Source organism: Syngnathus acus, chromosome 10 (genome assembly GCF_901709675.1).
Source record: "Syngnathus acus chromosome 10, fSynAcu1.2, whole genome shotgun sequence".
In the NCBI taxonomy this organism is placed as follows: Eukaryota; Metazoa; Chordata; class Actinopteri; order Syngnathiformes; family Syngnathidae; genus Syngnathus; species Syngnathus acus.
In genome coordinates this window covers 24,955,978-25,016,925 of record NC_051095.1, presented here as the reverse complement: position 1 = coordinate 25,016,925, position 60,948 = coordinate 24,955,978, and the positions used below count along the sequence as shown (strand labels likewise).

The following is a 60,948-nucleotide window of genomic DNA, read 5'->3' as shown; positions in this document are numbered from 1 at the left end:
CTGATGTATGATGTGACAGTGTCAGTGAGTTCATGCAAGTCTGAAGTTGCAGCTTCGAAAGCTCCCCAATCGGTGCAGTCAAAGCAGGCTTGGAGGTCCTGCCTTGACTCCACTGTCCACTTCCTCACAGTCCTCACCACAGGCTTAGAAGTTTTTAGTTTCTGCCTGTAGGCCGGGATCAGATGAACTAGACAGTGGTCCGAGAGTCCTAAAGCTGCACGAGCCGCAGAGTGGTATGCATCCTTAATCACGGTGTAGCAGTGGTCCATAGTCTGTGTCCCTCTGGTGGGACACGTTACGTGCTGTCTGTATCTGGGGAGTTCGTGTGCGAGGTTCGCCCTGTTAAGATCACCCAGAACAATGATTAGTGAATTTGGTAGAAGTTTCTCCATGTCTGTTACCTGGTCAGCCAGCATCTGCGTGGCTTCACTCGCACGTGCGTGTGGTGGAATGTAAACAGCCGCCATGACGATCGAGGAGAACTCCCGTGGTGAATAGAACGGCCGGCAGTTTATGAAAAGTGTTTCTAGGAGAGGGCTGCAAAACTCTTTCAACACCGTGACATCAGTACACCAACGTTCATTAATGTAGAAACAGAGACCACCTCCCTTTGATTTTCCGGAGAGCTCCGCGCTGCGATCTGCTCGCGTTAGCCTGAACCCGGCTAGCTCCACGGCGTGGTGGGGGGTTTGTTCGCTGAGCCACGTTTCCACAAAGCACAGCGCGGCGGATCTGCTGAAGTCCGTGTTCCTTGAAGTGAGGAGCAGCAGTTCGTCCATCTTGTTCGCCAGGGAGCGGACATTCGCCAGATGAATTGACGGTAGGGCAGAACGGAACCCTCTCTGCCTCAGCCTTACGAGTGCTCCGGCTCGTTTTCCGCGCCGCCGTCGAGCCGCCCCTGCAGATATTCTCCTACAATAGAATTGATCACCTACCAAAAATTAGGGGCTTCTACAGTGGCAAATGGGTGCAAGCCTTTAACTACAAACTTTGTCACTGCACGATAACATTCCTCAGTCCTTTCCTTAGACATGTTGCGCCTCTCTGCCTCTGTGAACGGATAAGCACGAGGTTCCGTACTGCTGGTGTCTGAACCAGTCAGACCTACTGCTGGGGAGGCTGGAGCCTATCCGAGCTGAATTCGGGCAGTAAGCGTAGGACACCCTAAACTGGTTGCCAGCCAATAGACAAACATGGACAAAGAACCATCCACAATCACACCTACGGACAATTTGGAGCACATGTTTTTGTAATGTAGGAGGAAATAGGAGTACCCGGAAGAAACCCACGCAGAGAACAGGGAGAACAGGCAAACTCCACAGGAGAAGGCTGGAGCTGGAATTGAACCCTGCAGTTCTGAACCGTGAGGCGGACGTGCCTCACCGTGCTGCCATTGAATAACATGTTTTGTGCAAATTAATATTTGTTGTTGAGTTCTTAACTGTGCCTCAATATCTTCAATGGATTGAATCTTCCTGGATTGTTTCATAGTCCCCGCATCTCTTAAATTAAATTCCCTTAGTCCAGACACTTTCTCCTAGTTTGTTTTGATTTGATTCTTAAAAAGGCTCATTTGTGCAACCTTATTAACCGTTGTTTTGGTTTCCTTTCCGCTGGCCTTGCACTGCCAATCAGAGAGAACACAAGAGGATAAATTACGCACTCTGCTTTCAGGTAGTTTACTTGCAGTTCACTTCAAGCTATTCTCACGCAGGCAGTGTATTTTATGTTGTGCCAGAATAATGAACAACTCGCTGGTAAATGGAAAAGCTCAAACAAAACATAATACGCATAGCTTAGCGTAAAATGTCCGTCACTTTAAAAAAGGAATTTGAGAAGAACTGAAATCATGGAAATATAAATGTAAATGATCAATACTAGCCATTTGGTATCGATGTGATACCAATACTCACATTGACATTGATTCTATCGATACTTGGATCAATCTGCACAGCCCTAGTGATGATCGGCTGTGATGATCGGCCATGGAAGGCTTTGATCAAAAATACCGGCCACCTTTTTTCACTAATATTGACCGGTCAAGTATTGCGGCAGGTCATGCTCGAGCCATATTTATTAGAGTGGTCTCTGAATTTGTATGCCTGCACGCTACGGTATGTCCTTTAATTTGGAATTCTAGTTTGCAACCCTACTTTGAAACCCTAACCCTAGTTGGAAAACCTAAGCCCAGTTGGAAACCCTAACCCTAATATGAAACCCTACTCTAAAACCCTAACCTCAGTTTGAAACCCTACTTTGAAATCCTAACCCCAATTTGAAACCCTACATCAAAACCCTATACCAAATTTGAAACACTACTTCAAAACCCTAACCCTAGTTCAAAACCCAACCCTATAGTTTTAGTTCGAGTGCATAGTCTCCCCCTCGGCAAAAAGGAGCACAATGTAAACATGGGAGATACAGCTGAAATTCAGGTGTCTCCCACGAGAGTCGGAAACGCAAATATGAACAAGACAACTGTTTGTTCAGAAACCGGACGAGTGACTGTCATCCACTATGCTGCTTCCGCTTTCCTCACGAGCTCACTCTTAAACCCACATCCTTGTTGTCTCTCTCATCCAAAAACACATTCAAGACCTCACACACTGCCAGAATCCCAAGCCCAACGTCAGCTGCCACTGGGTTCCCAAAATGCTTACGACAGCCATGTGGAGCTCAACAACCAGTTGGGTTGGGCACTGCGTCCTCGCGGACAGAGGAGGCACAGCCGTTTACAATGCGTGAATATTACAGTGATCCCTCGCCACTTCGCACTTAATCTCTCGCGAAAGCGCTTCTTTGCGAGTTTATAAGTGACAGGAGAATGGCGTTTAAATACACGCTGATAGCGCAGGTCAGCAAGCTTGCGTCGTGCATCGCGGTGGCATCTCATTACACAGTGGATCGAGCAAACAGAAATCAGGTGGTAGACGTGCGTGTGTCAAAGCAGACGAAACAGCGAGGACTGACGGCGATTGACGTCTTTAATATAGACAGGGATGTGCGGTCAGAGGAGGCAAGGGAGGCCGTGCCTCCCCTTCCATCATGAAAAGGGGGAAAAACAAATTCAATTGTTTGTATTATAAAGTAATTTTCCTTTTAATTTCAGTAGTTTTGTATCATTTTGAACCAAAATTGCTGAATTTCTATAGTTATGTTAAAACCGCGGTGTTCTATTATTGGACTTCTGTGCTCGACACGGATTTTCTATAATGAACACCATGTTCAAGCATAAGGGTGTCCATGTGTGCACTTGGCACCAGGACACCCTAGGCCGCAGTTCGATGATCGACTTTGTAGTCGTGTCATCGGATTTGTGGCCGCATGTTTTGGGCACTCGGGCGAAGAGAGGGGCGGAGCTGTCAACTGATCACCACCTGGTGGTGGGTTGGCTCCGATGGTGGGGGAAGATGCTGGTCCGACCTGGCAGACCCAAACGCTTTGTGAGGGTCTGCTGGGAACGTCTGGCAGAATCCCCTGTCAGGAAGAGCTTCAACTCCCACCTCCGGCAGAGCTTTTCTCACGTCGCGGGGGACATTGAGTCTGAGTGGACCATGTTCCGCGCCTCCATTGTTGAGGCGGCCGACCGGAGCTGTGGCCGTAAGGTCGTTGGTGCCTGTCGTGGCGGCAATCCCCGTACCCGCTGGTGGACACCGGCGGTAAGGGATGCCGTCAAGCTGAAGAAGGAGTCCTATCGGGCCGTTTTGGCCTGCGGGACTCCGGAGGCAGCTGACAGGTACCGGATGGCCAAGCGGAACGCGGCTTCGGCGGTTGCTGAGGCAAAAACCTGGCCGTGGGAGGAGTTTGGTGAGGCCATGGAGAATGACTTCCGGACGGCTTCGAGGAAGTTCTGGTCCACCATCCGGCGTCTCAGGAGGAGGAAGCAGTGCAACGTCAACACTGTTTACAGTGGGGATGGCGTGCTGCTGACCTCGACTCAGGACGTCGTGAGTCGGTGGGGACAATACTTCGAAGACCTCCTCAATTCCACCTATACGCCTTCCATTGAGGAAGCAGGGCCTGGAGACTCTGAGGCGGACTTTCCAATCTCTGGGGTCGAAGTCACTGAGGTAGTTAAAAAACTCCTCGGTGGCAAGGCCCCGGGGGTAGATGAGATCCGCCCGGAGTTCTTACAGGCTCTGGATTTGTGGGGCTGTCATGGCTGACACGCCTCTACAACATTGCGTGGACACCGGGGACAGTGCCTCTGGATTGGCAGACTGGGGTGGTGGTTCCCCTCTTTAAGAAGGGGGACCGGAGGGTGTGTTCCAATTACAGGGGAATCACACTCCTCAGCCTCCCTGGTGAGGTCTATTCAGGGGTGCTGGAGAGGAGGGTCCGTCGGGAGGTCGAACCTCGGACTCAGGAGGAGCAGTGTGGCCTTCATCCTGGCCGTGGAACAGTGGACCAGCTCTACACCCTCGGCAGGATCCTCGAGGGTGCATGGGAGTTCGCCCAACCAGTCCACATGTGTTTCGTGGACTTGGAGAAGGCGCTCGACCGTGTCCCTCGGGAGGTTCTGTGGAGGGTGCTTCGGGAGTACGGGGTGCCGAGCCAACTGATAAGGGCGGTTCGGTCCCTGTATCACCGATGCCAGAGTTTGGTCCGCATTTCCGGCAGTAAGTCGGATTCGTTCCCAGTGAGGGTTGGACTCCGCCGAGGCTGCCCTTTGTCACCGATTCTGTTCATAATTTTTATGGACAGAATTTCTAGGCGCAGTTGAGGGGGTCCGGTTTGGGGACCTCAGCATCGCGTCTCTGCTTTTTGCAGACGACGTGGTGCTGTTGGCTTCTTCAGGCCGTGATCTCCAGCTCTCACTGGAGCGGTTCGCAGCCGAGTGTGAAGCGGTCTGGATGAGGGTCAGCACCTCCAAATCCGAGTCCATGGTCCTCGGTCAGAAAAGGGTGGTATGCCCTCTCTGGATCGGGGATGAGATCCTGCCCCAAGTGGAGGAGTTCAAGTATCTTGGAGTCTTGTTCACGAGTGAGGGGAGGATGGAGCGCGAGATCGACAGGCGGATCGGTGCAGCGTCGGCAGTAATGCGGACTCTGTACCGGTCTGTCGTGGTGAAGAGAGAGCTGAGTAGAAAGGCAAAGCTCTCAATTTACCGGTCGATTTACGCTCCTACCCTCACCTATGGTCACGAGCTATGGGTCGTGACCGAAAGAACGAGATCCCGGATACAAGCGGCCGAAATGAGTTTTCTCCGCAAGATGTCTGGGCTCTCCCTTAGAGATAGGGTGAGAAGCTCGGTCATCCGGGAGAGACTCGGAGTAGAGTCGCTACTCCTCCACGTTGAGAGGAGCCAGATGAGGTGGCTCGGGCATCTCATCAGGATGCCTCCTGGACGCCTCCCTGGGGAGGTGTTCCGGGCACGTCCCACCGGTAGGAGACCCCGGGGACGACCCAGGACGCGCTGGAGAGACTATGTCTCTCAGCTGGCCTGGGAACGCCTTGGGATCCCCCGGGATGAGCTGGATGAAGTGGCTGGGGAGAGGGAAGTCTGGGAGTCCCACCTAAAGCTGCTGCCCCCGCGACCCGACCCCGGATAAGCGGAAGAAGATGGATGGATGGATGGATGGATGGATGTGTGGATGGATGGATGGATGGATGGATGGATGTTAAAACCGAAGACGAGTCACTCGGAGGAGGCAACCTCCTGCCTTGCCTCCTCTGAGGATTGCGTAATCACACGGCTGCCTATGCTGACAGGCTATGCAGTTAGACTGAACTGCTGTCTGTCTCTATGTCGCTGTAAGTGTTCAAACACTGTGGCTACATTAACTAATTTCCGTAGTTAAGATGATGTATATAATATCTAGTGTTTTTTGTCATCTGTCTGTTGTAATACTCTGCCAGTTCAGTAACGTTAGCCTATCGTATTGGGTATCTACCAAATATCTTGTCCTGATTGGTCCGTAACATTAGGATTACACAGAATGTAGTAGCCGGAGGTTGGAAGCATACGCCTTCCTGAATGCAGCATGTTTTCCTGCTCCTGCAATCTTCATTAAAAGATTAGTTTTGCATGTCGTTGTCCTGATACAGTTTGTACCTAGCGTGAGTACAGAACATTACATTTGTAACGTCGTGTTTCTTTAGATCAAAGTGTCCAAAGTCCGGCCCACGGGCCAAATCTGGCCCCCGGTCAGATTTCATACGGCCCGTAGCTTCGGTCTTATAATGTATTATTTATGGCCCGCCTGCACTGTCATACTGAATAAAAAAAATCATGAAACTTGAAACTGTAATTCCTCCTATTACCAAAAGGTGACAGCACCACACCTCTCCGCTCATTTCTGCCATGGCGACTGCAGAGAAAACGAGGAAAGTTGACATTGTGGGCCGTCGCTTTCAAGAGAAATGGGAATTAAAATACTTCTTAACTGAAAATCAAGGCAATTGTGTTTTTCTAATTTGTAAAGAGACGGTTGCCTTGTTTAAGGATTTCAACCTAAAGAGACACTATCAGACTAAACATGCAAACACATACGACAAGCGAACAGGGAGTGACCGCGCTGATCAAGTGAAGCAGCTCCAGGCTGATTGGCATCACAACAGCGATTCTTCATGCGGGGCTGTGAGTCAAAAGTAAATCAAAAGTAAATATTACTTACCGTGATTTCCCATGCATAATGCGCAAAATTTAACTAATTTATTGTCCTAAAATCTGGGGTGCGCATTATGCATGGGTACAACAATTTTTTAAGAAAATCTCCCTCGAAATAAAACTTGAAATCACCTTTCTTCTTGTTTGTTGTCAATCGCGCATCGCATTCAGCCATCCTGCCCAACACACTTAGTCAGTAAAATTCATAATTGACGACACATCGTTTGATGCGATGGTGCAATCCTTGATGGTGTGTTATTGTCAAATATTGTTTGTTTTTTAATCTCCATCGCAGACCGGATATCATACGGAGGCCGCCATGACAGTATGCGCAGAACGGATGCGCAAGACACGTCAATCGCGCATCGCATTCAGCCATCCTGCCCAACACAGTCAGTAAAATTCATAATTGACGACACATCGTTTGATGCAATGGTGCAATCCTTGATGGTGTGTTATTGTCAAATATTGTTTGTTTTTTAATCTCCATCGCAGACCGGATATCATACGGAGGCCGCCATGACAGTATGCGCAGAACGGATGCGCAAGACACGTCAGCTATATAAAGAGCGAGAGTTCAGTTCTCTACCTATTAGTTTCAATTCACAGTTTAATTAGCAGTTTCAATCAGCAAATAACAAAATGCGTATTACAGGTAATATTTTATTTCACAACACTTTGCCTTGTTCCTTTCTTCTCTGCTGTTGTTCCCAAAGATGATCTTTTTTCTGAAATAATTTTACGTTTACGGACTTAAGTAAGAGTCAAAATTTGGGTGCGTATTATACATGGGTACAGGCTTTTTTCCAGCATCGACATGCCATTTTTAGGGTGCGTATTATGCATGGGGGCGTATTATACATGGACAATTACGGTAATATTGATTATTACGAAGTGGCCATGTTAATACTGTAGATGTTATGAACCTGTAGACGTGACACAAACTATTACTTTCTGAAAGATATTGTAAATGAAAAGAGCAAAATTCACTTATTTTAATAATAACAGACAACTTTGCATTACTTACATAACTCCTGTTTAAAATGTTCATGAGGCAAAAATGGTCAAGATCTGTCACAGTTTGTTTCCTTGTTTTAATATCATAGTTTTGGTTTGCGTGTCTGTGTGCTCGCCCCTCCCCTCCTGTGCTCACAATCTATGTAATCGCCGTCACCTGCCTCTCTTTACCTGTCATGTATTTAAGTCCTGTCTGCGTGTCACTCCCTGTCGGATTGTTCTCGTCTTGTCTTCTTGTTTCTTCTAGTTGCTTGTCTGTTCTCGTCTTATTTTATCTTTGTGTTCAGTTATTCACGTCCCTAGTTGAGCGTCTATAGTTTGTCTTTTGAGTTGGTTCAATAAACCCTGGTCCAAGCTGCATTTGGTCGCCCAGCTCCATTCACTTCACGACAGAACAATCCGACCAATTCAGCGACCAGCGCTTGGACCAACCGTTGCCGGCTCCCGCAACTGCTGCATGGTAGCCACAGAGCTGGCCTTCAGCGGCGCGTGACGCACGGCCGCCCCCCGACCCAGTCCCGATGGCGCGGATTAGAGATGCACCGATCCGATATCTGGATCGGATATCGGCCCCGATATCAACAAAATTGATGGATCGGGTATCGGAAAATGCAGCCGATCTGCGAGCCGATCCTTTCCTTAATCTATTGGGACGCGGGCTACGTCATACGTCAGCAGCACGTGTGCCGCGGGACGCGGCTACGTCATACGTCAGCAGCACGTGTGCCGCATGCCACGAGAGTTTTCTAAACAAACGCAAACATGGAGCGAACGAAAGAGTCAGCTGTGTGGAGGTACTTTAAACTGAACACGCCAACTAGCTCGACGGCAGTTTGTAATGTCCGCAAAGCTAATGTTGCCAGGGGTGGTGGTAGTACTGCCAGTTATAGTACTAGTCCTAAGCGGAGCTTGTTTTCAGGGAGCACTTCTCATTGCTGCTTAAATGAGCATTTAGAGCAGTGGTTCCCAAAGTGGGCGGTACCGCCCCCCTGGGGGCGGTGGAAAGATCTGGGGGGGCGGCGAGGAAGAAAGGGGGGGTAGGGGGGCGGTAGGGGGGCGGCAGTCGATTTGTACACAACACGCCGCTCTGGCCCAGTCAGATCCGACAGCATAGACTACAAAAGCAAAAGCTCAGGTTTATAATTTCAAGCTTGTAATGTTCAGAATTGTATCTCTAATAAAAACCGCACTCTGGCGGTCAACATCATCTTGAGTTCAAGTCAACATGAAATTGGGGACTCGCCAGAACGCGCCGTGTTGTGTTGAGCTGGTTAGGGCAGTGGTCCCCAACCACCGGGCCGCGGACCGGTACCGGTCCGTGGGTCACTTGGTACCGGGCCGCCAAGCCGCACAGAATTTTTTTTTTTATCGACGATCAATTAATTCAGGTCAAGACACTTGTTTCCATATGTGCCTTGGGGGGGGCGCTAGGAATTCACTGGGGAGCCAAAGGGGGCGCCAGCCTGCAAAAGTTTGGGAACCACTGATTTAGAGCATCAACAGGTCATGAGTGATGTGGAACGGCACCTAATGTTTACATGTTTACTATTTATTTTAATATTTGGTTACTGTGTGCTTGATCACCCTTTCTATATTTGCCCAGTGCAGTTTCAGCTGCAACATTTGTATTTTTTTTTTTAAGAAGTTTGTATCCTAATTTACTTGAATTTAAATGCTTATACACTTTATTGCTGCTGTTGCACAATTTTTGTTACAAATAAATAGTTCATTGCATGAATCTGCTTTATCTTGTTACATTTTGTCTTAGGAATGAACTGTGTAGTCATGCCTGATGCCATTGCCTTTAGTCTTTTCTGTTCCACATGTAGAGGTATGTAGCTTGTTAAGTCAACCATAATATCGGATCGGTATCGGGTATCGACCGATACGCAAAGCCACGGTATCGGTATCGAAACTGAAAAAGTCGGATCGGTGCATCTCTAGCGCGGATGCTGCGGTCACCACCAGTTCCGGCGGCGTGGATCCAGCGGCCGTCACCCAGTCGGCCTTTGGCGGTGCGTGACGTGCGACCGCTGCCCTGACCCAGTTCCGACAGCGCGGATGCTGCGGCCCTCACCAGTTCCGGCGGCGCGGATCCAGCGGCCGTCACCCAGTCGGCCTTCGGCGGCATGTGGCGTGCGGAGGCCTCCCCGTTCCCTCCCGCCCCTTGTTACACAGTTTTGGATTTTTGCTTTTTGAGACGTCCCTTGATGGGGGGGGGGGGGGGGTACTGTCAAGATCTGTCACAGTTTGTTTCCTTGTTTTAATGTCATACTTTCAGTTCGCGTGTCTGTGTGCTTGCCCCTCCCCTCCTGTGCTCACAAGCTATGTAATTGCCGTCACCTGCCTCTCGTTACCTGTCATGTATATAAGTCCTGTCTGCGTGTCACTCCCTGTCGGATTGTTCTCGTCTCTCGTCTCATGTCTTCTTGTTTCTAGTCTCCAGTCTGTTCTGTTCTGTTCTGTTCTGTTATTCACGTCCCTAGTCGAGCAACTATAGTTTGTCTTTTGAGTTCGTTCAATAAACCCTGGTCCAAGGTGCATTTGGTCGCTCAGCTCCATTCACTTCATGACAAAAATAATTTTAAACTTGTGTAATTTTAAGGTATTTCCTACAGTTTGTTTAATGTTATCTGACTCTTCAGATATGAATGAAAGGCAGAATTTGTGTTTTTAGAGTTGTTCTCATCTGCCTGAGTGGCTTATATTTGGTTATTTTGTCATTTAAAAAATAAAGACAATTGGGACAATTAATTTTTTTTACAACAGTGTGTATTTGCATGACGTTTTTGGAGTTAAAAAATGTCAGAAAAAACTTTTGGGCCCCGGGTCCCTTCCCTTTGTCAAATCTGGCCCTCCTTGCAAAAAGTTTGGATACCCCTGCTTTAGATGAACAAAACGGCTTTGAAAAGAGACCCAACGGAAAACGAAAAAAAGTTCTCCAGCCTTATGGCAGGGAGCGCTAGTGATCCTGGGATGCTTCATGCGCCCACCTATAGAATAAGTGATCTCCAGTTCACAACTGAGGAGCAGTCGTCCATTTATTTTGTTTTACATTCGTTTTTTTTGTTTTTACATTTCGTTTTACAATGTAGGATTACATATGCAAACTCAAACGATTTTCAACTTTGGATTTTCGGTCGAAGCAGGAGGTCATCAGTAAAGGAAGACCAACTCCGGAGTTAAAAGGTTTGATTCGGACAACGAGACTTCGGAGCATGTCTTTTCAAACGGTGTGGTACGCACGATCGAAAACAAATATTTGATTCCATGTGCTTTGAGTGTTTTTATGTGTGACGACTGCTGATATGGGATTTTAATTAAAATAGTTCAAATTAAATAATGAATAAGCTACTCTGGAGCAGCGTTCCCCAACCTTTTTTGTGACACGGTTAGGTGTCGGACAAATTTTACCCGGGGGGGGGCGTCAGTGCCTCCCCAGTCATCAACCTCACCGCACGTCACTGGTCAGCGAGAGAGGGTTTAAAAAGCTCGAATATTGCTTTGAATACTGGACCACAATGCAACAGGAGATTCATGCGCAACCATGACACACTTTGGTTTCGCTATGCATGAGGTTGGACACTTGACATTACTTGGCAAGGTAAACCACACTTTTAATAAAACTTACAATGCACCCATGCACTGTAGCGACCAACAAGAAATACTATTTGTTGGAAATTTCAATACATTGGTATTTAAATTTCTAAATAATGCATATACTGTCAAACCTCGGTTTTCGAACGTCCCGGTTCCCGAATAAATCGGAATTCGAACAAAAATTCTAGATTTTTTTGCTTCGGTTGTCGAACAAAATTCGGAGGTCGAACCTCGCGAGATGAGCCGAAAGGACCCGAGAAAACCCAACCGCGCGGCCCGGATGCCGACTGACTCCGTTCGTTATTGTATTTTCGTTACTTTGAGGATTGTATTAACCCCTAATCCTACTCCTTGTCCTCCCCTCCTTGCTCTATGCCTGTGAGACATGGACCGTCTACAGCCGACATCCAAAGCAGCTCAATGCCTTCCACATGAGATGGGCTGGTCATGTCTGCTGCATGCCAGAAGAATGCCTTCCAAAAAGGTTTCTGTACGGCGAACTACACCTTGGCAAGTGCTCTCGTGGCGGCCAGCGGAAGCGGTACAAGGACACCCTAAAGGCCAGTCTCAAAAGCTGCGGTCTGGACCCAGAGACCTGGGAGGTCGATGCCCAAGACTGACCAAACTGGCGCTCTGCAGTCAAGCACGGCGTTGCAGACTTTGAAAAGCGACGCATCCACAAAGCGGAACGGAAACGACAGCTTCGCAAAACAAAAGACAGTTCTTCTCTCCCACCCAACCAGCCCTCAACCCTAACCTGCCCCCACTGCAACCGGTCATTCCGTGCAGGGATTGGCCTCATCAGCCATCTCCGCATACATAAGACACTGTGAAGTCACATGGTCCTCTTTGGAAGCGAAGGACGAACATGTTAATCATGCCTCCAAAGAAAGCAAGTGGGAGCAGTAAAGCCATCCTAAAACACAAAGACGCTCTTAAAGCAATGCGACAGTGAGCGCCCGACGCGCTGCGGTTGCGCGATTGGACCAAATTAAGCTCCCTGCGCACTGAGGTTCACTTAAATTTTGGAAAGTACATCAGGACTTTAAAAATATTTTCTAAATTTCAGCGACGGCTCTGTCACTATAATGCGACCAGCGCGGTGCAGTTGCGTGGTCGGCGGCGCGCTACGGTTGCGCGTTCGGCGGTGCGCTGCAGTTGCGCGATCGGACAAAAATGCACAAATGAAAAAACGCTTAAAAAAGGAGTTTTCTTTTTTGTCTTGGAACGGATTTTTTTTTTCCATTATTTGTAATGGGACAATAGATTCGGAATTCGACCGATTCACTTCTCGAACCGCCTTCTGGAACCGATTGTGGTTGAAAACCGAGGTTTGACCGTACTGTATCTATTTCGCGGATTTCCGTTTTTCGCGAGTGGTTCTGGAACGCAGCCCCCGCGAAAAAACGAGGGATCGCTGTACTTGAATATCTGAGACCTGAGTATGTGTGTGAACATTTTGAAACCGTGCTACGGTGGTGTAAAAAGCCTGCTCAACAAATGTATATTCAACAATTCACACGCAGAATTGAATATTTACCAATGATAAGTCATAAATTGCACACACAATTAAAAAAACACGTGTATGTATATTGTGCATAGAGTATAATTGTAGACCTGAAAAAAAAAAACATAAAAATCAATTTCACTGGTATTCTGGCCTATCAGAATGACTAAATGTCGCACACATATTTAGTAGAATGTAGGTAAGCATGTGTAGTACATATAAACATCAATATTTTTCGACATAAAGACAAACATTGTGTGCGAAGTAGGCAGGCACGAAGAACGCTGTGACTCCTCCCTACTTGCCCGTGTACTTGAGCAAGAAATAAACACTATCGCTATTTTAATGACGAAATAATTCACAAAATTCCGTGAAAGAAAAGGATCCTTTAGATTTAGTTCATTTGAACATGTATGTCAGTTGCACGTGATTAAATGAGGTCGCTGCGTTTGCCTTTTCCGTCTTCTCAAAATAAATGACTTTTTCTTTTTAAACTTTGGGGAGGTGGCGTGCGAGCCAGGTTACACACGTCTCATTTCCACGCAGAGAGTAAACCAAGTAGATTTCCTCCCCTGCTCTAGCCGCGCGTCTGCAGCAGGTGTAAGGACTCAAAATCCACATGGAGACTTTAAGACAGCGTTCACGGTTCGAGAGGAATGGGACGGAGGTGAAACTTGGGGAAACCGAATCACCGTTAAAAACCAAAGACAATGCCTCTCTCAGCACAGGTGGGTTAGTTCCCCTATACAGTGTGATGTCATTAGAAGGTTGTGATAGCTTTGTCTATTCACTCCAGTGTAAAGTTATTGTTTCTTTTCTCTATACAGAAGTGCTGAGGATTGCATCATTTTGTGTTATTTTCCGCGTCTTGAACTGTTTTCTGGTTCAGAGCAGCTTCGTTCCAGATGAGTACTGGCAGGCTGTGGAAGTCGCCCACCACATGGCCTTCAAATATTCTTTAAACTCAATTCATTTTGACAGCATCTATGCATTTTTTCAGCCGTGTCCTTTTTTTCAACTCGAGCCTATCCCAGTGGACTTTGGTCTCAAACTTAGTACACACCAAAAATGTAGTTAAATCAGCTAGTCACATTCAGTAAACTTATATTACCATTTTTGTGAACACCTTAACAATGTGACTTATGGCCATCTGACATGGGAATGGAAGGAAGGCATAAGAGGCTTCACCTATCCCCTCTTTTTCGCCATCATCTATAAAGTACTACATTGGATACACTGTGACTCTGTGTATATTATGGCAAGTGTATTATTTTTCATCTGTTCATTCAGTCATGTTTAGTTCAGATATGATCTTTTATTTAAATTAGTTTGTTTTCTCTGCAGATATGGCTGCCCCGCCTACTTCATGCACTATTTACTGCGTTTGCAGATTTCAAATTCCTCTTCCTTGTTGAAGAGCTGGAAAATCAACATGTTGCGAAATGGACGGTACCTAGCCCTACCTGTTTCTTTCTTGAGGAAATATCCATTCCATCATGTTTTGATTGCGTTTGTGCGTGCAGTTCTTCTGCCACCTGTGCTCGTGGTTCACATGGTATTGTTGCAGCAGAACGCTGAGTAACAGCGTGGAGGCCACCATCACTTGCCTTGCTCTCTGTTACTTCCCCCTGCCTGGATCCAAAACACACAGCAGGTCTACTTCATGTCATCAACATTTCTAGATGTGCCACGAATGTCTGGTTGACACCTCGTTCGTGCTTTTTCCCCTTCAGCAAAAAATATTTGAGCCTCGTTGCACTGGCCGCTATTGTTCGCCCGACGGCCTTGATTCTCTGGCTTCCGCTGTTGATTTATCATTTCTGGCAAGAAGACAACAAACTGAGACTGGTGGTGCACAACTACATTCCCATTGGGTAATTGTGTTTCTAATTTGACCATCATATTTCTTTTTTTTCACGCCTGTTTAGGGCTAACAGTGCTTTTGTCTCCTTTGTAGGGCTTTGGCCATTGTGATTCCAACCATAATTGACTCCATTTTCTATGAAAAGGTGAAATATATACACTCGCTGAACACAACTACGCAATTGTTGATGATGTCGTCACATCTTCTGTAAAAAGACTAAAGATCTGTAATCCAAAGATTCCTGCAAATCCCGAAATGTTGAGTTTTCCAGAGATGTGAACTCCATAGAAATCTATTCTATGATGAGGGTAAACTAGCATCGCAATGTGTGCGTTTTAATGAACATATTTTGCATTTATTAATCAATATTCAGCAGTGAAATATAGTTAGTTGTCAACCGAAAATGACATTACATGTGCTAATGGCTCAGGTACCGACCAGTCGTGGCTCACCTCATGTTCGCAAGCTGAGCCGTGATTGGTCGCAACCTTTTTTTTTTTTTTTTTTTTTTTTTTTTACCAGTCACCCTTAATTAGTTTCACCGTTATAATAATGGCCCTCTGAAAGAAACCATAACTTCGATAAACGAGTTTGACTCCACTGGTATAATTATATGCTGAAAGTATGGCTTTTAGTTTTGGTATATCACCCCAGGAATTTAAGGGTCTCCATATTTGTCCACCCGAATGAAAAATTTCTGAAGGTGCCACTGTCCAGTGTGCCACTGCACCAGTGTCTAGTGGATGCGAATTAAAGGATGTTTTTGGTTCATCAGTTGTTTTCTTTTGTGTAGTGGGTCTTCGTACATTTCAACTTCCTGAAGGTAAATGTCTTGGACGGATTGGCCAGTTATTTCGGCACCCACCCATGGCACTGGTACCTCACTCAGGGCTTCCCGGTCATAATTGGCCCCCATCTGCCATTCTTTTTATTTGGATGCTTCCTGGCTTTTAGAAGGTACAAAATCCTGCTGGTGGCCATTGCCTGGACCATCGGGGCATACAGGTAAAGCATCATAATTGTCTCTCTTTCTTTACTACTTGTAGGAATCCTTGTCAGCTTGTACCATACTCAATTTGTTTTCAGCCTGCTTCCTCACAAGGAGTTTAGATTCATCTACCCTGTGCTTCCCTTTTGTATGATCTTCTGTGGTAAGGCCCTGTTACAACTATTTACTCACACAATCTAGTGTGGAAATTCTCTTTGAGCTTGACTGTTTCCTGCAGTATTTTCTGTTTTGTTATGGATAGTACATGAGTAGTCACTTGAAAATGGTGACATCATCATGAATATGAATTTAGATACTACCACATTGTCTTTCACTCTATTGAAGACGTTATATTACCTTATCTTAAATGTTGTATAACAGGGATCGTCAGTTGGGGGTCCGAGGCCCTTTAGTGGTCTGTCGCTGTATTGCAGGTGGGCCGCGAAATTGGAAATGTAAAATGATTGTAACATTTTTAAAACTAAAATGTGTTTATTATTTAGACTTAATTTATTTTCCAGATAATTTTGTGAAATCATTTACCCATCCAAATTATGTCAAATGTAGCTGAGATTCCCAAAATAGACATACAGTTGCAAATAAATAGCCTGTATGGGTCTATCCTCAGTGAAAAATAAAATAACATTCTGCCAAAGCTGTGGTCCCCGGGTTGCTTCTTGTTCATAATGGTGGTCCCTTGGACAAAACCAGTTGAAAACCCCTATTGTATAATATATAGTTATTTGTTCAGTCACTTTAGTTAGTACTGTAAGAGGTGGCCGGTTTACCAAATTTTGCCGATCCGTCTTTCATCCACGCCCTGGGCACCCTTCGCTTGCTCATCTCAATTAATTCATCATGTAATGCATTTTAAAAGTGCCATCAGCCACCGTCGCTTCTGTCACCGGTCCGTCCGTACGTAAAAAAAGTCATAATAGTCATAGAGCAACAGATGGGAAACCCCATTCGATCAAAGTCATGGAGTGATCAGATCAGAGTATCCATACGGTGGCGGCCAAAGAACTTCAAAAAGCCCCACCTTATTAACTTATTTTGATTTGAAACCTTAATACAGTTTCAAAACGTTTTCAGTTTAAAATGGCTTACCGTTTTTTTCCATGTATAATGCGCCCCCATGTATAATACGCACCCTAAAAATGGCATGTCGATGCTGGAAAAAGCCTGTACCCATGTATAATACGCACCCAAATTTTGACTTTTTTTTTTTTTTTTTTTTAATTTTCCTTTTTTTTTTTTAAAGTCCCAATGATCGTCACACACTCGTCTGGGTGTGGTGAAATTTGTCCTCTGCATTTGACCCATCCCCGTGTGATTTTGATCCATCCCCTGGGGGAGAGGGGAGCAGTGAGCAGCAGCGGCGCCGCGCTCGGGAATCATTTGGTGATCTAACCCCCCAATTCCAACCCTTAATGCTGAGTGCCAAGCAGGGAGGCAATGGGTCCCATTTTTATAGTCTTTGGTATGACCCGGCCGGGTTACTTAAGTCCGTAAACATAAAATTATTTCAGAAAAAAGATCATCTTTGGGAACAACCGGATGTTATTCTGCCGGTCAGTATCACTGCGCATGCAGTAGCAAACTCGATAGCGAAGAAATATGTGAGACTCTCAACGGGATCACCAATATTTGAGTGATGTTCCAGTTGTTTATCACAATTATTTATTATTATAATAATAATATATATAATATATATAATAATTATTTATTTATTATTCACAATTGTCATGGTGATCTTTCTGGTGATTTCTTAACTAGGCTGGATGTATTTTTTTCGTTGGCGTTGATTTCTCCGACTGCCCAGAAAGGCACCACCGCGATCAGTTAGGTTAAAATGAAGAGGAAAGTGACATTGTAAAGAACCATCCGTGACAAGATTTTCTTCAAAAATTGTTGTACCATGATTTTCTTCACAAAAAAAAAAAAAAAGAAAAAAAAAAAAAATGTAAAAAAATTTTACCCATGTATAATGCGCACCCCAGATTTTAGGACAATAAATTAGTTAAATTTTGCGCATTATACATGGAAAAAAACGGTACTTTCACTGCGACCCCGTGCTGCCTTGGAGCCAAGGGTAGATGCAAGTCCAATTCGGTTATTGCGGTGTTGGACAAAATATTATACGGCGGCATACTAAAGCTGAGCAGACATTGTCTCTGAGGCTAACAACTTTCAATGTTTTGCCCTGCGTCACAGCGTCACAGGCAGAGGTTTCATGATAATCAACATTTCAAGCTCATTAGCTGGTGAATTTATTCTTCACATCCACTTAGAAAATTAATGTAAGTCATTTACTTCACATTTGACCTTTAAGAGGGTATGTTACCAATAGTTGCCTATGAAGGAACATGTCAGTTCCACCAAATATGGTCACCACCAGAGCTTGCATATTCCCCATACTAACGCCAATGATGGACATTATAATGTATTGTGAATTTTCTCTTGACAATATAAGTGCTTGATGGGTTTGGAATAAAGGATGGCTGAACCATTTCATGTTTAAGCATTTGCGTGTGTTACCAGGGGCAACGATGGCTCGTATGAAAGCTTGGCGACGAGCAGCCACTGCCGGTTTGCTGGCCTCCAACCTGCCCCTAGCTCTCTACACAGGCCTGATTCACCAGCGTGGAGCTCTGGACGTCATGAGCCACATCCATGCCCTTTGTCACAATGTCTCACAGCCGGACGTCCTCTTTGCAATGTCCTGCCACTCAACACCTTACTACAGGTGCCAAATGCTCCATGGGATCCGGAAAGCCTTCTGAGTGTTTCTCTATGAACTGTGCAACTCAATTGTAAAAAGAAAAACGATAATGAGGTTGCACAAGTTTGCACACCCAATTATAATGAGGGATGTGGCAATGTTCTGAGGTAACTAATCATATTCAAACTCATGTTCAATTGGTGAATGCCTCTGCTTAATCCATCCATCAATTTTCTGTACCACTTTGTCCCCACGGGGGTCGCGGGCGTGCTGGAGCCTATCCCAGCGGTCATCGGGTAGTAGGCGGGGGACACCCTGAACCGGTTGCCAGCCAATCGCAGGGCACACAGAGACGAACAACCATCCGTACTCGCACTCACACCTATCAAGCATGTTTTTGGGATGTGGGAGGAAACCGGAGTGCCCGGAGGAAACCCACACAGGCTCGGGGAGAACATACAAACTCCATACAGGGAGGGTCGGAGGTGGAATCGAACCGGCACCCTCCTAACCTATGCTCCACCGAGCCGCCACCTCTGCTTAATCTCAAAGAAATTTAAAAATGTTCTAGTAGGCTTTTCATTTTCTTATCTGCTCCCTGTATTTCAACACTGCCAATTTTATTAGATACTGTTTGGCAAAAAGGCTCTTTCCCTGGGGTCTGTTAGGCTACGGATTTTAGTTATTGATCTGACTCCAAATTACGATCAACACTCCACTCAAAACATTGTTACGTCCTAATCCACACACTGGTACACCTAACAATTTTGCGAGTTCGTTCTGTCAAAGAGAAGACCAGTAGATCAATGAGGCCGAATTTACCAATTGTTTAATCCTGACAAAGCAAGCTAATACAGGCGCCTGGGTCCCCCGGGTCCCTCACACTAAGATTCGTGTGTTCTTGTGACCATCAAGAGACAACACATTCTTCCGGGTTGCCCAGTTTTAAAGAAACACAATATGAATATTCAAGCATGCAAAATATTGTGTGGTGATTGGTCGATGGTCGTCTCCTCCTCGTTTGGGTTTTTCCCCTGCTCAGCACAGGTGTCTGGACCACAAAGACGAGTTGTTCCTCACCGGCCTTGAGATATCCTCCCTGTCTGGTCATCCTGTTCCACAATACTTTGTAGAGAACAAATTCATTGTAGCCTGCACATTCCTTTCCACTTATTAATCACCACACGAGCACACTAGAAATTATATTGATATGATTATATATGTCTAATGCAGCCTTAATCAAATATGTTTGCAAACTGCCGAAAGTACATTTCCCTTTAGGTCCCAACAAAAAACATTATTCCAGAGTGTTGGGGGGGAATAATTCCATTTTTTGAGTAAGGTCATAATATGACAAAATGTGATCAAAAGCACTGTATACTGTCTGGATGCACTGTATGGAGATTTTCAGTTATTTTTCCTCCCCTTGCAGCCACGTCCACTGCCCACTAAAGATGAGGTTCCTCGAGGGCCTGCGTGATCTCAGCCAGCTGGACCATGAGACTGAATCAGAAAGATTCATCAATGACCCACTTCTCTGGCTCCGAACTTCGTATCCACTTGAACATTCACTTCCTACTCACTTGGTTCTCTTTGACGTAATGGAAAAGGTAAAGGAAAGGTGCAGCCAAATCTGCCTTAAAATCCTTACTTAAATGCTGGTGCGCTTTTATGTTGTAGAAGATCACAGCATTTCTGCGTGAAAACAACTACAGGAAAGCGACAGACATATTTCACACTCATTTTCCCGACGGAGGAGTTGGAGGAAGAATCTTCATTTATGAGAGGCACCGATGACTGCAGGAACTCATCTGATTTTACCTACTGTATGTTTAAAATGTTTTGACAAGAATATCTAATCTTGTTAGACCAATTATACTTCTTTTACCACTATTTGTGTGTAAATTATTTTGAGTGTTAATTTATTTTCTATGGTGGACAGTCTGGGATTATTTGCTGGACCTAATATCAGTTCCAATGTATATATTATAAAATAAATTATACTAATACAAATGTTAAGCAAAGGTAATGTTTTCCCACCATAGCATCAAAACATTTAACATTATAGCCCATGCTATAACGTTAAAGATCCTCATTATAATTTAACATTACCAGGTACGTTAGGGTGGCAAAATTAGCATTTTCCTCTTAAAGTGTCAAAAATCATTGTTAATAATTTAATGCCCGGTTTTAAAAATCAAAAGTAATTTAAACATGTTGAACTCATATTCTATACCGACAGTAAAATTGTAAAGAAATGTATTACTTTCAAATGCAAGTAACTCGTAAAATGTTATACATAATGCAGTCAAGCGATTAAGTTTTTGTTAATCACACATTTTATTAATTAAAAAAAATCCCCAGATATTTTTCTCTGTGCCATTATTTGACCAAATATTGATACTCTTAACATGAAGAGGATTGATTTTCTTATGCAGACACATTTTGTATTGAATTGGATTAAATTCATAAAAAGTCACAAGTCCTCAACAGTCCATTCTAAGAAGTCAAAATTTGGGCAATATAAAAAACATCATTTGCATATAAAATGTAAACAAAGACCATTTTTAAAGTTTGTTTTGAACTTAGCAGCAATACAACGGTCTTGTTTCACCATATCAACCCTGTTTCCGACTTCTCAAGAAAGAATGAAGAGACCACTCGCCATGATGCTTTTATTTCTAAAAACGCATGAAATCTCTGCTTAACAAGCCAGGACTAATGTCACCAGCGGAACGTGCTTGATGTTTATTTGCGCTCTCGCAAGATCCGGTGAGGTGTAGCTGTTTTTCTGCGGCAACAGTTTATGAAAAGAGCACAAGTTTTATTTGGCCAAATTGAACATTAATCGCGCGATTGAAAAAATTAATTGCATTAAAAACGGGCTGGATTAATCCCGTTAATGTGTTAAATTGACACCACTGGTAATACAGTACGTTTTGGAAGTAGCTTACCCAACACAGGTGAGCTGCCTATCAGCTATTTTATTTAGGATAATATTGTCACGGGATCGGATAGAGCAGGGTGACCAAATGCAGCTTGGACCAGGGTTTATTGGAGGAACTCAAAAACAGACTCTGCAAACTGACATGACTTTACAAAATAACTAGAGGACTAACCGATAGGGACGTGACACAAAGGACGTGAAGACAATAAACAACAGGAACCAAAAAGACATCAAGACAAAAACAATGATCCGACGGGGCGTGACGGTCAGACAGGACTTATATACACGACAGGTAACAAGAGGCAGGTGAGAATAATCAAACTAATCATGGGCACACAGGAGGGGAGGGGCGAGCACACAGACAGAAACCAAGACAACAGAGACACATAGAGACACACGGCTGGGGACGAGACGTGACAAACATAACCTTATGGTCTGTTTCTGAAAATGTAAAGTGTTGCTAGATACTGAGCTCTAGCCAAGGTTAAACCATTTAACGCATATTTTAAAAACATAACTTTCACAATTTGAGGGATTTGTTTAGGAATTTACAAAATCATACCAGCACATACAGTATTCCTTCCTTCCTCTGGAGTGAAAATTATTTCTGCCCCACATGCTTGACCATGTCAAAGTCTTGTGCATGCTTGTGGCGTTGCCTCAGCCGGTGAGTTTAGGAGTTTTTGGTGTGAATGGTGAATAGCATTATTCTTTTTTCAATCAGAGTACAAGTACTCAGACTTGAATCATCATTTTTCAGCAATTTCTTGGCTTCATTGTTGTCACCTAAGTACGGGCCGCAGCATTGCCATCAGAAGATGAGTCAGACCATCAGCGAAGAGATAGCTGAATAAAGAATTATGATATGTTTGCATTTGTAGACATCTGAATTCTGCATATTAATCTTCAACTGGATACAAGCGGACGAAATGAGTTTCCTCCGCATGGTGTCCGGGCTTTCCCTTAGAGATAGTGTGAGAAGCTCGGTTATACGGGAGAGACTCGGAGTAGAGCCGCTGCTCCTCCACGTTGAGAGGAGCCAGATGAGGTGGCTCGGGCATCTCATCAGGATGCCTCCTGGATGCCTCCCTGGGGAGGTGTTCCGGGCATGTCCCACTGGCAGGAGACCCCGTGGACGACCCAGGATGCGCTGGAGAGACCATGTCTCTCAGCTGGCCTGGGAACGCCTTGGGATCCCCCGGGATGAGCTGGACGAAGTGGCTGGGGAGAGGGAAGTCTGTGATCCCTCCTAAAGCTGCTGCCCTCGCAACCCGACCCCGGATAAGCGGAAGAAGATGGATGGATGGTTCTTCAACCTGATCGTCGAAAAAGCACCCTTGGACCGAGTGCCCAGCACGGGACACAGAATGCAAGAGATGCCGTAAGATAGGACATTTTTCAAAAAAGTGCAGATCTGATATTACGATATTACAGAGCTCCACGAATATGGAGACAAGAAACATTTTGCTTTCTTGGGTGAAAAGAACAGCATGGAGGAAGACAAATTGAGTCAAACAGTGCAGTTGAATCAAGACAAAACACAATTCAAGTTGGACATGGGAGCAAGAGTTACGGCAATCCTCAGTAGCATTTACTCGCCACAGAAATATGAATTACTGCACCCTCCGGGAAAAACTCTGTAAGTTCAGGCAGAGAGAGATTGGATGTCAAAGGATGCTTCGAGGGTAAACTAACAGCGTTGCCGGACTGCGTGCCAGCAACGCCGGACCCACGGCCTTCACCGGACCTCTAGCCACCTGCGCCGGACCAGTGATCATACCCCCAGGAGCCCAGCCAACACCAGGTACCAGGAGGCCAGCTACCACCAGGCCCAGTAGGCCAACACCATCAGCCCCACGAGGACAGCCACCACCAGGCCTAGTAGGCTAGCACCACCAGCCCCAGGAGGAGAGCTACTATCAGGCCCAGTGTGCTAGCACAACCAGCCCCTGGAAGACAGCTAACATCAGGCCCAGTAGGCTAGCACCACCAGCCCCAGGAGGACAGCCACCACCAGGCCCAGTAGACTACCATCACCAGGCCCAGGAGGACAGCCACCACCAGGCCCAGTGGGCTAGCACCACTAGCCGCCCCAGTAGGAGAGCTGTCACCAGGCTAAGTGGGATAGCACCCCCAGCCCCAGGAGAGCTACCATCAGGTCTAGATTGACAGAGCCGGGATGGCCATGAAAGTGCTTCCGAAGGACATGGAGGAGCTGAAGTTATCAGTGGAAGTGATGTCTTCAAATGTGGAAACCATAATGAAGCAACAGGCAATTATTACAGAGTTGATGGGAGAGGTGAAGCAGCTCAAACAATTAAACATTGAACAAAATAAGAAAATTGTCAGCCTGGAAAATAGATTAGACAGTTTGGAGCAGTATTCAAGAATGAACGATGTCATCATCACAGGTTTAAAGATCAAACCACGGAGCTACCAGCAGGCTGTGAAAGGCCTTGCTTCTGAGGACAATCCTGAACATGAGGAGACAACCGAGGAGCAGGTAAAAACTTTCCTCCAGAGTAAAGACATCGTCATTGACATTGTCAATATTGAGGCATGCCACACTCTGCCAACCAAGAGTCTAAATGGCAAGCCTGTCATATTATCTATAATTGTCCGATTTACAAACAGGAAAAATAAGATAAATCTGCTCAAACAAGGTACAAAACTAAAAGGCACGAACGTATACATTAATGAACACCTCACCAAGAAAAATGGTGAAATAGCTAAGAAAGCAAGAGCTCTTAAGAAAAATGGTAAAATACAGTCCACTTGGACTGCTGGTTGTAAGGTGTTCATCAAACCTGTTGGGGCAGCAGAAAGTTCTCATGGTTTCTGCATCAGTGCCATAGAGCAACTTAAGAGGTACGAAGGAGACCAGTAATCTGTACATCATTCTGTTGAACCTAAGGTTGTGGTACTCTTAGATCAACAGATGAACAGTCCTGACAAATGCCTTTCTTCTCCAACTGGTGTGTTTAACAAACAAGCACTGATAACTGAAAATGAAGAACTTGATTTGAAAGCATTTGATTTCACTGAACATAAGGGACATAGAGAACAATATTGATCCTGTGAATAACTTCTTTATCAACTACACTCAAAGGAATTGTAAATACTATACTGTAGAGCAATTTAACAAGAATGTAACAACAAATAGAGCAATATCAATTATACATTTTAATAGTAGGAGCTTGAAAGCAAACATCTCTAAGATCAAACAATGTTTAAAAGATATGAATAACCCGTTTACTGTAATTGCAATATCTGAAACCTGGTTAAAGGATGATCAGTCTGAAAAGATTGACATAGAGGGGTATGAGAGTTATACATTAAATAGGAAGGTAAAAAGATGTGGAGGAGTTGCTCTATTCATAGATAAAAACTACAAGTGTAAGATAGTAAGAAGTGTGTCTCAAGCAATAGATAATATCATGGAATGTATTACTGTGGAAATAGAAATGGAATCATCTAAAAACATTCTGGTAAGCTGTGTATACAGATGTCCAGGTTCATGTATTGAGACATTTAGTGAACTATTATCAGGAATGTATGAAAGAAAAATCAATACGAAAATGGTCTATGTCTGTGGCGATTATAATATAGATCTATTGAACCCACTTCAGCTGACTCCAGTAACAGAATTGATAAACTTAATGTACAGTATGAGTCTCTACCCCGCAATAACCCGTCCGACTAGAATCACATCTCACAGTGCCACAATAATTGATAATATATTTACAAATGTAATTGAACAGAAAGTAAAAACTGGACTGATAATAAATGATTCAAGCGACCACCTGCCAGTGTTTGCAGTGATCCAGAACTGTACAAAGAAAAAAAAGGATGCTATAACTTTTAAAATGTGTAGAATGAACTCTGGTAATTCAGTTCACTCATTTAAAAATGATCTTTTAAAACAAGACTGGAAAAAGGTATATGTGGGTGATGTAAATGAAGCTTATAACACACTTATGGCCATTGTGTCCGAACTTTATGATAAAAACTGTCCTCTTGTAAAGAAAGCAGTTAAACAAAATTCAGTGGAAAAACTATGGTTGACAAAGAGAATCTTAAATGCTTGAAAGAAGAAATACCTATTATACAAAGATTTCTTAAAGATAAGAACAAAGGAAGCTGAATTAAAATATAAGACCTACATAAATAAATTGATTAAAATAACGAGAAACAGTAAAAGGAACTACTATAGCAAAATACTGGAGGAAAACAAGAATAACATAATAATTACATGGAAAGTGTTAAATGAGATTATTAAAAACAGAACTGGAAAGCCAGGATATGCCATACATACAGGACAACCATACAGGACGAGTATGTTGTTAGGGGACTGTATAAACCATTGCTGGGTCTTTAGGCAGTTAAAGTAGTGGGAATGGTAAAACGTGTCGATTCAGTGGAAACACAACCAGAAGATTTTAAAACTCTGTACTCGCCAGTGTTTTCGGGGCTGGGGAAGTTAATAACTGAAGGTCAGCTGACCCAAAACGAAACTGATGCACATAAGAGGCCCATCCTCTCCGCCGCTGCATATCAATGGAGAAGAAGTCCATTTTGTAACATCCTTTGCCTATCTTTAGTTTAGTTTTAGTTTATTGTTTAGCACATATTATTATAGCAAATAACAGTGCAAGGAGGGAGACGAAGCCTAGGGCTTGTAAGGATCTCCACTCCTGTACAAACAAAGTGCAAAACAAACAAAGTGTTGTCGTCAAATATCATTCAAGTGTTTGAAAAAAATATATAAGTGAATAAACAAAAGCATAACAAGCTAAATATTAATTCGTCATATTTATATATGCATATATACGAATGTGTATGTATACATACATAAACAAATACACTATACAAAATGAGAAACAAGAGAAACAAAATAGACACTTAGCGATGTTGAAGCAATCAAAGAGACATCAGGTAGGAATAGCTAAGAGGGAGCACCTTGGCTCCATAATCACCAGCAACGGCAACATGCTACCAGAAATAAATCGGAGACGTGCTCTGGCAGCCACTACCATAAAAACACTCTGGAAACCATTGTGGAGACATCACTCCATATCACGAGAGACCAAATTAAGGATATATAACTCCTCAGTCTTGTCCATCCTCCTTTACAGAGCAGAAACCTGGCCTCTCAACAAGACCCAGGCTACCAGAATCGATGGCTTTAACACCAGAGCACAGCGCACTATAGAGGGGATAAAATGGACAGATAAAGTCCCCGACTCTGTGCTGCGGGAACGCACCCAACAGCCCCCAGCATCCCACAACGTCGGCTGCGCTGGTATGGCCATGTCAAAAGACTCCCCCCTGAACACCCGACTCACGCTATCCTCAATTTCCAACCCAAAATTGCCGGCTGGAAACGACCCCGCGGTGCCCCCCGCACTCGATGGATCGATGCCGTCACCATGGACCTACATCACCTGGGCCTGTCGCTAGCTGAAGCTGAGCCCCTAGCACTGGACCGAACCAACTGCCGAAGACTAACTAAACTGATTGGCTCTACGCATGGCGACACTCCCGTCGCTGAGCAAGAGACTGATGATGATGATGGAAGTTAGAGGAGCCCTACAAAATCGAGCTTGATTCAGGGGCCGTCCCCTACGCCATGCCAACTCCTCGCAGAATACCCTTGCCACATTTGCATGACAGAATACTACAAAAGCCTCTGTGACTAATTGTTTCTTTGTGTACTTTGGTTTAATTTTTTCTTTTATTATTATTATTTCTTTTATTAGTTTTTATTATTTTCAAACACATTCCTTCACAGTAAATATGGCAGTGAATGTCTCCAAAATAAGGCATGGTGTGGAGTGTTGGTCATCTCAAGAGCACTCTGAGAGCTATAAGAATACACAGCCATTTTTCCTCGTGAGTGTGTGTGCGTGTGTGTCCTGGCAAAAGGCATGGGGAACACCTGTTCATAAGACTCCTCCTGTCTGAATTGGCTGTTGGACAGTAGATTGCAAACCTCCTTCACATCGTTGGTCAGCTTTCTCAAAAGCATCTGTGACAATGTGACACGCAAAGAGCAAAAGTATCAGTATGGGTGCAAATGTCTGTGAGTTGAGGTGGACGTTCCCAGGCCCGTATTCAAAAAGCCCAAATTCAAAGTCATGACCACAGGCTTTGTCCACAGACGTTGGCATCAGGCCGGCTATATGATGGTAATTCAGGGATGAAGGCCTCCTCGTCTTCCTCAGAGGTGTCCTCTTCCCGCATGAATTTTCTCTATGTGGTTGCTGTGTAATTGAGGAAAAGCAGCAGACAGAATAAAATGAGCACCTCTTGGAACCTAAATGAGTCTAAAGAGTTCATAGTCTGAGACCTAAACATACGTACTGCAGTTTTACGAGCGAGTTGTGAAACTGTATTATACTGCCCCCCGATGGCCAAAGCACACACTGCTCTAATTTATTTGTGGTAATTGGATCGTTTGCCTCTGAGCTCTCACAGCTAACTAATATCCAAAGCACATTTTTTTCTGAACATTTTAGCTGTAATAACCAATTTGACCATGCGAAATGAGCCACAGGTCCACATCAGAGTTCCCCGGATTCCCACGGAAGAGGAACTCGCCAAAAAGCCCGAGTTCCGGAACATCGCCGGATACATCGATTGGCGGCGCAGGTGCAGTAAGCCAACTCAGCGTTCGACTTGCGCTAACTTTTCCCGTGCTGCATTCAGGCGCGTACAGCGTGCAGTTCTTGACCATAGAAGGGATGGTGGCGGGCGTCCAGAAGGGAGTGGCCTCCCTGCAAGAAGACAAAATGATCGGCTCAGGCGGCAGAGTGGGGCACTACACCTGGAAAGTACCCAGTGGAACTATAGCGAGTCAGGTTCCATGTCTACGGAAGAGGATGAGGGCCATCTGTACATGTCACACTCAATCTCACGAAGAAAACTTTGTCCTTTTTATTGCATCTGAGTGCCTCGACTGCTTCTACCCTAGTAGTTGGATTCATCTGAGTTATGTGAATATACGATTTGAACAGATTTTAGTTAGCCCAATTTATATATATATATATATATATATATATATATATATATATATATATATATATATATATATATACATATACACACACACACACACATATGTATTTATATATTTTTTTTTTTTTCCCTCCCCAAGAACATTAAGGTTTTGTACTAAAATGAGCGAAAATGTAAAATGTCCCCGGTGGTCCTGAACACGATCCATTAATATTCTGTTTCCTTACACATAAAATAAACTGAGTGAATTCACCTTTTTTTTTTTTAAGTCTTGTTTTATTTTAACTAACTTATTAACAATAAAACACGCACACACCATCTGTAAAATACACTTCAAGAACACAGAAAACATGCACACACCATCAGTAAATAAACAAGCACACACCAATGGTAAAATACACTTCAAGAACACAGAAAACATGCACACATCATCGGTAAATAAACAAGCACACACCAATGGTAAAATACACTTCAACATCACACACAATAATTTCTTGCAACAGGCAAATTGAAGCCGCGTTAACTAAAACACTTTGAGAATGGTCCAGCTGAGGCGAGCAACATTTTCGACACTGAACATCTTTTGTTCTGACAGGAGGCAGTCATCATTTTCTCTTCAGCTGAGGGAGATGGGGGGATCAGTTGTGGAAATAGCACAAAAAAGTATTACGTGTTTATCAAAGGCCGAACTGGACACCTCCATAATATCAACATACCAATCCTTAAACACAGTTCAGTTGCCTTAATGACTCGGGACCTCTTTTGGACTTCCTGTTGAATAATAAAGACACGATGGACTCAATGAAGCGATTCTCGGTTGTCTTAACAGTGTTGTAGAAAGAATGCTTACCTTGTAGGGATTCCAAGCCGTTCACCTGACTGGGATCCTCGAAACATGTCGTGCTCCAAGACACCACATTCGGCAGCCTCACAGTCGGGCAGACGGAGGCGGCGTCTCATCTTCTCATTTCTGTGCCACTTCGACCCTGGAGAGAAAAGGCTGCAGGACAAGTTGCCCCAGTCCAACTCCCGGTGATGCTTCCTCAGCTTGAAGCAGTGCGGTGACAAAGCCAGTGCCCCCAGCGTTTGGGAGAAATGAGGCCGGCGGGCCTCAGCACTTGGACAGAGTTTGCTCTGACACACAAACTTGTGGAAGTGCTTATAGAAATCCTCGTCCAGGTCCTTTTTGGAGTACGGGAAGAAGCCCGATGTCAAGGAGGAGTCAACGGACAGGTGCTGACAGAAACTCTTGCGGGCCTGTGGGGGGGACCCCAGGCAGGACTTTGGCTGGGGCGTAAGTGGCCTTTGGCGTGTGGAAGCCGGGGACCTGGAGTAGCGTTGCACTTGAGCAGGGTTGGGGCTTCGGGAGAAGGCCTGCTGAGATCTTGTGTGGTCTTCCCAGTTCACCATGCCCACCTTTCCAAGACTGGGCCGATCCGGAAAACCACAAATATCAGTTTGCGCTAAAAATTTGCTGTTTTCAGGGGAGAAAAGACTCTTGGAGCTCTGAGACAAATCAGAGAAAGACCCAGATGATTGCAAAGAACTTGCAAAGAACTGCTCATCGGCAGCAGAGACAGCAAGCCCTTTGGGACGACCACAACACCGTGACGGACTGAGGACCCGCGGGGATTGCTGCTGCTGTTCTCGTGCAGCTGCACGGGCAAATTTTGTGGATCTCAGAGACCGGTCTGAGGAAGGAGTAGAAGGCCGCAAAGGACTTAGAACCCACGAAGATGGCTGCTCTCTGGCACCAGTACTCCAAAGCCTTTGGGACCTCAGGAACTGATCCAAGGTGGGGCCAGAAGAGCGCTGAGGACTGAGAACCCACGACGATGGCTGACCGGGAGACTTCAAAGGACTGAAGCCGCGCAAAGATGGCTGCTCACCGGCAGGAGCGCTACAAAGCCTTTTGACCCTCGGGGACTGGTTTGCAGTGGAATCAGAAGACCGTGAAGGACTAGGCATGCCCAAAGCTCGCTGATCTCTGTCAACTGAGGAAAATAGCCTTCTGGAGCTTAGGGGACAGTCCAAAGACACTCCTGAAGAGGTACCAGAAGAGCTGGGGAAGCACGAGAATGGCTGCTCTCCCATAAGCCTTCTGGATCTTTGCAACCTGCTTAAGGAAGCCTCGGAGGAAAAATTAGAAGATCGTGAAGGACTGAAAACGCACGCAGATGGCTGATCTCTGGTAGCAGAGACAAACAACCTTCTGGGGTTTGAGGGCTGGTCCAAGGTCCCAGAGGAGGCACTGGAAGGACTGAGGGCAAAGGGTGGCTCTTTTGCCACGATGAAGGTCTCATCTACTTTGATCCTTTTGGATTCAGGAGATTGTCGGATGAAAGACAGATCCATGCCCAGAAGAGTTTTGTCCCTCAAAGAGGAGCACTGTAGCATGGAACAAGTGGTTGCTGGATTCTTTGTGGTTTTCTTGCTCGTGGATCGTCTGTGGCTCGTGCCCAGAGTTTTAATGCGTTTGCTTCTGCCGGACTGCTGACGCCACTTGCGGTACTTCATGAGTACACGGTTCCCTATGTCGGATATGCGCCACCGGTGCCGTGCTCGACGGATTCGACCGATCATGCTGGGGAAGAGCTCTGACAAATTGCTACCCTGACTTCTCAGGTTCAACTCCAACTCCTTGGCTTGGTCCTCAGGGAGGAAATCAAATTCAGGGATGCTCCACTGACTTCTGTTCAGAGAGCTCTCCCAGGAATGCAGGTTGGACACACCTGCATGGGGTGAAAAAAAAAAAAAGAGTGACTTCATAAATTTCTTTTTTTAAATACCCTTGTGATCAAGATTGACGTCACTTCTCATCCTTTATCAAGTCTTCCTGAAAGGAGCCTGTTTCGCAAGGCCGGTGCCATCTCTATCAATTGGCACACCCGCGGTAAAGGAGGGACTTATGACAAAATAAGTCCGAACTGTTGTACAATCGCATTCATTTAAAATCCCCCAACATAGTAAGCAGCCACAGAAAGAACACAGCAGTCAGTAGATCAGCACCCCCCCAACGTGTTTTTTTTTTCAATGTGAGAACAACTTCTGTTGCCATGATGAATCGAAAATGTTTTGGCGTATTTACAACGAATCACAAGCCACGGTTGTCAAACTCATTTTGGGGGGCCGGATCTGGCCCCCATTAAGCCTCCATCCCATCAAGTCATCAAGTGAGAAATTGCTGCTCTTACCATCATCATTGTCACCATCCACTAACATCTGGCAAGAATCGCCTCCGCCATCTTGCTGCGATTGGTCCAGCTTTTGAACAAAAAATATGCAGACAAAACATTTCTTCATTAGATAAAATTGTCCATGTGCTGACTAAAGCCACTTTTCCACTGCAGAAAAAAAAAACTAAACAGGACAGCGATAACATGTAATTCATTAATTCAATGCTTTGAAAAGGACACATATTAACCAAATCAATTTATAGAGATGCTTAGAGGTGCATCTTATGCTAATAAAAAAATAGAGCCAAAAGCCCAACATCTGAAATTCAAAATGAGATGTGTATTTTTAAGACCAATGGGTTAGCAGGAAAAAAAGGCGATTTGCCCACCTCCTTCGCCTTTATCATCTTTTTAGACACCTTCATGTAGTGCAGCAGGCCTTTAAAAATATACAAAACACAATCAAAACATAATAATCAAGAGGTTGACATCAAAATAAGTAACAAGCAACGACTTACTTTCTGTACTGGTGTTATTGAGGTCCACTTCTATCGCCGCGTCGGGATCGGGCAGGTTGGAATACTGTTTTTGGGGAGAATGAAAATGTTGGCTTAAGAATATGAAAGTTGATGTGCAATGTAGAAAACCGCGTTTTCTATCTTGCACATCTATTTCTGTTGTTGCGTTGTCAAAATGCCAACTTTGTAGCTTCAGCTAACCATCGACCATTTGGAACACGCACCTTTTGTATAATTCGAAGCAGCGACTGTTGGTATTTGTGGCCGTTTGCGGCGAATTGACATCTAATGTTTTCGGCCATCAGAACGAATTAAATGTGACCACCGAAGAAGTACAAACAAAACGTGCAAAAGCACAGTGATATTCAAAACTTGTAAAAGCGCTGCGATATTCAAGACTTGGCCGTTGTTGTCTGTGAGCGGACGGTGATTGGACGAAGGGATCTTCTTCTTTCTCTTGTTTTAGGGCGGGGGCACCAGCTTCAACATACATTACCGCCACCTACTGTGTTGGAGTATAAACCAGCGTACTTACCGTCCCATCATTAGTTTTACAACTTTAGCTAAATTCTTTCCACCACACCTGTCTAAATAAGATATCTAATCTTAAAAAGCATATTTTTTTCCCCCATCGTGACTGCAACTTTTAATGTCATCTTTGCCCCCAATGTCTCCATCTACTTTCTTAATAGTTGACCCTGGTCTTCATGCTTGTAACAGTGAAACAAAACACGCTCCACTGATTCCTCAACGTTACACTGTACACACAGCCCTGTTGCATGTTTTTGTTGTTGTTGTTGTTGTTGTTGTGATGATGATGATGATGATGATGATGATGATGAAAATGATGATGATGATGATAGAACTTTATTCATCCCACAGCGGGGAAATTTACTTGTCACAGCAGCGTACAAGAGTGCAAGAATACAAGTGCCAAATTTAAGCGAAGGCGTGACAAACTGTCGGAGAGTTACAATATCTTGATGCACTTGCTGGGGGCAGCCAAACTTCTCCATGATCTTCCATAAGTCAACCCTGCTGACCGTGTCGAAGACCTTTGTCAAGTCCACAAAGGTCATGCAGAGGTCGCAGTGGTGCTCTTGGCATTTTACCTGGAGTTGGATCGCGACAAATATCACGTCCGCTGTCCCACGACCGGACATACTTGCTTTCTGGGAGGTGTCCTTGTTGTAGGTGTTGCAGGAGACAATTGAGCAGTACTCGAGCCAAGAGCTTCCTGGCTGCGGACAAGAGGGAGATGCCTCTGTGGTCGTTGCAAGACTGGTGGTTGCCCTTCCTCTTGTAGATGTGGACGACACTGGCACCCCTGAACTGTTGTTGCACCTTTTCCTCTCACCACATGGACCAGAAGAGCAGAGTCAGTTTCTGTCTCATAGCATGGGCCTCCTGCCTCGTACACTTCAGCAGGGATAGCGTCAAATCCTGGTGCTTTGCCACAGGAGATTTGTTTGACAGCCTTCCTGACTTCTTCAGTGGGGAGGTTGTCCAGGTCAGGTTGGGTTCAACTTGAGGCAGGCATTCCATGGGTCCGTCATTGACTGAGGCTGGGCAGTTGAGGATGTTGTTGAAATGTTCAACCCATCTCTCCAGTATCTTCTTCTTCTCAGTCAGCAGCTCATCTATGTACATTGAGGAGGGGTGAGCATTCAGAGGATTGAGGTCCGTACACCGCCTTCAGCACGTCGTAGAAACACTTGGAGTTGTGGCTCTCAGTGTAGCCCTGGATTTTATCTGTCTTGTTGCTAAACCACCTATCCTGCTTCTTGGGTAGCTTCTTTTGGATTTTCCTTTGCGTTGGTGAAGGCATTCCTTCTTGGGTCTTGAGGGTAGGTCGTTCTGATGCACTCGAAGGAGTTGTTGTTTCTTTGCAAACAGCCCCTGTATCCCTTCCTCGTTTTCATCAAACCAGTCTTGGTTACGGCAGGTAGCAGGTCCAATGTGTTCAGAGGCAGTTGAGTAAACGACGTCTCCGAAGGTTGACCACTGCTCCTCTATGCTGGGTCCATCATTGTGCATCGCGTCAGTCAGTTTACACTCGAGGTCCTTGGAAATAAATAACTATTCTAGCTGCAAACGTCTGTTTTTTAATGCAATAGTTACATACATAGCTGTATTTCAGCTATTTATGTAACTGTATTTCAGCTATGGACCAGTGTTCTAATGGTCCATTATGTTTGCTAATTGTGTTACAAGCCTAATGAATGATTAGAAAACCCTTGAAAATTCTTGTTCAATTATGTTAGTTTTCATGCAAAACACCAAATTGTCTTTAAACTTTTGAATTGTACTTTATGCTGAAGTAAACACATTTAGTAGTCAGTCATGAAATCAAATCACACCAGATGACACCTGAACTATAAAACAAAACAAATACTATTTAGAGGGCATCTTACCTCAAGATTCCCCTCATGTTAACACCTATTTGATCACTCCAAAAAGGTGAAACGTTGCAAAACATTCACAGGAAAGCAATAAGATTACATTTGGCTCCATCTAGTGGTCCTGGAAGAGTGCTTAAAAAGTACCACGAGATTTCAGAGGCTACTGTTGATAACACTGCATTACAGCTATTTGGCGCATTAGCAATTACTCTCGGGCTGGTTTTATAATAGTAATAAAATAATATCAAGATGGAATTTCATTCCAAATATTGCACAGGGCGGCTCAGTAGCGCACTGTAGCTGGGGCGCTTCCAGTAGCAACTCCGTGGCTATTCCCTCAAGTGGGTGTTTATTGGAATTGTTGGAACAAGGATCAAAGAACAGAAGATGTATCTGAGGTGGTAGAGGATAGGCTGGACACTGTGTATCCTGGCTGAATCCAGGTAGATACAGATGACTCAAAAGACCCCAACACAGGCTGTACCGTGCATAGGGTTTATGTTCTGCTAAAGGGGTATTGGTCTAAAGGAGAACTACAGCTCATCTGTGTGTATTTACGGTTGAATTGATAGCTATGTTAACAGCTTTACAAAAATAGAGAGAGGAAGGTTACGTTAAAAGGGCAGTTATTTGCTCAGCTTCAGCGTTCCTAGCAGTGCAGGCCTTTCAATCTGAATGCAGACAAGACGAAATATAGGAGGGTAGGAATAGCTGTGAGGTTGATTTGGATTCCAGCCGACAGAGAAATCACGGTAAATGAAATGACGGACTCACTGGTGAAAGAGGCTCTCAAACAGAATGACGTATGAGTAAAAAAGAGGGAAAAACGTTGGTAAAAAGTCACCTTATGAAGGAATGGCTCAAAAAATGGGATCATGGAAATACTGGAAGACGCATATAAAATACAGAAAGAAGTCAGTACAACCACCAGAAGAAGTGCTAAGAATACATTGGAGGAAAATATAGTCACAACAATAAGGGTACGGCATACAGGGTTAGAATAGAATAGACCTTTATTGTCATTGTCACACATGTACAACGAAATTTAAAAAGTGCCAACCGATCAGTGCATAAAATAAAAAATAAATAGAATAAAAAGATAAAAAAATACAAGCTAAAAACCCACAGAAGAACATAGACACACATAATCATTTTTCTAGCGGCATTTAATGTGACTACCGCTGTAGGGTAAAAACTGTTGGCGAATCTGCTAGTCCTTGACCTAATTGATCTGTAGCGTCTGCCTGATGGCAACAGTTCGAAAAGGGAGTGGCCAGGGTGGGAAGTGTTCTTCATAATGTTCTGTGTTTTTTTGAGACAGCGGGTTCTGTGTAGGTCTTCCAGTGTGGGGAGAGGGCAGCCAACGATCTTCTGTGCTGTCTTGATGACCCCTTGGAGCTTTTTCCTCTGAGCTGCAGTGCAGCTGGAGTACCAAACACGTTAAAGTGCTTTCTATGGAGCAGCGATAGAAGGACACCAGCAGTCTTTGTGTAATGCTGTACCTCCTAAGCACCCTTAGGAAGTAGAGTCTCTGCTGGGCCTTTTTTAGCAGCTCAGAGGTGTTCACGCTCCAGGTGAAGTCCTCCTCGATGTGGACTCCCAGGTAGCGGAAGGAGGACACCCTCTCCACAGACCCCGTTGATGATAACTGGTGGAATGTCCGTTTTATTTTTCCTTCTAAAATCAATGACCAGTTCTTGGGTTTTAGCCGTGTTTAGGAGCAGATTGTTCTCTCCGCACCACTCCGATAGCTGCACCACTTCGTCCCTGTAGGCCAGTGCTTCTCAATTATTTTCTGTTACGCCCCCCCTAGCAAGAAGAAAACTATTCGCGCCCCCCACTCCCCACCGTGACTATCCATCTCTGCATAACATTTTATCCTTATTAACATTAAAGAAAAAAAGAAAGACATATGGTCAAACTTACAAAGAATAACTTTATCATATCGTGTTTTAAGTCTGCAACAGAAAAGATTTTAAGTGCATCAATGCCTGAAATTAAGAATAAATATTTCCTTGTTTAAACTGTAAACATGTTTGACCAACTAATTGCACCATTGCAAAATTAAATCAAATCAATAAATAATATTTAATAATTATAATAACTAATAAACTACAAAAACTAAAAAAATAATAACTTATTTATATTCAGTTCAGCAACATTAACTCAGGAGCACAATATATAAAACACTTGAACCTACAAAACAAGGTGAATTAAACAATTTGTGCTAACCAAGGCAAACCTGTTGTCTTGAAAGTCGTAAAATGTTGCACTGTCGCAAACGTGACAGAAGTAACAATGAGAGCGCCACTGCCGCCTACTGTAGTAAATGCGCAATTACACTTTATTCGAGTACTGCCAAAAAAAAAAAAAAAAAAAAGCCTGTTCCCCAGGGTCACACGCGCCCCCCCAGGTATTGCACCGCGCCCCCCAAGGGGGGCGCGCCCCACTATTTGAGAAGCACTGCTGTAGGCAGACTCATCCCCCTTTGAGATGGTGTCATCCGCAAATTTCACGATGGTGTTGCTGCGGTGGGCGGGGGTGCATGTATGTGTGTAGAGCAGTGGTTCCCAAAGTGGGCGGTACCGCCCCCCTGGGGGCGGTGGAAAGATCTGGGGGGGCGGTGAGGAAGAAAGGGGCGGTAGGGGGGCGGCAGTCAGATCCGACAGCATAGACTACAAAAGCAAAAGCTCAGGTTTGTAATTTCAAGCTTGTAATGTTCAGAATTTTATCTTATAACAAAAACCGCATTCTGGCGGTCAACATCATCTTGAGTTCAAGTCAACATGAAATTGGGGACTCGCCAGAACGCGCCGTGTTGTGTTGTGTTGAGCTGGTTAGGGCAGTGGTCCCCAACCACCGGGCCGCGGACCGGTACCGGTCCGTGGGTCACTTGGTACCGGGCCGCCAAGCCGCACAGAATTTTTTTTTTATCGACGATCAATTAATTCAGGTCAAGACACTCGTCCCGGTCACGTGACATGTTTCCCCAGTTGAGCCCGCAAAGCTAATATGTGGCGACAGGCTAACTAACCAGGCAGTGAAGCATTCAAAACTGCTTCAACACATGGAGACCAAGCATCCTGCAATAAAAGACAAACCTTAAATCACTTCGGGTGTCATTGTCTCCGATTACGTCTAGATGGGACCGGTTCGTTTCTGAGAAACAAACTCAGTGCTCCCACTAATTCAACGTAATGGTAATGATATTATAAATGTATTATTTATTTATTTATATAAATGTATTATTTATTTATATAAATGCCGGTCCTTGGGGGGGGGGGGCGCTAGGAATTCACTGGGGAGCCAAAGGGGGCGCCAGCCTGCAAAAGTTTGGGAACCACTGGTGTAGAGCGTGTATAGCAGTGGGCTCAGTACGCAGCCCTGCGGGGAGCTGGTACCAAGACTGAGAGGTGTGGATGTATGACGGCCCACTCTCACCCTCTGGCTGCGACCCGTCAAGAAGCTCTTAATCCACCTGCAAGTATTGTGTGGAAGTCCCAGGCCCCCCAGTATGTCAAAGTCAAAGTCAAAGTCTGCTTTATTGTCAACCTCTTCACATGCCAAGACACACAAAGAAATCGAAATTACGTTTCCACTATCCCACGGTGACAAGACATAGTACACGACATACATACAAGCAAACAACACAAAATAAAACAAGAAGGCACAAACAATGAATAATAAGAGTGATGAATACATAATAAATAAACAAATAACACAATAAATAAATAAATAAATAAGAGGAGCAAAACGGAGCAAGTGTGCATACAGCAGACAGTCAGAATATAGCGCAAAAGTACAGGACGCTACGCAGAAGGGGGGAGAGAGTTCAGGATCCTAACAGCCTGGAGTACGAAGCTGTTGGTGAGTCTGGTGGTGTACCTCTTCCCAGAGGGCAGAAGATCGAACAAAGAGTGAGCGTCGTGACTCACATCACTCACAATCGTGGTCGCCTTGTGGGTGAGATGGGAGGTGTAAATGTCCTTCAAGGAGGGAAGTGAAGCACCAATAATCTTACCAGCCGTGTTCACTGCGCTGGAGGGCCTTCATGTTGTAGTCAGTGCAGCTACCACCCCAAACAGCAATACAGCTGGAGAGGACGCTCTCAATGGTGCCACGGTAAAATGTAGTCATGACGGCCGGAGGAGCACACGCTCGCCTGAGTTTCCGCAGGAAGTACAGGTGGCGCTGGGCCTTCTTCGCCAGTGATGCGGTGTTGGTGGACCAGGAGAGATCCTCACTGATGTGCACCCCCAGGAACCTGGTGCTGCTCACTCTCTCCACCACAGCACCGTCGATGGTCAGCGGCAGGTGTCGGGTGTGACCCTTCCGGAAGTCAACAACAATCTCCTTGGTCTTGTTGACGTTCAGCAGGAGGTTGTTGACCTTGCACCACGTGGTCAGAAGGTCAACCTCCAACCTGTATTGAGTCTCGTCGCCCTTGGTGATGAGACCCACCAGAGTCGTGTCGTCAGCAAATTTCACCATGCGGTTGGCGCTGTAGGTTGCAGCGCAGTCATGCGTCAGCAGGGTGAAGAGCAGCGGACTGAGCACGCAGCCTTGTGGGGCCCCCGTGCTCAGCGTGATGCTGGCGGAGATCTTGTCGCCAACACGTACCACCTGAGGTCTCTGACTGAGGAAGTCTAGTAGCCAGTTGCAGAGGTAGGTACTGAGGCCCAGCTTGGCGAGTTTGCAGATGAGTCGTTGTGGCACAATGGTGTTGAAGGCAGAACTGAAGTCCACAAACAGCAATCTCACATACGAGTCCCTACTCTCCAGGTGGGTGAGGGCCGAGTGGAGGGCCGAGCAGATGGCATCCTCAGAGGACCGTTTGGCTCGGTACGCAAACTGGAAGGGGTCTATGGTGGGGGGTAGAATGGATCTGATGTGCTCCATGACAAGCCGCTCAAAGCACTTCATGATGATGGGCGTCAGTGCCACGGGGCGGTAGTCATTGAAGCAGGACGGGGCAGGTTTCTTCGGCACAGGTACGATGGTGGCAGCCTTGAAACACGAAGGGACGACGGCTTGCTGCAGGGAAAGGTTGAAGATGTCCGTGAAGACACCCGTCAGAAGACACCCGTCAGCTCCCCAGCGCAGTCCTTCAGCGCTCGACCCGGGATGTTGTCAGGGCCCGCCGCCTTACGAGTGTTGATAGCGGCAAACGCCCTCCTCACGCTATCAGCAGAGAGGCACAGGGGCTGCTCTTGTGGAGGAGGAGGGGCCTTCAGCGGGCAAGTGCTGTTCTGAGCGTCGAAGCGAGCAAAGAAGCGATTGAGATCGCTGAGCAGACGGATGTCGCCCTCACAGCTCTGCGGCGCGGGCTTGTAGTCCGTGATGGTCTGAATGCCCTGCCAAAGGCTCCGTGCGTCCTTGCTGTCCTTGAAGTGGGCGATAATCCTGCAAGAGAACGCCCTTTTCGCCTCCTTGATGCCCCGGGACAGGTCGGCCATCGCTGTCCTCAAGCCAGCCTCATCCCCCACTCTGAAGGCTTTGTCCCTGGCCCTCAGCAGCCTGAGGACAGGCCCAGTCAGCCACGGCTTCCAGTTAGTCCGAGTGACGATGTATTTCGAGTGGGTCACATCATCAATGCACTTCGCGACGTAAGAGGAAACAGAGTCAGTATACTCCTCTATATCCGTCCGATCATTGCAAGTGGCCGCCTGCTTAAACATTTCCCAGTCAGTAGAGCCAAAGCAGTCTCGAAGCACATCAGAGGCACCCTCAGGCCACACTCTAACCCGCTTGCGAACCGGCCTGGATGCTTTCACCATTTGTCTGTATGCGGGCAAAAGCATAACAGTGATATGGTCAGAAAGTCCAAGATGGGGGAGGGGGGCGGCTTTGAAAGCTCCTTTATGTGAAGAGTAGACCAGGTCCAGGAAGCTGTCACCACGTGTTGGAAAATTAACATGTTGGTGAAGCCTCGGAAAAACAGACTTCAGGTTAGCGCGATTAAAATCCCCAGCGAAGATGGTGAAACCGTCAGGGTGCGCCGTCTGTTGTTCACTGACAGACTGGTACAGTTCACTAAGAGCCGCGATCCTGTCGCCTTCGATGTTGGAAGGCGGGATGTATACCGCGACTAGCAGAATCGCAGTAAATTCCCTCGGCAGGTAAAAAGGACGGCACTTAATGCCACCAGTCTGTGGGGGAGGATGGTGTTAAAAGCAGAGCTAAAGTCCACGAAGAGCATCCGCACATAGCTTCCCGGCTGCTCCAGGTGGGACAGTGCAGCGTGGAGGGCTGTAGCTACTGCATCCTCTGTGGATCTATTTGCCCTGTAGGCAAACTGGTGGGGGTCAAAACCTCTGAGCAGGAGTGATGTGATGTGACCCCGTACCAGCTTTTCAAAGCACTTCATCACCACCGGGGTGAGTGCGACTGGCCGGTAGTCATTAAGGCTGGTGATGTGGCGTTTCTTGGGCAGGGGGACTATAATGGAAGATTTTAAACAGGATGGGACGGTGGACTCGGTAAGGGACTGGTTGAAGATCTTTGTGAAGACTCCAGCCAGCTGATCTGCGCAGTCCTTCAGGACACGCCCAGTGACGCCGTCAGGACCCGCAGCCTTCCTCGAGTTGATGGTCCGCAGCGTGCGCCTCACCTCGTGCTCCTTCACTGTGAGGGTGAAGCTGCTGCGGACTGTGGGATGTGATGTGGCCGCTTCAGGTGGCTCGGACTCGAACCGGGCAAAGAAGGTATTAAGGTCCTCTGCCATTGAGGCGTCCCCTTCAGCAGCTCCGATGGTGGTTCTGTAGTTGGTGAGATGCTGGACTCCCTGCCACACCTGCTTGCTGTTGTTGCTGTCCAGGTGATCCTCAATCCTCTTCTTATAGGCAGGCTGGGCCTCTCTGATGCCTCTCCTCAGGTTGGCTCTGGCTGTGCTGTAGAGAGCCCCGTCCTCAGACCTGAGGGACAGGGCGGTGTCCCTCTCCTCCAGCAGCCGAAGGACCTCCCGGGTCATCCAGGGCTTCTGGTTGGGGTATATCCGTATAGGTTTGTCCACTGTGACAGTGTCTGTGTCTGAACAAGACACTCCATTTGATTAAAGAAAACAACAATAACAAAAAACATCCAACAGGGCTGTGTGAACAGTGTAACGTTGAGGAGTCAGTGGAGCGTGTTTTGTTTCACTGTTACAAGCATGAAGACCAGCGCCAACTATTAAAAAAGGAGATGGAGACATTGGGGGCAGAGATGACATTAAACGTTACAGTCACGATCGGAAAAAAACCCTGCTTTTTAAGATTAGATATCTTATTGAGACAGGTGTGGTGGAAAGAATTTAGCTAAAGTTGTAAAATTAATGATGGTACGCTGGTTTATACTCCAACACACTAGGTTGCGGTAACGTACCTTGAAGCTGGTGCCCCCCGCCGTAAAACAAAGAAAAAAGATCCCTTCGTCCAATTATCACTGTTCGCTCACAGACAACAGCAGCCATGTCTTTATTATTCAACAGGAAGTCCAGAAGAGGTCCCGAGTCATTAAGGCAACTGAACTGTGTTTAAGGAGGGTGATACTGATATTATGGAGGTGTGCAGTTCAGCCTTTGATAAACACTTAATACTTTTTTGTGCTATTTCCACAACAGACCCCCCCCCCCCATCTCCCTCACTTGAACAGAAAATCCCAGGCCTTATCAAGGTATTTTAGTTAGCGCGGCTTCAATTCGCCTGTTGCAAGAAAATATTGTGTGTGGTCTTGAAGTGTATTTTACCATTGGTGTGTGCTTGTATTTTTACCGATGGTGTGTGCATGTTTTCCGTGTGTTCTTGAAGTGTATTTTACAGATGGTGTGTGCATGTTTTATTGTTAATAAGTTAGTTAAAATAAAACAAGACTTAAAAAAAATGGTGAATTCACTCAGTTTATTTTATGTGTAAGGAAATCAATGCATCATGTTCAGGACCAGCGGGGACATTTTATGCAGTTGCTCATTTTAGTACAAAACTCAAACATTCTTAGGGGGGAAAAAAAATTAAATACAAATTATATATATATATATATATATATATATATATATATATATATGTATATATATACGTATGTACTATACACAAGGTGCTGAAACAGTTTCAGGCAGTCAATATTATTAACTAATAAGTACATTTATTATATGCTTTATTGATTAAGTAGTTTGGGGTGCCAGTCTTATTCCGGTAAAAGTATTTCTTTGTGAATAAAAAATGACAAGTTATTTTGTAATCTTGTCTGATGGAATGACGTAAATATCTCCATGGATCATGGGGATATTTAGACAGACACACAGCCCTAGTGATGATAAGTCATATTGAAGATAAATGAATGAGATAAACATCAATATTGATAACTTATTTTACAATGATGACACATCAGTGCACAAAACAGAACAATAAACAAAAGATAACATAAGCAAAAACAATATGTAGACAACACTATTTTAAATCAAATCAAATGAAGGAGAGGCTACATGGAAACAGCAGGTACTATTCGTCACGTTGACTAGCAATACTACTGGCGACTATTAGTCAGTAGTACGTATGTATTACTGTCAGATGTCAGGGTTGTACATTGCCGAGACACTGATCCCTTTTTGGTCTCTGATCTCGCTTGGTTTAAGCAGCTCCGTTGCCTCGCATCCCTGAATATTTTGGCAGTCACTACATCTGACAGAACCTCCTCTTCCCGAATTATAGGGAATGTGCCCGACCTGGGCAAAATGTCAATGATTTTTACATGGATGCGCACATACGGAAGAATTCCACTCTTCACAGGAAATTCCGAATTTGTATTGTACTCATCTAATTCACAATTTTGTTTTTGGCTTGTACTCCAGGTTTTCTTCTGTACATGTATTGGTGAGCATAGTTTGAAAAATGATTTGTTGACTGCAAAGACTATTTGTGGCATCAATGCACTGATATGACAGGTGTTGTGTCTCTGAAATCTATCTCACTTTTGGCTTGTGTTTTCTATTAATATGCACTTGCAAGTTTTTTTTATTTGGTTGCATGTCACTTTCACCTGCTGACGGACCTTTAATCGTCCTGATGATGGTGACGACGGTGCTGTCTGTACTGCTCGTGCAGGTGCTGTCTGTGCTGCTGCTTCTGATGAGGAAGGTGGTGGTAACTTCTTCCTACATTGACCGAGATGTTTAATCAAAGCCCTTTTCTGGAGTATAGTTGAAGCACAATAACAGTGAAAATGCGTTGTTTGGAGCCCAGGTTGCACTTCATGATGACAAAACCTGAAATGAAAAAAAAGACAGAACTTTTTAGACAGTCTTGTGTACAGTAATGCTTCATGCAAAGTAGCACAATAGATGTATAATAAGCGAGAGTCGCACGAATCAAATGCAGACTGTTTATTCTTCCACGCAGAAGCCCCATTTCAGTCCAACTGAAAACACTCCCATAGGAGGAGGGTTCCGTGCATCAATATTCAAAAAAAATGTTGGATAGTGACGAGTATTTTGTAACGTTACTGTTGATTTTTGACATTTGTTTAATTTTCGATGAAAAATAGAGTTTTCGGTTCCCAACTCTAGTTCTGTGCTCATTTGCAATGATTACATTTGTCCACTAGAGTTCAGTGTTTTCCAAGACCTCAGATACTTCCACCCATTTGAGACTTAACAAAATGTCCAACAAAACATGTCTGTCTTTCTTTCTTTTTCCTTAAATCACTTTCCTTGTTGATGACTTTGTTCTGTCTGTGGCTGTTCAGCTCCTACCATCTCCAGCACCTCCTGCTCTGTCTCTCTCTGGTCTCTGCTGCCTTAATCAAGGGACCAAACCACCAACACTTGTAGAGCAGTGAGGTCTTCTGGGAAGTGTAGTATGCAGCGACCATCTTGCCAGTGATGTAGCAGCCCTCGACCACCTGCCCTCTTGTGATACATTGATTGAAGGTTTGACAACAAATGATAGGTTAAGACATGCAAAGCACAGAAGCGTGCATACAGCTCTGAACATTGTGTACGCGCGCACGCACACAGTCACGCTTGCGCTTGCGCGCGCACACACACACACACACACACACACACACACACACACACACACACACACACACACACACACACACACACACACACACACACACACACACACCCCACACACCCTTCATACAATAATCACACACAAGAATCACAACTACACACACCTGATCTCACATCCTTTGAAAAAAGACTTTTTGAACACCAAATTTAATTTTTATACAGAAAATAATTACAGTACATCTGAAACAAATGATTATAACAATATATTCGAGAGAAAAAGCATGTTATTTTGCCTCATTCAAATCATGCAAAAACTATCACCTTAATATCTGAACATTTAAATATGTAAACTGTCACGTTCCGGCGTCACCTGCCGCTCGGCCACGCCCCAATCAGCTGAATCACCCGCACCTGTCGGGCTCTCTATTTAAACCCTGTCATCCAGTCACTCCCTTGTCAGTTCGTTCCTGTATGCTACCTGTTTGTGTGTGATATATGTATTGATATGAATGAGACCCAAGACGACAGCTCTTGTTCCAGTCACTCTCTGTATTCAACTGCCGCGCCTCCCCTCATGACGTCACACAACACAGCCTGACATCCCTAACACTACCCGTTGCTCCCTGTGCGTTTAGCCTATCAGCCTGTGCCTTTTCTCTGTTGCCAATCGTTTCGGTAAACTGACCAACCACGCCTCGATTGCCGCCTGCCCCGACTACTGGGTCGTCCCTGACCACGCTACGATCGCCGCCTGCCCCGACTACTGGCTCGTCCCTGACCACGCTCCGATCGCCGCCTGCCCCGACTACTGGCTCGTCCCTGACCACGCTCCGATCGCCGCCTGCCCCGACTACTGGCTCGTCCCTGACCACGCTCCGATCGCCGCCTGCCCCGACTCCTGGCTCGTCCCTGACCACGCTCCGATCGCCGCCTGCCCCGACTACTGGCTCGTCCCTGACCACGCTCCGATCGCCGCCTGCCTACTTGCTCGCCCCGACCACGACTACGCGCTGCGCTCTTCAGCACAGCTACGCCAGCCATATAACGAGTCCAGCGTCCCACTTTCCTTTTCCCCTTTTCAATAAAGGATCGTGCTGCATTTGGTTGCCCTGTCTCACTCATTGACATAAACTAAAGTGCAATCACATTTGTAAATGAATTGCTGCTGTTTTTTGAAATGTAAATAAACCAATCTACTGTGATAAAACAACAAAATTGCAATAACTGCATTAACCATCAAAGTGAAGTCTAACTAACTGTAGTCGTGAAACAAATCTGAATAAGGAAAAACATTGCAATAAAATAATGCAGGGGTGGCCAGCCCGCGGCTCGCGAGCCGCATGCGGCTCTTTGGCTGGTTCCATGCGGCTCTTTTACGTTCATATCAACATTTGTGTTTATTTTTTGTGCGTATTTGCTTCGCTTGAGTTCAATATGGTATTTTGGTCAAACGCGCATGCACCTGAGGTGAAATCCCGCAAAGGAGGAGGGACAAACCCATTTGAGGAGTGTCAATTTCGCTCTAAAAATGGCAAGGAAAAAATGCACAGCTAAACGAATATATGAGGATGAACACAGAACGTTTTTAACAGAGTTAAAGTTGTTTTTTGTTGAACGCAATGGCAAGCCATTCTGCCTGATATGTCGGACGTCATTAGCGCATTTAAAAGCTTCAAATGTTCAGCGCCACTTCAGCTCACTTCATGCCAATATCGCTAAGGACTTTCCAAAAGGGACTGAATTTCGCAAGCACAAGTTTGGACACTTTGAAAAGTCAGGCAGAAAAATAGGTACAGTTTTTCAAAAAAATTACGAAGCACTCAGAGACTGTCACGCTTGCATTGTTTCAACTGGCTTGGAACATTGCACGGGCTAAAAAGCCATACAATGAAGTGGAGTTTGTTAAAAAATGCCTCAGTGACGTTATTGAAATCTTGTCTCCTGAAAACGACAAACTAAAACGAATGGTCTGTCCCGCCACAAATAGTAAGTGAAAAAACTTATGTTTTTGTTTGTGGAATTTGTTGAACTGAGAGTTTGTCTGTGTGAGACAATGCACACAATGTTCATTGTTGAAAATGTGGTCTTTGGTCTGTGGTTTTAGTACTGTAGGAGTCAATTTGTCATTATCATGTTGGTGCGTGACATGATAATGTCACACAATAAATTTGGCTGAGCAGAGGTGTGTGTGTGTGTGTGTGCGCGCGCGCGTTTGTGCGCGTGAGTGTGCATGTGTGTGTGTGGGGGGGGAATGTTCATGTGTGCTCATGTGTATGATGTGGCTCTTTGCGATGACACAGTAAAAAATGTGGCTCTTATTCTCTGACTGGTTGGCCACCCCTGAAATAATGCAAACTGCTACCGCTATTGTTGGGGAGCCTGAGGACTGTATAGAGGCTTTGCAGTCACGTGGTTTTATCACGTGATTTTGTGTTATGCCGCCATCTTGGCGGTCAACTCGTCAGCTCGTTCCTACGTGTTTGTATAGATTGTTTGATTTCTGCGCTACATTTTCACCGATTTCATCCGAATTATGGCTGATTTGCTATCCAACGAAGTTGGGCATTTGGATGAAGAATCCAAGAAACGTTACAGAGAGAAGTTGAACCTTGTTGGCACAACGGATCCGTACCTTTTACCGAGAAGCATGCTAAAATCGCCCGAGCATTTTGCAACAGCCGACCTGCCTGAACTCTCATATCCAGATATTTATAATTACCTCGTCGATTTGTTTTGTAATGGCACTTCATAACTTGACATATTAAAAAACTGAATAGAGTGAAATCATTCAGATACTGTACCTGTCTGTTCAAGTTGCTACCATTTTTGTTGTTTGTTTATTTTTGCATGATGCCGCATCTGATTGGCTTGAAAACTTAACCAATGAATATAATTCAATATTTACGTTGATGACGTTTTCGGGCCAATCAGATGGGGCATCATGAAGAAATAAACAAAATAAAAACGGGGGGGGTGAACTGAAGAAATCATCCCATGCCCTGCCTTGCTGCTCTTGCTGCCTTTCTAAAAATGCACCCAGCATTTTCAACAATCATATTTGTATCATCCCATATTGTATTATTTCACATTTTGTGAAACAAATCAGGGGTGAATGGTTTGTTTACATACCTGATATGAAGTCCTCATTGCATATCCTTGTGTAAATCGTAGGTTTCCATCGTTCACGACGAATATCCGCGATCCATTTATCACGTTTTTTCATGTTCGCCGGAAATCTATAGAAGCTAAGATTTGGTTTATCGCCTCGTCTATTGCTACATCCAACAGCACAGCAGGTATCCGGCATTTTTAAGCTCAAATAGCAGCAGATATAACAAGAAAGCGTGTGTGAGTCGTTGACAGGCACTGAAAAGTTGACCGCCAAGATGGCCGCCAAGCTAATGTGGGTAGCTTGATGACGTCAGCTGCAAAGCCTCTATAGGGAGTTGGCTCGGATGGTTATACTCTTTTCGCCCCCGGGTGTCGGTCAGGGGGAGGGAAGACGGGGTTCAGTTTTGATTGCTTTACTGAATTATTGGCAAAAAAGTAACAGGCACTCTGGCTCATAGGGGCATACAGGCAAACTGGCAAAAGGGTATAGGCAAAAGTTTGGTCGTAAGGATGTGAGAGCAGGTGTGTGTAGTTTTGTTTGTGTGATTATTGTATGAAGGGTGTGTGGGGTGTGTGTGTGTGTGTGTGTGTGTGTGTGTGGTGTGTTTGTGTGCATGTGTGTGTGTGGTGTGGTTCTGCAACAGACAGAAATACAGCACATAAGTCAACGCTCAACATCTGACAACACTAGTAGACGGCACACGTTACATAACTAACTGCGCGTAACGGTTCCGCTATACTAAATAACCATAAATGAAATACTCTCGGCAACACACCAAACATAAGTCATCGAGACAACAAAATACATTTGCTGGTGACCGTGAGTCGCTGTGCCGCGGCGTAACGGCTACTCGTACAATGCGAGGCAAATTTAAAGGAGCGCACCGAAGCTATCAATCAAACGGCGCACACACAAAACAAACCGCGATCAGACAAATGGCACAACAGTAGACAGTAGTAACAATGAAATGTATATACTCACTTTGTGTCAAAGACGCACACGATCACAGCAACATACTCAGTCGTTACCAGCAACCTTTAAATTACCGCTGCGCACAAGCTCCAACAATCGTGATAAGCTGAGGTAACACACGCGAGATTTAAGGCTCGGTGACGTAACTTTCCAACATTTTAACATCAACATAGGAACTTTTCTAACAGCTATTTTTCTTTTTCTTCTTAGTGACAGGGGTTCGCTTTGGCCTGGGGAGTTAAGTTCAGCATTCGCTTTAAAGATATCTGGCGCCATCTAGCGTTGTGAATGGTTATAATGTCTAGACCCCGAATGTAAGACGACCCCCACTTTTTCAGTCTTATTTCAATGCAAAACACACCGTCTTATATTCGGGCCATTACGGTACAAGGGATATATCGGTATCCCTTGTCAATAACTGTATGGATTAAATTTTGGATGCTACTTTTTTAATATCAAAAAGAAAAACGAATGTTTTCCTTCAAGTACTCACCTTTATTTCAGTGTCAAAAGTGGAGTGGAGCTCCAAGCCATACGATGAAAATGAGTAACTTGAACACGCTGTCCCACCGTCATCTTAAATAGCCATTTGAGCACCTTCACCTCTGCTCCATCCTGGAATGGAAAAGTCAAATGAGAACTCGCTCCTGTCACGTGTCCGCGTCATCAGCACCTCGGACACCGTATGTCTGCTCCTGCCCCTGTCACGTGTCTGCATCATCAGCACCTCTGACAGCGTTGTCTGCTCCTGTCCCTGTTGCGTGTCCATGACATCAGCACCATGGAAAGCGTTTGTTTATTGCCTGTCCCTGTTGCGTGTCCATGTCATCAGCACCGTGGACAGCGTTTGTTTATCTGCTGCTGCCACTCCCGCTCTGTCATACAGTGATCAGCACTGATTGCCCGCACCTGTTGTTCATTACCACACCTGCTCATTAATCTCTTATATAAACCCTGCACTCCTAGCTTATCAGTTTGTCCTGTTGTTTCCCTGTGCGCCGTCTTGATTGGTTCCAGTTGCTGACCTTGCTACCTGACCAACTACCATTCTTCGTACCTGCAAGCGCCATCAACTATCCCTCTCCCATTTTTAAATAAACAAAGACTGGTGCTGCATTTGGTTGTTCTACCTGGTTCGTGTCAGCTCCAGCAGTGTAGATCTAGGCTACAATTGGACTAGCTTTCTTTGGATAATTAGTGAGTTTTCATCAGTACTTTTTTACATCTGGATACTCAGTTTACTTCAGCATTCAGTCCATCAAACAAAACAAAACGTTTTTGTCCCTCGTCCTTTGTCAACAAAACGATTATCTGTCAGGAACAGACGAACAGACCATTCGAACCCTGGCACTGAATGGCCAATTCTGATTAACCCTATAGTTTTTAAACCATATATACATATTTGATTGTCCACACTTTCCTGACAGGAAACTTCCCCTTCCACCACCTCTAACCATCACATGCATCGCGTGACTCCTTGGTCACCTCTCACTCACGAATATATGTACCGGCAGCATACTGTGTATATAGGCAGCCAGGAGCCCCTTGTTTACCCGACATTTCTGTCCATGTAGCCATGGCAGGAGATGGAGCTGGCTTGTCTATTTGTCAATTTTGGATAAATAAATCCACCAGGATTTGGCTGAAAATTCTGGTTAAGGTAAGCCAATTTAGGACAGATATCTAACTTTAACATGTTACCTCGTACATGTCCGTTGCCGGGAGGCAGAGCATGCTCCTCGCACAGCCTGCAATTATTTCTTCATTTTGCATTTTAAAAGTCCTTTAAGTGTTAGAAGAAAGTGAACCATTTGGGGATGGTAGGGGGCTCATAACTGAAAAAACAAAAAAGCAGCCTCACACAGCCTGCAGCTCATATTTATTCTTCACTTTGCATTCCAAAAGTAAAATTTATGAAATGTCATAATGTTAGTTTTAATAGAATTTTTAATATTTTAGTCAGTTTTAGTTCAGTTTGAATAGTGGTTGTTAGTTTTTAGCGTGTTAGGTCAATCTCATCCCGTTTTTTTATTTAGTTAATTTTAGTTGACTAAAAGTTGAGAATTTAAGTTTTTGAGTTCAAGAAAACATAATATGATTCCTCTAGTCTTAGTCAGCCAAAACTGTCAACATTTTAGTCTAGTATTAGTCAGGATAATTTTCATTTTTCTTTGGGTCAGCAGATGCATTCATTTTCTGTACTGCTTTGTCCCCACGGGGGTCGCGGGCGTGCTGGAGCCTATCCCAGCTGTCATCGGGCAGTTGGCGGGGGACACCCTGAACTGGTTGCCAGCTAATCGCAGGGCACACAGAGACGAACAACCATCCGCACTCGCACTCACACCTAGGGGCAATTTGCAGTGCTCAATCAGGCTACCAACCATGTTTTTGGGATGTGGGAGGAAACCGGAGTGCCCGGAGAAAACCCACGTGGGCACAGGGAGAACATGCAAACTCCACACAGTGGGGAATTGAACCCACACTCTCCTAACTGTGAGGCGGACGTGCTAACCAGTGTGCCACCGAGCCGCTGTCAACATTTTTAAGTTCATACACATATTTAATGTCTGGAAAATGTAGGTCATTTTTTAAATGATGTGTGGTACCTTCTTTTAGTTTGCTTTTATAGATTATTTTTTTAGTTCTTTTTAAATTTCATCTAAATCCTTGATTACTTCATACTTCTGTCTGCTTTAACTAAACTCATATTCCAACTTAAACCATAGTTGCCTGACCAGTATAACGCATCTCAGCATAAATTTGACTCCACTCACAATTATATCAACAACTATTGCCACAAGCTAGGATTTAGTAAGTGTTAGTGTTAGAACATTATTGATTTTGATACTACATTAAAAATAACCACCACCAAACCTTTCGTCAATTTACCACGATGTCTGAGCAGTGACCTGTGACCCCTTACCTCCCTCCCTCCCTCCCACTTCAGTGTAGTGTGCAAAGCATGACCATGAAAAGCAGTGGTTATTTTGCATACATGCATACTGATTTAGTCCCCGTTATTGTTTAGTAATGGCGGCTTTAGTCTTGTCTAGTTTTTGTCCAGTAAAACAAATTGCAGTGATGAATAGTTTTTTTTCCTTAACAAAATGAACACTAAAGTGTAACCAATATTTAGAAGGATGGGGACTTGTAATAGAGGTGTAGATCCTCACCTAAAAATATTATATTAATGAATGTATGAAGTATGATATTTATGATAGTAAAGACAATCTCTATCTGCGGATTTCACAATTGCTGGCATTTTTTGGAATGTAGGCCCTCATGATAAATAAGAGAACACGCCCTGCTATGACTCCTATCACGGCATGGAGGGATGGTAGGGGAATAGCCATATTCCTCTTGAAAAGTGGGCGTTTTTCAAGTTACTTCGTGTATTATTTTTCCCAAATAAATGTAACTATATAAGAGCAACTTTCCAACACGGACAAAAGTTGATCCATGATCCTGAGCGATGCAGCACAGTGCTTACTTTTTTCCCCAGGTTCCTTGTTTGGGCAATGAGGTTCGAAGCAAAACACAGGTTTTTCAAGAACACAATAAAACATTTCAAAATCATAACAGAGTCACAAGCTAGAAAACATCAGATAGCTGTGACACACCACTGGGAATCAATGCCATTTAAAATTATTAACTGTGGTCCAGTAAAAACTGTTCAGCTTAATGCTTTGGCAACTGGTGAAATAATTGCTAAAGAACAGCAGGTTGACTTGGACTGTGAAGTTGATGTGAGATCTTGGATCACTTGTTTTGGGACAGAGTATCGCCCAGGCCTTTTGGTTTTGTACCAGTATTCAGTCAGATAAAAGACATTGTTGCATTTAACGGAGACTATTTTCTTGTAGTAGAAGACGCATAGTTTTGCAGAGCATTTTCATTCTTTTCATGTCAGACAGGGAAATCCTGAAAACGTATCCATGCTGAAAGTTGATAAGTTGCTCTGGTTTAAGCCATTTGATCTGCAGACAACATATGGTTTTGACCGAGATGATCAATATGTGGTGCCTATGCATGTTTTTGTATAGGAAATGTGTCACTGAAGTGGTAACATGCTTTTTTTTTCAACTTGGCAATTACGTGTATAAAAAATTTCCAGTTTTTTTTCACCATTGCTCTATAACATGTAGGTCCACTCAAATATTGGAAAGCAAATCCCGACTTTTGGAATATTTGCTAAGTTTTAGTGATGGCCATGTAACAATAATGCGCCCGCAGCGCTGCGGTTGCGCGGTCGACCGGAAATGCTGACAAATTATCCACTCCCGCTTGGATATGAGCTCCAATACTGGAATATTTTGTACTTGTGTCAACGAAGGCCCTGTTACAGTAATGCGTCCGGCGCGCTGCGGTTGCGTGATCCGACCGAATTAAGCTTCCTGCGCACGCAGGTCCACTCAAATTTTGGAAAGTGCAGCTGGTTGAGAGTTTAAATTTTCAAAATATGATCATATTTCATCATCATCGTTTTAAAGTCCGCTTTCCAGGCTCCGCTGGGTTGGACTGGGTTCTCGATATGGCCGTCTCTAGCCATACTGAGAATTTGTGGAGCAAACCTTTTTACAGCCGGATGCCCTTCCTGACGCTAACCCAAAGGGAAATTGATTTTCTGTCGGGGTTGACTCCCTTAGCCCATTCCTCTCCCGAGGAGCCCACTGGGCAGTGGTACTATTTAACCCATAGTTGGGGGCTGGTTCGTGGGCACCAGGGCGTGTCCACACACCGGTGGGCCTGCGTGCCGCACGTCTAGGGGCCAAACCTCCTCCGAGTCCCTTGTAGTTTAGCCTGGGTCCGTGTTGTACCCAGTTACCATGTGTCGCCGCGTGGAGGCACTACATAGGGCTTGCTGTTAGAGAGGCTATGTACTGGCAGGGAGAGACTTACGCACTCGGCTCTCCCGTTCGCATACTGCTAGCCAGCGGTGAGGGTTGACAGTGAGAAGTGACATGCACTGGACACTCCACCAACACACTAGACGCATCACAACAACCCGACTTGGTGTTATGAAGTCAGACACACCTGACTATATTTGATGGATTTAATTTTGTCGTATATATTACGTTATCTCATAGGCCTAATATAGGTGACTAAATTAGGTTTACACACAGACGAGAGGTCTAATAGACATCTATGGCTCAGTGGGGAGCAATGTGGGGATGCCCTCGCGCTGGTCTGCTCTGGCGCGTCTGTCACGCCCGTGCCAGAGCACGCTCGGCCTGCATCTTCCCTCAGCCACACCCCTTTCGTTACCGTAACGTCTGTCACCTGCTTCCTCTTGTTACCTTGTGTATTTAAGCCCTGTCCGTCTGTTTCTCCTTGTCGGTGTCTACTGTTGTGTTCTGTTCCTATCCACGCCCAGTGTTCCTGTCATCTAGTCCCCCCCCCCCACCACTTGTCTGGAGGCTCACGGTCAAATTTTTATCCCTGTCCAAGTGGACTTCTGTCGGTCGGTCTGTCTGTCTGTTTGCTGGCCGTGAGTCTCTATCCCGCCGTCTGTGTCGTCGGTTCCCCACCTACCTCCCTTCCAACTCCCTTTCCCTTCAATAAACCCCGGTTCAAGCTGCATTTGGTCGCCTGGCTCCAGCGTCAGCCGGTTAGCACGGCAAGAGCAGAGCGGAGCCTTGACACCTTTACACTTTAAAATGTTTAAAAATACTATAAAATATTAAAAAATAAAATTATAATTGTCTTGTGAGGACGCCCTCGCGCTGGGCTACAGGGGAGTGCGGCAAGAGCAGAGGAGAGCCGTGACACCTCGTGCGGGGGCGTGTCAGCTAGCCAGCATGCAAGAGCAGAGAGGAGCCAGCCACGTTTACACTTCAAAAAAGGTTAATAAAAATCTTGTGTGGATATTGTTACAATATACTATTTAATCTTAACTTTTTATTTTAACTTCCAGCTCAATACCTTCGGCAGGATCCTCGAGGGTGCATAGGAGTTCGCTCAACCAATCCACATGTGTATTTTGGACTTGGAGAAGGCGTTCGACCGTGTCCCACGGGAAGTTCTGCGGAGGGTGCTTCGGGAGTACGGGGTGCCGAGCCAACTGATAAGGGCGGTTCGGTCCCTGTATCATCGATGCCAAAGTTTGGTCCGCATTTCCAGCAGTAAGTCGGATTCGTTCCCAGTGAGGGTTAGGGTTAGAATTTATAGGCGCAGCCGAGGTGTTGAGGGCGTGCGGTTTGGGGACCTCAGCATTGCGTCTCTGCTTTTTGCAGACGACGTGGTGCTGCTGGCTTCTTCAAGCTGTGATCTCCAGCTCTCACTGGAGCGGTTCGCAGCCAAGTGTGAAGCGGTCGGGATGAGGATCAGCACCTCCAAATTTGAGTCCATGGTCCTCAGTCGGAAAAGGGTGGAATGCCCTCTCCGAATCGGAGATGAGATCCTGCCTCAAGTGGAGGAGTGCAAGTATCTTGGGGTCTTGTTCACAAGCGAGGGCAGGATGGAGCGTGAGATCGACAGGCGGATCAGTGCAGCGTCGGCTGTCATGCGGACTCTGTACCGGTCCGTTGTGGTGAAGAGAGAGCTGAGCCAAAAGGCAAAGCTCTCAATTTACCGGTTGATCTACGCTCCTACCCTCACCTATGGTCACAAGCTATGGGTCGTGACCGAAAGAACGAGATCCCGGATGCAAGCGGCCGAAATGAGTTTCCTTCGCAGGGTGTCCGGGCTCTCCTTTAGCGATAGGGTGAGAAGCTTGGTCATCCGGGAGTGCCTCGGAGTAGAGCCGCTGCTCCTCCACGTTGAGAGGAGCCAGACGAGGTGGCTTGGGCATCATCAGGATGCCTCCTGGACGCCCTGGGGAGGTGTTCCGGGCATGTCCCACCGGCAGGAGACCCCGTGGACGACCCAGGACGCGCTGGAGAGACTATGTCTCTCAGCTGGCCTGGGAACGCCTTGGGATCCCCTGGGATGAGCTGGACGAAGTGGCTGGGGAGAGGGAAGTCTGGGAGTCCCTCCTAAAGCTGCTGCCCTCGCGACCCGACCCCGGATAAGCGGAAGAAGATGGATGGATGGATGGATGAAAACTGTTAATGTTTTGCAACATATATACGTATACAACCATATATCTTGTTATTAGAGAACACTCATAATACCTATCTTTTGGAAATGAATTGTGAAAGATAGATTATAGAAAACTCTTCATTTTCCTCATCATAAAAATGCGTAAACTGAGTTTGCTAGTGGAAAATGGATCATCATGGATTTCCCCTTAATCAGAATCCCTTTTGAATGTTTATTTTTTGTCATAATTTTTCGATGTTTGTTGTAATATTATTTCACAATCATTGATGCTGATCTGCTCCAAATGATGTAGGTGTCAAATTGGGGGCTGTTTTGCATTTTTGTACAATACCTAGATTTTTCAAAATTAGAAAATAATGATGCGACAGTGGTTGCATTGAGAAGTGGTAAATCCCCATTGATAACCGAGGTACCAAATACCAAACACTAGCAACAATAAATAATTTAGGACTTTGAGTGTTACTGAAACACTTATGTTGACAATTTCCATTAGTTCCATTACAAGTTTAGTTATTTAACATATTGTTTGTAAGTATGACTTATGTTCTGCCAAAAATAAAATGCATTTCAGTGTGTTATCTATGCCTTTAGGTCATTAATCTGTCACTGGACCAGCCTTCACTAAATAGCTTTCACAATCTAATGGAAATGGGAGGGAACCTGAACTACAAAATGATCACACTAGGCCACTATTTAATAATTAGACTGACTATAATGGTGGAACTGAGTGCAGTTTTCATGGTGTTTTATTCAAGAAATTTGATAGATCCATCCATTATGTATCACCAATAGATACAACTTAAGTGATGACTGTAATAAAGCTCAGCGATAACCCTCAAGTCCCTACTCAGCACAAACACTCTAAAGCAGAAGACAAAACAAAAATAACAAATCGGCACTTAGTGAATCAACGTATAGAGATAACAGAAAAAAATAACGTTAATCAACAGAATTGTAGATGAAGAGATTTGCATAAAGGTGCAAATATATTTGTGTTAAAGTTTTTAAAAAAAAAATGATGAAGAAAATGGCAGGGTAATCCTGGCAAAATGTCACTCACGCATGACACAAGAAACAGTGGGGTAGTGATGTGACTTCCCATGCCCAGGTTACTTTAGATATATCAGTGCTATTCCATTTGCGTTTTATTTTGATAGGAGAAATGTCAGATGAGCCATAAGAACTTGGCTAAAACAACTTTTACACAGAGGCATTACGGAGCAGTGCAACAACAAAATAATGTCTACGGAAGTTAACTGTGGCTTAGTTTAGCACATTTTACATTGTTTTTTCAATGATCAAAGACTGATTGCACATGTTCCTTTTACTAGTAAAACAATGGAGATGGAGAAGGACCCTAGTTAAAATGGAAGCCTTGCTACAAGGAGAAAAAGGCTGAAGTCAGCTTGCAGAACAATTCTGCATGGAGTCTGACTTGTTATCTTCCCATCATATTCATGTATATTGCAATGTCACTTGCCGTTTAGTCTTGCCTTGTGTTATGTGTCCCAGTCTAGGGGAACCTTGGACACAACAGGGTCCTCCCCTGGTCTTTGCACCCCCAGAAGAGACCAACAATACTGCTGACTTGGGTTCTCAACCCTTAGATGCATGAGTGACTGAACCCTACACTCTTCCATAAGTGGGTCAAAAATGACCCATATTAGAATGAATGCGTTTTATGCCATTTGTTTGCCATTTTGCTTAAGAATAATCGTATATATTACATTTAGAATTATATTTACATTATTCACACAATAATTATTTAATGTTTGAAATATCTTTATTTCTCACTTTTTAACATTTTTGAAAAAGAAAAATTACATGGAATTGTGTGTGTTTTGCCTCATTTTCTCATCACTGCCTGCAGTTCAGGCAAACTACCATCTTCTGGCTGTGATCATTGCACACAGGTACACACCTATTGCTGACCTTGCTGTCTTTTCTGCTTGGGCAGATCTGACACCTCTTCCTCTTTGGTTGGCCCAGGCTGCTACTTTCCTGTGGCTGGGTTGTGGGTTTTGTCACCCCACACCGTTCCATTGTTTCTATAATTGGGGTTTGTAGCTGGGGGCAGCGTTCCAGCCGACTCCTCATGTGTGTTGTGACAAGCTCCTTTGACAGCTCTTTGAGGAAGAGCCGTCGTGCATTGGTGATGCCACTCTTGAAATCTGGGTGTTGAGCTGTGAAAAAGGTGTAGGCATTCAGGTGGCCACCTCTGTGTTTGGCACTTGCAAGTGTATGTGCCAACCATCTGGTCAGTGGTGTCGACACCTCCTTTCATCTTATTGTACAATGTGATCACTTCTGTTTTTTTCTTCGCGCTAGTTTCATCCACTACTTTGTCGTGGTACATTGTGCTCAGGAGCACAACAGCTTTTCCTTTCTTCCATGGTAAGGTTGCCATTGAATCCAAACTCTGTGCTGTGAACCTCCCTGGACTTGGAAGGCTTCATCAGAGGAGGGATATCTGGCTTGTTCTGGCGTAGAGTCCGCACAATGGTGAGATCCTTATCCAAGAGATGCTGCGCAAAAGGCACACTGGTGAAGAAGTTGTCCATTGTTATGTTTCGACCTGTGTGTCTAAATTGACTACACGACTGCTGGACAATGGTTTCACCCAGATTCTTCTGAACTTCTTCTCCTGGTTGTCTCCCCGTGTAAACTATGCCATCTATTGCATAGGGGATGCGTGCATCACAAACCCAAAAGATCTTTAGGCCGTACTTTGCAGGCTTGCTTAGCATGTAATGTAGGAACTTGCACCTACCCCTGAAAGGCACAACCTGTTCGTCCACAGCAACACAATCACTGCGGATGAATCGCTGTCAGCAATTGACCAGAAACAGGTCCCATACATAACGAAAGCCTGCCATGTGGTCTGTTTCCAGCCGGAAGGCTCTGGTCCTTTTATCATCAAAGCGCAAGGTACGGCGAATGTCTTCAAATCTCCCAATCGACATCGTGGCCTTGTACATATTATATGAGATAATACTTACATGTATCAGCTCTTGCTATGTAAAATATCTTTGTGAGGAGTGACACTTCTCATATAGATTGTGTGATCCACAGCCACAGTTGATGAGGATCAAAGGTTCCCATTGGATTCCATAGAAAATGCATGCCAGTCATTTTTGACCCACTTATGGAAACTTGGGGTAGTAATACAAAAACTACAATTTCTCAAAATATATAATAGGTAAGTTAAAAATGTCAATAGCAAACGAAACGAAACGAATAGCATGATGTCAAAAACATGTTTTTTGAGGAATTCCTGGAATATGAAATGATAACAGTTTTCAATTACAAAGATATTAAAAAAAAAAAAAAACTCACCGGGTCATTTTTGACCCACTTATGCATCTAAGGGTATTTAAAAAAGCTGTTTTTTTTCTTTTATGGGATAATGTCATGAAGTGAATGGAGCTGGGCGACCAAATGCAGCTTGGACCAGGGTTTATAGATGCTCGACTAGGGATGTGAATAACTGAACAGAAAGACAAAACAAGACTAGAACAGAACAGACTGGAAACTAGGAACAAGAAGACATGAGACGAGAGACGAGAACAATCCGACAGGGAGTGACACGCAGACAGGACTTAAATACATGACAGGTAACGAGAGGCAGGTGACGGCGATTACGTAGATTGTGAGCAGACACAGGAGGGGAGGGGCGAGCACACAGACACGCGAACCGAAACTAAGACTTTAAAACAGGGGTCTCAAACTCCAGTCCTTGGGGGCCACATTCCTACATGTTTTCCAAGTTTCCCTCGTTAAACACACCTGATTCAATTATCAGGCTCCTGCAGAACTTGAAGATGAACTGATCATTTGAATCAGGTGTGTTTAACGAGGGAAACTTGAAAAACATGTAGGAATGCGGCCCCCGAGGACTGGAGTTTGAGACCCCTGCTTTAAAACAAGGAAACAAACTGTGACAGATGTTGACAGATAAAAACACCAACAAATAAAAAACACCCTAAATAAACCCTACCTTTCCGGAGCAAAATACACCTAAAACAAATGATTACAACAATATGTGCGAGAGAAAATGCATGTTATTTTGTCTCATTCAAATCATGCAAAAACTGTCTATCACATCTTAATATCTGAACATTTAAATATGTAAACTAAAGTGCAATCACATTTGTAAATTAATGGCTTCTGGTTTTTGAAATGTAAATAAACCAATCTACTGTGATAAACCAACACAATTGCAATAACTGCATTAACCATCAAAGTGAAGTCTAACTGTAACTGTAGTCTCGAAATAAATCTGAATCAGTTGAAACATTGCAATAAAATAATGCAAACTGCTACCGCTATTGTTGGGGAGCCTGAGGACTGTATCGGGGGTTGGCTTGGATGGTTATGCTCTTTTTGCCCCCGGGTGTCGGTCAGAACACAGGAGGGAAGACGTGGTTCAGTTTTGAGTGCTTTACTGAATTATTGGCAAAAAAGTAACAGGCACAGTGGCTCATAGGGGCATACAGGCAAACTGGCAAAAGGGTATAGGCAAAACTTTGGTTGTAAGGATGTGAGAGCAGGTGTGTGTAGTATGCCAAACTGGCAAAATGGTATAGGCATACGTTTGGTCGTAAGGATGTGAGAGCAGGTGTGTGTAGTGTACATGAGTGAGTCTTTGGGTGTGTGAATGTGATTCTTGTGTGTGTGATTATTGTATGAAGCGTGTGAAGGGTGTGTGGGGTGTGTGTGTGTTTGTGTGTGTGTGTGGTTCTGCAACAGACAGAAATACAGAGCGTGAGTCAACGCTCAACTTCTGACGTCACACAACACTAGTAGACGGCACACATTACATAACTGACTGCGCGTAACGGTCCCGCTATACTAAATAACCATAAATGAAATACAGTGGAGCCTCGGTTTTCGAACGTCCCAGTTCTCGAACAAATCGGTATTCGAACAAAAAATTTGAGATTTCTTTGCTTCGGATGTCGGACGAAATTTCGGTTGTCGAACCTCGCGAGATGAGCCGAGAGGACCCGCATGCCAACTGACTCCCTTCGTTATTCTTAATGGAAGGCAGAAACAAGTTACACTTGATAGGTTCTTTGCAAAAAGGAAAGAACACCCAGTGGAAGAGTCTTCCCAACTGAAGAGATTTGCGAGAGAGACAACACCTACAGACGAGTTTCCCGATGTTTTTATGGGAGGGGACCAATAAACTTTTTTTTTTAATGAAAATACGTATTGTACGTAAGAAAATGTTTTTGCTCCACACGAACTTTGATACAGTATGTTATCTTTCATTATTTCTGCCGTTTTTTTTGTTTTTGTTTTTTGAAATTAAGAAAGTAAATGTTTTTGCTGTTTTTGCTGCACACGAACTTTGATACAGTACATATACTGTATGTTATCTTTCATTAGAATTTCTGCAGTTTTTTTTGTTTTTGTTTGAAATGTTGTCTTTCATTGGTAAAAATAAAAAAATGTTTTAATGTGC

The 60,948-nt window shown here is 44.7% G+C and overlaps 2 protein-coding genes and 1 long non-coding RNA gene across 4 annotated transcripts; 1 reads left to right on the top strand and 2 right to left on the bottom strand.

Moving 5' to 3' along the window:
* Positions 1–13,224: 13,224 nt before the first annotated feature.
* Positions 13,225–20,327, top strand: LOC119128512 (GPI mannosyltransferase 3-like). 2 transcript variants are annotated; one of them, XM_037260992.1, is made up of 12 exons: positions 13,229–13,462; positions 13,538–13,685; positions 13,875–13,992; positions 14,079–14,183; positions 14,258–14,388; positions 14,468–14,608; positions 14,692–14,743; positions 15,392–15,603; positions 15,685–15,749; positions 18,128–18,332; positions 19,741–19,918; positions 19,989–20,327. In XM_037260992.1, exons 1-12 carry the CDS (start codon positions 13,354–13,356, stop codon positions 20,103–20,105), a joined length of 1,581 nt encoding a protein of 526 aa, XP_037116887.1. In that variant the 5' UTR covers positions 13,229–13,353; the 3' UTR covers positions 20,106–20,327. The 2 variants fall into 2 exon arrangements, 1 of the variants encoding a protein (XP_037116887.1); XR_005099029.1 differs by lacking the exon at positions 19,989–20,327 and having other exon boundaries at positions 13,225–13,462; positions 18,128–18,499; positions 19,617–19,904.
* An 8,215-nt stretch (positions 20,328–28,542) lies between these two features.
* On the bottom strand, positions 28,543–32,385 carry LOC119128511. The gene is made up of 6 exons (XM_037260991.1): positions 32,191–32,385; positions 31,967–32,030; positions 31,838–31,887; positions 31,467–31,536; positions 29,123–31,004; positions 28,543–29,043 (listed from the first exon to the last, which is right to left on the bottom strand). The coding sequence occupies exons 1-6, from the start codon at positions 32,266–32,268 to the stop codon at positions 28,995–28,997; spliced, it is 2,193 nt and encodes a 730-aa protein (XP_037116886.1). The 5' UTR covers positions 32,269–32,385; the 3' UTR covers positions 28,543–28,994.
* Positions 32,386–34,344: 1,959 nt separating this feature from the next.
* Positions 34,345–42,496, bottom strand: LOC119128523. Its single transcript, XR_005099035.1, has 4 exons — positions 42,485–42,496; positions 36,642–36,834; positions 36,129–36,231; positions 34,345–34,360 (listed from the first exon to the last, which is right to left on the bottom strand). It is a non-coding gene; the product is annotated as an uncharacterized LOC119128523 (long non-coding RNA).
* Positions 42,497–60,948: the final 18,452 nt, after the last annotated feature.

What these genes read in the sequence shown, in the direction of transcription:
- LOC119128512 (XM_037260992.1), top strand. Translation starts at nt 13,354, where the DNA reads ATGGAGACTTTAAGACAGCGTTCACGGTTCGAGAGGAATGGGACGGAG. An exon ending in TGGACCATCGGGGCATACAG is followed by an intron (nt 15,604 to 15,684) that starts GTAAAGCATCAT and finishes ATTTGTTTTCAG; the next exon opens with CCTGCTTCCTCACAAGGAGT. An exon ending in CACTCAACACCTTACTACAG is followed by an intron (nt 18,333 to 19,740) that starts GTGCCAAATGCT and finishes CTCCCCTTGCAG; the next exon opens with CCACGTCCACTGCCCACTAA.
- LOC119128511 (XM_037260991.1), bottom strand. Translation starts at nt 32,268, where the DNA reads ATGGCCGAAAACATTAGATGTCAATTCGCCGCAAACGGCCACAAATAC. An exon ending in CAATAACACCAGTACAGAAA is followed by an intron (nt 31,888 to 31,966) that starts GTAAGTCGTTGC and finishes ATATTTTTAAAG; the next exon opens with GCCTGCTGCACTACATGAAG. An exon ending in AGATGATAAAGGCGAAGGAG is followed by an intron (nt 31,537 to 31,837) that starts GTGGGCAAATCG and finishes TTTGTTCAAAAG; the next exon opens with CTGGACCAATCGCAGCAAGA.